At 37.1% G+C, this 72,089-nt stretch overlaps 2 protein-coding genes across 2 annotated transcripts; both read right to left on the bottom strand.

Annotated features, from left to right (window-relative positions):
- Positions 1-33,658: 33,658 nt before the first annotated feature.
- LOC131026786 (polyubiquitin) lies at positions 33,659-37,136 on the bottom strand. The gene is made up of 2 exons (XM_059221242.1): positions 36,992-37,136; positions 33,659-35,770 (listed from the first exon to the last, which is right to left on the bottom strand). Exon 2 carries the CDS (start codon positions 35,737-35,739, stop codon positions 33,910-33,912), a length of 1,830 nt encoding a protein of 609 aa, XP_059077225.1. The 5' UTR covers positions 35,740-35,770; positions 36,992-37,136; the 3' UTR covers positions 33,659-33,909.
- Positions 37,137-47,245: 10,109 nt separating this feature from the next.
- LOC131858465 (uncharacterized) lies at positions 47,246-47,998 on the bottom strand. Its single transcript, XM_059211706.1, has one exon. It carries the CDS (start codon positions 47,996-47,998, stop codon positions 47,246-47,248), a length of 753 nt encoding a protein of 250 aa, XP_059067689.1.
- Between the last annotated feature and the right edge of the window lie 24,091 nt (positions 47,999-72,089).

Raw genomic sequence — 72,089 nt, 5'->3', positions numbered from 1 at the left:
TTCATTTTTGGAATATCCTAGTTTGAAGAGATAACTATATATCCTTTCGTACCATGCCCTGGGAGCTTGCTTAAGGCCGTAGAGAGCTTTTTTTAGTCTACACACATAGAGATTTCTATCATGTGTAGAAAATCCTTCAGGTTGTTCTATATATACTTCTTCCTCAATAACACCATTCAAAAATGTGGTCTTCACGTCCATTTGGTGTATCTTCCACCCTTTGGAAGCTGCAATGGCAGTGATGGTTCTTACAGAATTATATTGGGCAACTGGAGCAAATGTCTCTTTGTAATCAATTCCAGCCTTTTGAGAGAACCCCCTAGCAATGAATCTAGCTTTGTATTTTTCAATACTACCATTTGGTGAATATTTGATTTTGAATAACCACTTTGATGAGACAACTGATTTGTCTTTTGGTCTAGGTACAATGTCCCAGACATCATTTTTTAAGATAGATTGGTATTCCTCAATCATTGCATCTTTCCAAGCTTGACATGTTAAAGCCTCTTCAACATTTGATGGTTTAGATTTTGTAAGTTCGGTCATGAGGGCAACATAGCATGATTGACTTCTTGTTTTCTTATTCTCTTTGAATATTTCATTGGGTTCCACATTATTTTCTTCAATCATCTTTCTTTCCCATAGTGGTCTTTTCTTGTTGTTAGGATTTTCAGCATTCTCAAAATTAGGTGATTGAAGTTCATGATTTTCTATGATATTCTCGCTCTGATTTTCAATTGTAGGATTTTCATCTAATTCTGCGGTTAGATCATCTTCTGCACTTAGAGATAGTTTATAAGAAGCATCTTCTTCAAATTTGACATCTCTACTGATTTCAATGGATCTTCATCCTGGAATATAGACTTTGTATCCTTTAATGGTTTCATTGTAGCCAGCAAATATGCCTTTCTTCCCAGAGGGTTATAGTTTGGTTCTCTTTTCTTTAGGAATGTGAATATACACGTGGCAACCAAAGATTCTTAGAAGGCTTAAATCTAGTTTATTTCGTGTAAAGGCGTCTTCAGGTGTTATACTCTCTAGGATTGAATGAGGGCATTTATTTTGAATGTACACGATTGTATTTGAGGCTTCAGCCCAAAATGAGATATGTAGATTTTGATCATGCATCATGGCTTTCGCAGCTTCGATGATGGTTCTATTTTTTATTTTTGCAACTCCATTTTGTTGAGGATTATAAGGTACAATACACTCCCTCTTAATCCCAACATAAATGTAGAATTCTTTAAAATTTTCAGAGATATATTCACCCCCATTATTTGATCTTAGAGTCTTTATTTTCTTCCTAGTTTGATTTTCCATTAGGGCCTTAAATTCTTTAAATGTCAATAACACTTCATTTGATTCTTTGAGTTTTATGAAATAGATCCAAGTTTTCCTAGAGCAATCATCAACAAATATCACGTAATACAAGAATCCCCCTAGTGATGGTAATGACATTGGACCACACAAATCAATGTGGACAAGTTCTAGTACAACTTTTGATTTGTGTTCACTTGAGGGAAAGGATTGTTTTGAGTTCTTCCCTAGAGAACATTCTTTACAAGTTCCAACATGATCAGATTTTAGATTAGGTAATCCTGTGGTAATTTTTCCTATAGAAGGTAGGGCACTAAATCGAAGATGTCCTAATCTTCTATGCCAAATTTCATTAGAGTTTGATACTTCATGATTTAGTGCTTGTTTTTTAGTATTGCATAATTTGTATAAACTACCATCTCTAGATCCTATAGGAATGGAATTATTTATGTTAGAGTTTTTAGGCCAGAGTAGAACTTTATCTTCATGGAATGTGACACGATATCCTTGATCAACTAGTCCTGAAATAGAGACCAAATTCCTTTTGATACCTGGTACAAAGAGAACATCTTTCAATTGTAATGTAACTCTTGTTCTTAATTGAATTGAGAAGGTCTCAATTCCTTTCACTAGATAGGTAGAATTGTCTCCTATTGTAACTTCTCCAATTGAGTGGCCTTCAAAGGTTTCAAATTGATCTCTAAAACCAGTTATGTGTCGAGATGCTCCACTTTTGATTATCCACGTATGTTTGTTTGAGTTTAATTTGCTTGATAAGGCTAAGAAAAATAGAGGACTCTCTACTTCCTTGGCTTTAGCTATGGTTGTTTGAGCTTTCTTTCTTTCTGGGCAGAACCTGTGAGTGTGTCCAAATTTATCACTCTTGTAGCATTGAATGTTGGAGAAGTCTTTGCTTTTGTAATTATTTCCTCTCTTTCATTTGAACTTCCTTTTCTTCCCTTTGTTGCTTGTTTTAGCATGTAGTGCTTGAATTTCTCCCCCTTTGTTTGGACCCAATCCTCTTGTGATTAGTCGAGATTCTTCTTGAGTAAAATCATTCTTGAGTTGATCAAATTTTGGTAGTGTCGGATGAGCACTAATGCCTTGAATAAAGGATTCCCAACTAGATGGTAATCCCTTCAGTGCTATTAGAGATAGCTCCATATCATCTATATTATTCCCAATAGTTGACAATTGGTCTTTTAATTCTGAAATCCTCATGAAATAGGATGTGATTGTTTCTCCTTTGTTCATGTAGATATGCATTAATTGTTCTTTTAAAGTAAGCAATTTGCTTGCATTATTTATTTCATATGAGTTTTAAATGGTCTTGAACATATCATAAGATGTAGTTAGTTTTGAGATGGTTGGGAGAATGTGATCTTTAACAGCATCAATTATGATTTTCTTAGCCTTGTTGTTGTGTCTTTTCCAGGTTGTTTTCTCTGGCTCATCTTCGGGCATCTTAGTATCTTCTTCTATGTATGCATCTAGTTCGAGTTCTTGAAGAATTTTTGTTATTCGAATTCTCCATTAGACGAAGTTGGATGCTCCTTTGAGTCTATCCTCCACTCTAACATTGTTCACCATGATTGATTTTCCTTTGATTCTGAGTGCAAGTCTGAATTTTTTTAGAAAAGAGGTGTCAATATTTTATTATTTCTCTACCAACGTGGCTCTAATATCATGTTAAGGAATTTAGATCAGAGATAGAGAATACAATAGTTTGGTAATATGTAGTGAGGATAGACTTTAATAAGATCACTACAATGAATATGTTTTACCTCTGATGTGTATATATATATATATAACTCTAACTATTAATTTTCTATGATAATATCAACAACTTGTTGGTTCGTGAAACTGTCACCATTATTGGTTTCAGTTCATAGCAAGTGTCGATGCCTATAAATAAAAGGATGAAGAGTCATGTCCACGTAGGGGCATGACTTCTACGTGGCTTATGCCATGTAGAGTCGTGACCCTACAAAGACATGACCCTTCATTCATTGTTTTTATATACTACTTACTTCAATCCGAATGAAGCTATATCCTTAACATATGACATCTAGGTATAGTAAGGGCTACTTACTAGGAACCATAAGAGAGAGAGTCATATAGGTCTAGCAAGGTGAAATGCCTAGTTAACTCTTGCAAAGGAAGATTAAAAAGCAAAATCTTTGTTTCCTAAATAATCTAAAGAAAAAAAAAGTGACTACAAAATGGTTGGTGCAGTGTGCACCAAGCACAAAGATTACAAAGTAAAACATTTGTTTGCTAGGTAATTTGAAAATCTGACTACAAAACGGGTGATGCATTTCTAAAGTAGAAAATTGGACCCTAATGGTTCCCCACCTAGGAGAGACAAAGGAAACCACTAGGATGATTTTCACTTGATGCAAAAATGCACTTTACATTCAAAAGAGGGATTGAATCCACTAGATCCAAATCCAAGGGAAATGAGGATGTGAATGCTAAGTGGATCACAAGTTGTTGGAATGTAATTTGCCTTCTTTTGTAAATAGATATGTTGACTTATTGACTATGTAGAAAATGAAGACAAAATAGATGAAACAAGGAGCTACCAATACGGGATTGTGTTGTAACTTTGGATCTGAGATGTTTAGACTGATACAGATCTACCCTACAAATTTGGAGAAAATTTGTCGGGACTGTGTATAATTTATGCACAGCCCTCCAAAAAATCTGCAAGCCGAAAAGGGTTTTTCCGTCTCTACAAATGAAGCCTAAATCTACAATTAAAGTCAAGCACCTGCAACCTACACACAAAAAAAAGAAAAAGAAGGGTTGTGGATAGGGGTTTGTCTTAGTCAAACCCTAGTTGAGGAATCAACCTTGAAAGAAAGTAATTACAAATACTTAAATGTGAATAATGGAAATGTATACCTTGTAGATCTGCAATTTGTTGATGATGGTTGCTTTGCTTCTTGAATGTAATCACAAGTGTTGCATGAAATGGCATATAACATGACAAAACCCTAATACACACAGATGCTTGCAAATGAATGTTGTAATGTTGCTCCAATGAATGAGTGAAAAAGACATATGAAGGAGAAGAGGACTTGATGGATGCTTGAAGACTTGAACACTTAAACACTTGATGATGATAATGGAGACCTTCCGCTTGTTTACCCAATTTTTGCTTATTTTCGCTTATGAAAATGAGCGGACTAGATCCCCTTTTATACTTGCCTTGGAGGGTTTAATTTTCCTCTCACCAAAGGCCGGCGTAGGGGGAAATTAAATCGCGAGGAGCAAATTAGGTCCAAGAGTCAGATGGGCCCATTTTGGGGGCACACAAAGAGGGAGGACAAGGGTGCCACGCCCCTATTCAAGGGGGACAGGGGCACCAGGCCCCTATCCTACCCTATTTTGGGGCTTGGATAGGGTCAAGAGGTAGCACAAGGGTGTCACAACCCTCCTTTACCACTTTTGGATTTAAAATACAATTCTATTATATTTTGGTTAAAGTACTTAAAATGATTGAATAAATGTTATAAAAGAATAAAATGAACACACACACACACACACTTGGAGAATATAATTCAAAAGGCATTATTTTTATTTATTTATTTTCCACTCCCAATTTTGGCACATGTTGTAGGAAGACTAAGAAGCTTCCAGAGGAATCTCCACCACCTTGCATGTAACTCCCCCACTAAGTTTAATCAATTTGCATGAAGTCCAATATTGGAAAAGAATCTCCTTTTTAATTAAATTTTCTAGATAGTGGAATAGAGGGAATTTTCTTATAAAATTGTATGCAAGTTTCAAAGAAGGGAGTTGATTATGTTTTGAAGGAAATTTCCCAAGTTTTAGAAGTAGATCTTCTTTGGTAGTCTCATTTTCGTTGCAGGAATTTTAAGTTGTTGTTTGAAGGATTTCTCTCAAGTTGCAAGGAAGGATCATAAGGATAGCTAGTGGATTCAACATCAAGCTCGATAAACCAGGTTCTCTCCTTGTTATTTCACATTCACTTATGAGGAATTCGTAATATCAAAAATATAGTTATAGATCTTCCTTTATATAAAGAAAAAAAATTTATATTAGATTGTAAATCTTTTATTTAGGGATAAATAATAATGATAATGCTTTCATATAGTGCATGTAAAAGATAGTTTATTTTTTTATTTTTTTTCCCTTAAGAAAATATGCACGTGATCTTGCTTTTGTTTTTTTTTTCCAAAGATTTTAGCAAAAAAAATATATTCCTTTATTTGTTTAAAATCTCTTTTTTCTGAGATTAAAATTCTTCTCCGTGTGATTTGAATCTTTATTTCTTCCCTCTAATTCATTTCTCTGGTTCTTCGAATGGAAATCTGAATCTCATTCTTTAATCTCTCTGTGATTATTTTAAATCTCTTTGTGATCATTAGTTAAATAAATCTCTATGTGATTTTTAGTTAAACAAATCTCTCTGTGATTATTTTAAATCTCTCTATGATTATTTTAAATCTCTCTGTGATCATTAGTTAAATAAATCTCTCTGTGATTTTTAGTTAAACAAATCTCTCTGTGATTATTTTAAATCTCTCTGTGATCATTAGTTAAATAAATCTCTCTGTGATTTTTAGTTAAACAAATCTCTCTGTGATTATTAGTTAAATAAATCTCCCTGTGAGTTGAATAAGATCTCTCTATGAATATTAGTTGAATAAACAATCTTCCTATGAATACTGGAAACAAACAATCTTCCTGTGAATACTGGAAATAAGCAATCTTTTTGTGAATACTAGAAATAAACTATACTGGAAATAAACTCTATATCTCCATGTAGGAAAATATGAACCTTCTGAATACTGAAAATCAATCTAAAACAATTGTTTGATTATCTATCTTATTCATGTTCTTATTTTCATAAATAAATACACTTTTGTTATAATATATATATATATATATATATATATATATATATATTAATGTCGCAGGAGATTAATATGGCACGGTCTCAAAAAAAAAAAAAAAAATCACATAATGCATGGCGTATGGGGGGGCCGGTTATTGTAACCGCCGGGGAGGGGCAATGGTACCCTCCACTACCCCTGCGGTCACTATCATGGCAGTGGCCGCAGGGGAGTGGGGGGGGCCCGTGGTGTCCCCTCAACCCTACAGGCCTACGCATGCAGGACCGTAGGGGTGATGGGACCCGTGGTCCCCACCCCCCCGCCTATTTGCTATTTAACAAATAATTCGCTTTTTTTATTATATTCTTTGAAATTTCAATTTGGAATTTTAATAATTACCTTGGATTAAATTTTAAGTTAATTTTTAATAATTGTTTTTAGTTAAATTTTAAGTTAATTTTTAATAATTGTTTTTAGTTAAATTTTAAGTTAATTGCTAATAATTGTTTAGATAAATTTTAAGTTAATAAATTAGTAGAAGGATTGAAATTTAAAGTTATTGTCTCAATCCTTTAAGGATTTATTGGATTACTTGATCAGTGATTTTTGGCTCACTTAAAAACAAATAAGTCTTATTATTACGATTTGATCCAAAATTTCCAAAAGTATAAACTAATTGCTCATTTGGAACTAGTAACTCTATAATTAAATATTCTCACGATCGAAGTAAACATTACTTAATTCTGTATGTAAATGTCACTATTTTTGCATCATGCGCATTGCTTATATGTTAAATTGCATTCATTGATGAACAAGTTACCTTCCCATTATCTTCATACAAGTTACATGTTTTAATATGTGAGTTCATAATTGTCATTATCATACCATTATATATTAATTAGTTTAGTTGTAGAAGAATGGTATTTCTTTTATCAAATGGTACTTGGTTGCCATCAAAGTAGTTATTCAAATAATTAAACTTCGAAATGTCTAATTATGTACATTTATTTCGTGATTATTTTCAAGCATGATGTTTTCATAGCTTCTTAGTTAGAAAACTAAATAAAGGAAGATGGAAACCAAAACCTAGTAGCATTCGGTATATACGGTGTCTCTGGGTCATGCTTACGGGTAATGTGATCGTGTTGAACTACTGCACTTAATGCCTAATAAAGCTACATCAACGACATCTATGGCATCATCCCTATAAATCGTTGGGGAGTAATAAGGGACACTTGGAAGTTAAAATCCAAGGGGTGGGTAATCCCTCTTGGATCGATAATCTAACAAGATAATCCTTAAATGATTTTTCATCTGTTGAGTTAAACCATAGTAAACCCCCTTTAGGGTTGGTTAAGTAAAATGCTTTTATGAAATTAATTTTTGAAGAGATGTTGGTGATCGACAATTTGGTCAAGGGTGACGCTTATGATAGGTGTTAGGATGAAGTTGTTTTAGGCCACAAACAATAGGCCATCTTGAGCCTTTGTTTAAGTGCTACCACCGTGGGTAGCAACCGCAGAGAAACTGTCTGGGACATTGACCCTAGAAAGGGTTGTGTACCCACTAATCAGTTTACATCAAACCATAGAGTAGAAAATAGAACTACATACTTTACGCCTTGATCACGTGTCGAAGCGGGTATGTAGGCAGTCTTGGGACGAAGTTGTCCCTCGTACTCAAGCATTCATGGGTGGGGTCTAGGCTTGGTATAGAAGGATTGAATAGAATCCTAATTTGAAAGATAATTAAAATGGGGAAAAAAAAGTAATTCAATGCATACTCGGAAGGAATTCCGTATGGATTCGCTTGACTTCCCGAGGCTTTAAGCCAAATTCCAAGGCGGAATTCAAGCTTGTATTATGTTATTTAATTACTCCTAAGGACAACGACCTCAGTGCACTTCTGTTAAAAGAGTGTAGTACTTAGTGAGTGGCTCAGGACCCGAATGGTCCTGATGAGTCTAAGTCTCTGGCCAGAGCACCTCCTATCCCGATTGGATAGATGCCTACCCCGTATGGGTAGATGCCTATCCTGTATTGGATAGATGAAATCTTATGTCCTGTATGGACAAATGCCTAACCCGTATGGTTAGATGCTCATCCCGGATGGATGAATGCTTAATCCAAATGGATGGATGCCTAGAGTATGCGATTGAATCAAACATAATGATTAAATTAAACAAAAAAAAGAATGGTCAATTTTGTCGAGTTAATTATGGTGGGTTATTACATGTGGTATCAGAGCAAAGGTTCAAATCTAGGCCTTGTGCTCACTTCAATTTATACAACTAAGGGAATGTTTTGCAATGGTAGAAATAAATTTTAAATCCTAAATCAAGAACTAACTACTTAATTTAACTTTCAGGTAAAAACCTAGAATGGCTAGAGGAAGAGGAAAAGGAAGAGGAAGGGGTAATGGAAGACGTACTAGGAGTCAAAGGGAAGAAAACCATGAGGAAAACCATGAAGAAAAACATGAGGAAGACCATGAAGAGGATCGACACAACCCAGGAAATAATGAAGATGGGGTCGAAGCTATAATCAACCTTCTAACCGAACAAAGAGATAAAATCAACTTCTTGGAACAATCAATATAGGACCTTAGGGAAAGGCAGAATGAATTTGAAAATAGAAGTGGTACCGAAAATGGAAACCCTGGTAGCAATCAAGGGAATATGATGGGTAATAGAAAAGAAAATAACATATTGGAACTCTCCAAGGATCTAAAGAAAATCACCCCTCCTAAGTTCGATGGGAGGCAAATTGGTGAAGGAGCTCAGAATTGGTTAAATCAAATGGAAAAGTATTTTGAACTAAGAGATTTTAGTGAAACAACCAAAGCCTCATGGGGTTCCTATCAACTCACAGGGGAGGCAGCTAGTTGGTGGACCAACACCAAGGAACAAAATGGGTATAGCAGAGAAACGGTCACATCGGATCAATTTGTTCACCCCGTCCGAGAGAGGTGGCTCCCTCAATTGTTCTTTGATGAGAAGGTGACAGAATTCCATAATATACGTCAAGGACCCCTATCAGTCCAATAATATTGGGATAAGTTCGCCAAATTGCTTAAGTATGTACCTATGTACCAGAAAGATGAAGAAGGCCAAGCAAGGAAGTTCATTTTGGGGCTAAATACCAACATGGGGGCAGAGGTTGACATGCATGGACCTAAAAACATGAACGAAGTACTTGAAAAGTCCCTAAGGCAAGAGAGGAAGATTCAAACACTAGCAGGGCGGAACTATAATGGGAACCACTCATTTAAAAGAAAGCAAGAATTCAATGGGAACACTAATTTCAACAAAGGTCAAAGGAATAATTCTTTCAAAAGAAGGCCACCTCCTAATCAATATCAGAGGAATGGAAATAATAATAATAACAGGGGCAATAATAACAGAGGCAATTATAATAGGAATGACCAGCAGAACAGGATAACTTATCTGCCCAGGGCCAATGAAACAAGAAATGATCCCCCTAGGAACCAAGGCAAGAGGGGTCCTCTAGGTGGATACTTCATGTGTGGGGAAAACCATTTTGCTAGAGAATGTCCCAGGATGCAAGGTTAGATTAGGCCAATCAACCCCAACAAGGACCCCAACAAAGAATTCATGCAGCAGTTAGGAACTGAAGAGGAAGATTCCAAAATGTTCCCGTGGAAACTACAAGTACACTATTTGAACAACCAATTTCAATTCTAATTGACACTGGGTCATCTGAATGTTTCATCTCACCTAAATTAGTAAGCAAATATGCATTAAAAGTTAATCAAATGGAGTCATCATGGATGGTTCAATATGGGGATAAGGCAACTAGGGAAGTAACTAAGTGTTTGCAGAGGGCAAGGGTACAATTTCCGGAGTTTGAAACAAGGGTAGATCTCTCTGTGGCACCCCTAGGATTATATGATGTAATTATTGGAATGAGTTGGTTAATAGACCATCAAGCTAATGTAGATTTCTATAACAAAGTTGTTGAATGTTTGGATGATGGGGGGAAAAAGGTCAAAATCCAAGGAAAGTTTAAACCCATTAATATAGAAACCATATCAGCCATGCAATTAAAGAAGGAAAGAAGAAGAGGGGGCCTAATCTATATGGTTGAAATTGATGAAGGAAAAGAGGAAAATACCCCAACATTTGAAAATACCCCCTTCTTAAAGGAATTCAAGGATGTATTTCCAGAAGAGTTACCCGGCTTACCTCCTAAAAGGAAGTTTGACTTTTCTATCGAAGTACTACCATGAGTTGAACCAGTATCAAGGGCACCTTACCGAATGAACACAACTAAATTGCAAGAGCTCAAGATGCAATTAGAGAAACTTTTAGCTAAGGGATTAATAAGGCCAAGTGTATCACCATGGGGAGCGCCAGTTTTGTTTGTTAAAAAGAAGGATGGAACCTTAAGGCTATGCATCAACTATAGGATGTTGAACAAGGTCACAATAAAGAATAGGTATCCCTTACCTCGAATAGAGGATCTTTTTAACCAAATGAAAGGAGCAGCAGTTTTCTCAAAGATAGACCTCCGGTCAGGATACCATCAACTCAGAATTAAGGAGGAAGACATTCCGAACACAGCTTTTAGGACTAGATATGGGCATTATGAGTTCACAGTAGTTCCTTTTGGTGTAACCAATGCCCTCGCTGCATTTATGAACCTAATGAATAGTGTACTCCACGACTACTTGGATAAATTTGTTTTGGTATTTCTGGATGACATATTGATTTACTCTAGGAATGAGGAGGAACATCTAGTACACCTACAAATTGTTTTGCAAAGGTTGAGAGAACATAAGTTATATGGGAAATTGTCAAAATGTGCCTTCTTTGAAGAAAAGATTCACTACCTTGGGCATATAATATCAAAGGAGGGAATAGCAGTTGATCCAGATAAGATAAAGGCAATAGTAGAATGGTCGATCCCTAAAAATGTTTCAGAGGTAAGAAGCTTTATGGGCTAGCAGGTTACCATAGGAGGTTTGTGGAAGGATTCTCTAAAATAGCAAACCCCATCACCTCATTACAAAGGAAGGGTAAAAGGTTTGTGTGGACAGAACAAAGTGATAAGGCATTCCAAATCTTGAAGGGAAAACTAACCTCAGCACCCATTCTAAAAGTACCATATCCGAATGGACACTTCACAGTCGTAACTGATGCTTCTATTGAAGGTTTAGGATGAGTACTTGTCCAAGATGAAGGGGTAGTAGCTTACGAATCCAGAAAGCTAAAGACTCATGAAGTCAATTATGCACCCCATGACTTAGAGTTGCCAGCGATTGTGCATGCCCTACAAAAATGGAGACACTTCTTACTAGGGAAGCCCTTTGAGTTAAAGTTAGATAACAAAGGACTAAAGTACATCTTTACACAACCCCACTTAAATGCCAGACAAAGAAGGTGGTTACAGTTTCTAAGTGAATATGATTTTGAAATTGAATATATTAAGGGGAAGGAAAATAGGGTGGCAGATGCCTTAAGTAGGAGGAGACACTTGATGACTATAGCAACTTTCAAAACTTCTTTCAAAAGGCAAGTAATGGATGAGCAGGAGCATGACCCATGGTATGAGCAAGTCAAATTGACATTAGAACACGATCCAATCGATCCTAAGATTGAAGGGTATACACTAGACGAAGATGGATTGCTCAGATTCAATAATAGAATCTATATTCCTAATTCAGGGAGCTTAAGGGAAGTAGTCTTGTCGGAGACTCACAATGCCCCTTATTCAGGGCACCCAGGAGTTAACAAACTTTATGCAGATCTAAAGAAGTTATACTTTTGGCAAGGGATGAAGAATGACATTGTCAAGTATGTGGCTAAATGTTTGGAGTGTCAAAGAGTAAAGGCAGAACATAGACATCCAGCTGGATTGTTACAATTACATGATGTGCCTCAACACAAGTGGCAAGTTATTAGCATGGATTTTGTGCAAGGGTTACCCATGTCACCTTCTAGGCATGATGCAATAATGGTGGTAATTGACAAACTCACTAAGGTGGCACACTTTATACCAGGGAATCTGACGGATGATGCACCCACCTTGGCTAGGCGTTTTGTTAAGGAAATATTTAGGTTGCATGGAATACCAGAGAAAATCATATTAGATAGAGATGCTAGATTCACTTCAAGATTTTGGACCACTCTTCAATCAGCTCTGGGAACTCAACTAAATTTTAGCACTACATACCATCTCGAAACCGACGGTCAGACAAAAAGGACAAATCAAATTATGGAAGACCTACTTCGCATGTACTGCATGGACCAACAGAAGAAATGGGAAGAGTACCTATCTCTGGTAGAGTTTGCTTACAATGATACATATCAAACATCTTTGGGAATGGTACCTTTCGAAGCATTGTATGGTAGGCCATGTCAAACACCCTTGAGTTGGGATAGTCTTGAAGATAGAGTAATTGTTGGGCCAGATATGTTGAAGGAAATGGAAAGGAAAACTAAGGAAATTAGGCAAAGATTGAAGGAAGCCTCAGATAGGCAGAAAAGTTATGCCGACAAAAACAGGACACCAAGGGAGTTTGAGGTGGGAGAGAAAGTCTTCCTAAGGGTTAGGCCACACAAGAGTTCCATAAGATTTGGGAAAAGAACAAAGCTTGCACCTCGTTATGTTGGACCCTTTGAAATATTGGGAAGGATTGATCCAGTTGCTTACCGGTTGGCCTTACCTCCCCAATTGAGCCGAATCCATGATGTCTTCCATGTATCTCTTCTTAAAAAATATGTACCTGATGAGAAACACATTTTGAATTGGGATGCTATGCAAGTCTGGGAAATGTGGGGAATAATGATAGAGCCATTCAAAATCTTGGAGAGGCGTCAGTGCCAGTTGCGAAACAGAGAGGTTGATCAATGCAAAGTACAATGGGACCAGTATGATGAAAACAATGCCACGTGGGAACATACTAAGGAAATGCAGCAGTTGTTTTCTTTTTTGTTTTAATCATGAACTATAGACTCTTTTGGATGCGTTCAATAAGTGCATCCGGACGATGCACAAATAAGGGGGGGAGGATGTCACAACCCTCCTTTATCACTTTTGGATTTAAAATATAATTCTATTATATTTTGGTTAAACTACTTAAAATGATTGAATAAATATTATAAAAGAATAAAATGAACACACACACACTCACACTTGGAGAATATAATTCAAAAGGCATTATTTTTATTTATTTATTTTCCACTCCCAATTTTGGCACGTTGTAGGAAGAATAAGAAGCTTCCAGAGGAATCTCCACCACCTTGCATGTAACTCCCCCACTAATTTTAATCAATTTGCATGAAGTCCAATATTGGAAAAGAATCTCCTTTTTAATTAAATTTTCTAGATAGTGGAATAGAGGGAATTTTCTTATAAAATTGTATGCAAGTTTCAAAGAAGGGAGTTGATTATGTTTTGAAGGAAATTTCCCAAGTTTTAGAAGTAGATCTTCTTTGGTAGTCTCATTTTCGTTGTAGGAATTTTAAGTTGTTGTTTGAAGGATTTCTCTCAAGTTGCAAGGAAGGATCATAAGGATAGCTAGTGGATTCAACATCAAGCTCGATAAACTAGGTTCTCTCCTTGTTATTTCACATTCACTTATTAGGAATTCGTAATATCAAAAATATAGTTATAGATCTTCCTTTATATAAAGAAATTTTTTTTATATTAGATTGTAAATCTTTTATTTAGGGATAAATAATAATGATAATGCTTTCATATAGTGCATGTAAAAGATAGTTTGTTTGTTTGTTTTATTTCCCTTAAGAAAATATGCACATGATCTTGCTTTTGTTTTTTTTTCCAAAGATTTTAGCAAAAAAAATATATTCCTTTATTTGTTTAAAATCTCTTTTTCTGAGATTAAAATTCCTCCCTGTGTGATTTGAATCTTTATTTCTTCCCTCTAATTCATTTCTCTGGTTCTTCGAATGGAAATCTAAATCTCATTCTTTAATCTCTCTGTGATTATTTTAAATCTCTCTGTGATTATTTTAAATCTCTCTGTGATCATTAGTTAAATAAATCTCTCTGTGATTTTTAGTTAAACAAATCTCTCTGTGATTATTTTAAATCTCTCTGTGATCATTAGTTAAATAAATCTCTCTGTGATTTTTAGTTAAACAAATCTCTTTGTGATTATTTTAAATCTCTAGGTGATCATTAGTTAAATAAATCTCTCTGTGATTTTTAGTTAAACAAATCTCTCTATGATTATTAGTTAAATAAATCTCCTTGGGAGTTGAATAAGATCTCTCTATGAATATTAGTTGAATGAACAATCTTCCTGTGAATACTGGAAACAAACAATCTTCTTGTTATATATATATATATATATATGTCGTAGGAGATTAATATGGCACGGTCTCAAAAAAAAAAAAATTTGCATAACGCATTTCGTACGGGGGGGACGGCTATTGTAACCGTCGGGGAGGGGCAGTGGTACCCTCCACTACCCCTGCGGTCATTGTCATGACAGTGGCCGCAGGGGAGTGGAGGGGGGCCGCAGTGTCCCCTCAACCCTACGGGCTATTTAACAAACAATTCGCTTTTTTTATTATATTCTTTGAAATTGCAATTTGGAATTTTAATAATTACCTTGGATTAAATTTTAAGTTAATTTTTAATAATTGTTTTTAGTTAAATTTTAAGTTAATTTTTAATAATTGTTTTTAGTTAAATTTTAAGTTAATTGCTAATAATTGTTTAGATAAATTTTAAGTTAATAAATTAGTAGAAGGATTGAAATTTAATGTTATTGTCTCAATCCTTTAAGGATTTATTGGATTACTTGATCAGTGATTTTTGGCTCACTTAAAAACAAATAAGTCTTATTATTACGATTTGATCCAAAATTTCCAAAAGTATAAACTAATTGTTCATTTGGAACTAGTAACTCTATAATTAAATATTCTCACGATCGAAGTAAACATTACTTAATTCCCTATGTAAATGTCACTATTTTTGCATCATGTGCATTGCTTATATGTTAAATTGCATTCATTGATGAACAAGTTACCTTCCCATTATCTTCATACAAGTTACATGTTTTAATATGTGAGTTCATAATGGTCATTATCATACCATTATATATTAATTAGTTTAGTTGTAGAAGAATGGTATTTCTTTTATCAAATGGTACTTGGTTGTCATCGAAGTAGTTATTCAAATAATTAAACTTCAAAATGTCTAATTATGTACATTTATTTCGTGATTATTTTCAAGCATGATGTTTTCATAGCTTCTTAGTTAGAAAACTAAATAAAGGAAGATGGAAACCAAAACCTAGTAGCATTCGGTATATACAGTGCCTTTGGGTCACGCTTATGGATAATGTCGTTGTGTTGAACTACTACACTTAACGCCTAATAAAGCTATATCAACGACATCTGTGGCATCATCCCTATAAATCATCGTGGAGTAATAAGGGACACTTGGAAGTTAAAATCCAAGGGGTGGGTAATCCCTCTTGGATCGATAATCTAACAAGATAATCCTTAAATAATTTTTCATCCTTTGAGTTAAACCATAGCAAACCCCCTTTAGGGTTGGTTAAGTAAAATGCTTTTATGAAATTAATTTTTGAAGAGATATTGGTGATCAACAATTTGGTCAAGGGTGACGCTTATGATAGGTGTTAGGATGAAGTTGTTTTAGGCCACAAACAATAGGCCATCTTGAGCCTTTGTTTAAGTGCTACCACCGTGGGTAGCAACCGTAGAGAAACTGTCTGGGACATTGACCCTAGAAAGGGTTGTGTACCCACTAATCAGTTTACATAAAACCATAGAGTAGAAAATAGAACTACATACTTTATGCCTTGATCACGTGCTGAAGCGGGTATGTAGGCAGTCTTGGGACGAAGTTGTCCCTCGTACTCAGGCATTCGTGGGTGGGGTCTAGGCTTGGTATAGAAGGATTGAATAGAATCCTAATTTGAAAGATAAGTAAAATGGGAAAAAAAAAAGTAATTCAATGCATACTCGGAAGGAATCCCGTATGGATTCGCTTGACTTCCCGAGGCTTTAAGCCAAATTCCAAGGCGGAATTCAAGCTTGTATTATGTTATTTAATTACTCATAAGGACGGCGACCTCGGTGCACTTCTGTTAGAAGAGTGTAGTACTTAGTGAGTGGCTCATGACCCAAATGGTCTGGATGAGTCTAAGTCTCTGGCCAGAGCACCTCCTATCCTGATTGGATAGATGCCTACCCCGTATGGGTAGATGCCTATCCCGTATTGGATAGATGAAATCTTATGTCCCGTATGGACAAATGCCTAACCCGTATGGTTAGATGTTCATCCCAGATGGATGAATGCCTAATCCAAATGGATGGATGCCCAGAGTATGCGATTGAATCAAACATAATGTTTAAATTAAACAAAAAAAAAAAGAATGGTCAATTTTGTTGAGTTAATTATGATGGGTTATTACAAGGGCTTAAACAAGAGGAGATTTGGAAGAATAATACAAAAAGGGGTCCCAATTGAGTAGAGAGATGCAGTCGCAAGGGTGAAGACCTAAAACGCAGTCAAAATTGTAAGGGTCACAATTTTATGATGCTACAGTGTTGTGCCCCAAACATATCATGGTGTGGGGTCAAAGTGTACAATCCAAACTCATGGTGTGTGCATAAATTGTAACATATAGCGGAGTATATGCCCCCATGTTAGAGTGATTATGTAAACCTTATTGGGAGAAATTGCTTTAAGGTATCATACATACGTCTAAAAGACAAGCACATCACAACAGTGAAATTCCCTCAAACATGCGCGACCATGTTAGAGTGATTGTGTAAGCCTTATTGGGAAAATTTGCTTTAAGGTATCATACATACGTCTAAAAGACAAGCACATCACAACAGTGAAATTCCCTCAAACATACGCAAATCCAAGATAAAGGTCACAAGACATGAAAGAGTACATAAGGGACCCACTATTTGGGGTTAGTATGTGCATCAAATAAATCATGTATATCAAATATGATTGTTTTGAGCTAACATCATCCCCCAATGGTAGTGGAACTAGGAACACTATGGAATAAGAGCACGTAAGATGAACACAAAATCTTTTTGGGTCAACATGGAAGAGACCAAAAAGATCTCAATGCTTTGCATTCTCCCCAAGTAGACAACACAAAAGCACATTTATAACAAGAGCACATTTATGACAAAACATATATACAACAGGAATCGATAGAAATAGGAATTGTAGCTTATAAATGTAAACTAAGAACTTAGATGATCATTATTTCCACTTGTTTCATTAAGGAAAGATAATCAACAAGATCCTATTTTAGTCCTAAGGAGAGTTGGATGCTATATCTAATTATTTTCTTCTTTTTGTTGTCTTATTATGTGATTAGATGTAAGAATTAGGTAAAATGCTAGGAAATTGACAATGTTCAACATATATAGAAAGATATGGATCAGAAATCAAACACAGAAGGGTAGATCTATAAATAAAACACAAAAAATAAACTGTCACTAAAATTTGGTGAAAGTGGTGGACAAGTGTGTTAGGCACCTTAGTCCTAACAGGTGTCCTGTGGCCTGAGACTTCGAATCCCAAATTAAAACTCTCTTTCAATCACGCTCTCCAAAATGTAGTCAAAAAGTTTTGGATAGGTGAGAATATTGGCATAGTCTAGATGTTTATTCCTATTTGTAACCTATAATTGTAGGTCTTTCTCTACACACTGCAACTTTAAGCAGTCAAGCATGTAACCTGCACATAGAAAAAGGGAAAAAAATGTTGTGTTATATAGGGATTTGCCTAAGTCAAACCCCAAGTATGAATTAACCTCCACTACAGCAATTATAATTAGAAAAGAGAGATTACCCCTAGTAGGACAAGATTATACCTCAAGATTGATAATGGTGTTGATGAAATTCTCTTTAGATAAGTCATCCAAGTGTTGACTTGTTAACATGGCATGCCAAGGCATAAAAGAATCAAATCATGAAAAACATAATTGCATGTAGGTTGTTGTAGCTTGTTGCTCCATAATACTTAGATCTAAAGAAATTCGCTCAATCGGACTTGCTCAAGTGAAGTGTTAGAATTGTGGGCCCTGGGGATGTCCAAATGAATTAGGAATGATAAACTTATGTAGGGTTTCCAAGGTATTTCCTATTTTAGGATGATTTCCAATGGCCATTAAAATATAAGGATCAAATAACAAATGGTGGGAATCGAAACTCCATCACATTTTATTTTGGGCCCTTGTGGGTGGACTTCGACACTAGACATCAATCATAGTTCACTCAGAAAAGGGAGAAATAAAGGTCGATGCAGAGTGCGCAGGTCCAAGACATAGGATTAGATCACTGAAATATGCATATGACGACATTTTGGTAGTTGAAAGACCAAAAACTGGTTGAAAATGAGCTAAGGGTGCACTAAAGCAAGGGGCTAAAAAGGAGTGTGAAATTGTAAAGGTGTTAAAATTTATGACACTACATTTAGCCCCCACTTTAGCAGGAGTATGAACTTACGCTCATACTCACGGTAATGTAGAAAGAAAGAGAGATAATTGATCAATCAAGAGCAATTATAATAAGAGATAAGATGTCACTAAGTTTGAGAGAACAAGCCCCCAAACTGAGAATCTTAACTTACACAAAAACATCCAGGAAGGACACAAAAAAACAACACAAAACAAAACAAAGGGAAAAAAACAAACGAAGGGGTTAGTACCAAAAACAAAGGCTCCAAGTCAACTAGTTGATGATACCTCAATAATCAAAATGTCTCAACCACTAAGAGAATTCTTGGAATGTTATTGCAAGAGCACAAGCAATCTTATAGAAAGAGAAAGAACATACACCAATTGATGAGACAAAAAACCATGATTCAATAACTATCCTTGAGGTATGTTATGCTATGGATCCATCGAAGGAATTTAAACCATGAATGCCACTAGCCAAGAACGTGCCTTATCTTGGTTGGTTCATGATTGCGTCAAGGATTCTACTAGCTAGCAAGTTGTGTTATGCTAGGTGATCCATGAAAAATAGAGAGAGGCACAATTTCCACTAGACAACAAGTTGTGGTAAGTTGTGTGATTTGTGTTATAGCAAGGATAGTCAAACGGGTCTAGCAAGGTGTGTTATGGTGGTTGATTCTTGCAAAAGATTACAAAACAAAATCTTTATTTGCTAGATAATGTGAAAATACAACTGCAACTCTAGTGTGCAATAAACGCAAATATTACAAAACTAAACCTTTGTTTTCTACGTAACCCAAAACACGACTGCAAAATGGGTGTTGCAATGACACCAAGCAGAAATAACAAGGAAGCCATATATGCCCCCCTTAATATGTTAGCATAACTCCATGTTGATATCTTAGGGAAGATAGAGATTCACACCAAAGATAAACACCTTCATCACTAAGGAGATATCCTTAACAAAAATGTGTGTTCCAAGCTAGAAAGAATACAATCTTCAAGTGAGGAAGAGATAGTTGTAAAAGAGATATCTTGCAACAAGTGTAAAGGGATCCTCATCAAGTATACATGACTATCAAATTGAATAGGAGGAGAGCTTTGCCTAAAGATATCTACTTCCATAAAGAGAGGAGATATTTAATAAAGATGACATATTCAACACTAAAAGGGGAAGGAGATCAATAATACACACCTTCCCTATTTCTAGAAGTGGGATTCTTGATGAAGAATTACACACTTTCAACACCAAGGAGAGATCATTTGTAAAGACATACAATTAAAAACAAGGAAGAGGTCATAATCAAGGATACACACCTCCAAGCAATGAGAAAGTCCTCATGAAGAACAAACAATTCTATGTAAGAAAGGATATCCTTATAAAAGATACAACTTAACAAAGGAAAAAGTGGATCCTTAGGAAGGAGGAATAATAGAAAAACTATCATTTCCCCCATAATAGACATGGCAGTAATTAAGCTATTATGTTGCTATCTAAGTATGATTGTACATTAACTTCGTACCGCGATGGATAAAAATGAGCCTGGTGTCACATAGTGAGGAGCAACATAATAGTACTAAATGTTCACTATGAAATATTTGCATATCCTCTATTATAGTAATTGAAGCATCAAGTGTTCTAACATATCTCTTAAATGCTTGACAATTGGCAATAATATGACCATACACACAATGATAAAGACAATATTTTGTGAAACCTCTTGGTATACCTATATGCCTCTTGGGAGGAAAGGTGATTTCACCATCATTTAGAAGTTTCCAAAAGATTTTTTGTGACATATAAGAAGCTCTTTTCTCTTGTGGGTGAGGAAGACTAGGGTTTGATGAAGGAATTGGTAAGGAAGGAGTAGGCAATCATTTTCTTTCTCTAATGCACTGGGATGAGGCCTTTGTAGGGACCTTGATTCCTTGTTTCATCTTTCCAAGACCATTTCCACTTATCCTTGTCTAGAAATAATGTTAAAGTCATGCTTATAATTTGTTTAGAAATGTGATGTGGAAGGACTTTTATCATAAACCTCATTGAAGTTTGTAGTGTAAGTATACAAAAAAAAGGCCAAAGGGATGAATAGATGGAGCATGGATCCTTCTAGGAGGATGCATAACATTATTGTCATCGTTCATGTCCACTTGAGAGGTAAGAGAGTACTTTTTCATTAATTTTTGGGTTGGTAAGATGTGTTCTCATCATCTAATATTTCATTTCTGCTCAATGTAATGTTTGGTGATATATCATTAAGGAAATGCATAACATCATCTTGTCACAAAACATGTTGATGGTTAAGATAAGCTCTAGGAGAATAAGGAGGATCTAAGGTGATATATGTGTTGAGATTTTGATTGTCAATGTTTGAAGCATGTCTCTCTTGCACCAAATTTACCTCATGAGAAGAGGAATTATCATTACTTTTCAATGCTACATCTCCTTTGAAGATATCATTGATAGAAGTATTAACAATTTCCTCATGAAAAAGGGATACTCTAGAAGAGGTACAAGCATTATTCATCTCAACATCATTCATAGGAGGATTATCATTTAGGTACCACATGAAACATCACTATATATTGAATGAAATCCAAACATTCAATGAACATCTTTACAAATAGAATCATATAGAAAAATGAAATTTGTATGAAAGACTTTAGAAATGAAGTAAATTTTAGAAACATCTTTGAAATCCTCATTATGAAATACATTAAAATGAAACGAATCAATGCAAGCAATATGAAGTGAAACAAGCCACCTTTCAACACATGATTTTGATAAATGTAGCTAATAAGAAATGTAATCAAATGTGAAAGGGAAAACCGATCGGATTGTGTAGGATCCATAATTGAAAATCAAATTTAAAAACTCTAAATCAGAACTATGATAAATGTAAGTTGCGTCAAGTTCACCAAAATGAAATGGATGGAAATAGGAGTCTGAGCTTAGAAATGTAAACTAAGAACTTAGATTATCACTATTTCCACTTGTTTCATTAAGGAGAGATACTCAACAAGGTACAACTTTAGCCCTAAGGAGAGTTGGATGCTATGTCACAAATCATTCTCCTTTTTTTGTTGTTTGGTTATGTGATTAGAGTAAGAATTAGGAAAAATGCTAAAAATTTGACAACATTTAGCACAAACAAAAAGATGCAGATAAAAAATCAAACACAAAAGGACAAATTTGGAAATATAACATAGAAAAGAGCTTATCACAAAACTTTGGGTCTAAAAGTGGTGGACAAGTGTGTTATGTGCCGTAGTCCTAATAGGTGGCATGCGATCTGAGACTTTGAATACCATACTAGAATGGTCTTCAAATCATGCTCTCTAAAATTAAATAAAACAGTGTTAGATAAGTGAGAGATTTAGCATAGTCTAGGGGTTTCTGCTTTTTTGAAATATGGAACTATAAGTCTCAATCTACACTTTACAACTCTGCAACTTTCAACAGTCAAATATGTAACCTACACACAAAAAAGAGGGGAAAAGTGTTGTGTTGTATAGTACCTTGCATAAGTCAAACCTTGGGTAGGAATTAACCTCCACTACAATAATGATGATTAGAAAAGAGAGTTTACCCCTAGTTGGACAGAGGCTAATTCTGAAGTAAAATATTGCATTGACAAGATTATACCTCAAGATTGATAATGTGGTGATGCAATTCTCTTTAGATAAGTCCTTCAAGTGTTGATGCAATAACATGACATGACAATGAGTAAAAGATCCAATCATGATAAACATACTTTCATGTAGGTTGTGGTAGCTTGCTACTCCATAATGCCCATATCTAAAAAATTACTCAATAATGCTTGCTCAAGTGAACTGTTCGGATTGTGGAGATGTCTAAATAAATTAGGAATGATGCTCTATATAGGTTTCCCAAGGTATTTTCTATTTTTGGTTGACTTCCAATGGTCATATTAAAATATCGAGATTGGATAACAAATGGTGGGAACTGACACTCCGGCATGTTTGATTTTGGGCCCTTTTGGAAGGGACTATGACACTAGGAACCCTAGTCAAATTGGACTATGGCACTAAGCACCATAGTCCACCCATAAAACAATGAAATAAAGGTAGATGCAAAGTGCATAAGTCCATAACATAGAATCTTGATGAAGGGTACTCCCCTTACAAACCCAAACACACAACAATAACAAATAAATATAAAAGAATGTTAAAAAGCAGCACTTGCTTTCTTCCAAACATTAAGTTTCCACAATCCATGTGATAGTAACCGGCTCCTTCTGAATTACACAATCTAATCCAAAACTAGTTGATTACACTTGCTTTCTATTATCCCAATCAAATGAAAACTACAACATTCAAAAAATAACATGATATAGCCACATGGGCTTTCTCATTATAATAATCTACAAACCAGAGCTACAATTTACACTACTAAAACTTGAACTACCTCCTATGACCCTTGTTTGTCTTCTTTATCTGGAATGTATAACTATCCTAAAATAGTCTAGAATGTGTAAGCCCCAATTTGGGTGCTAGAAATCCAACCATCAATTTTTCCTGCTCGAGAAGATATTTTAAAAATTTGCATTTCGGAAGTACAATTTTTTTGGGTCATAAATTTTGATCTAACTATTGGATTTTCATGTATAATATACTGTTGGAAAGCTCTCAAAGATAGTTGTCAAAAAAATGTGACTTTTTGGAAACATTTTGATTTTCAACAAATTTTCAAGTCCATCTAGAGCCTCTAAGTGCCTCAAATTCGGCTATCAATATTTTTAAAAATATTTTGAAAAATGAAAATATTAGCATCCCACAAACGACAAATGATATTGAACTAATTTCTTCACCATCGACTTTATTTCATCATTTTGGAGATTTGTGTAAGATTTTGTGTCCACACATGCACAAATGTCAACTTACTACAAAGAGCAACCCTACTATTTTAGCCCTTATTGAAAAAGAAACAATATTTTTTGGGTGATGCAAGATTGCACTTACACAACGCAGTGGTTAGCTGCGAGCCTCCTACATAGAAGGTCTTGGGTTCGAGACTCATCGAGGCCCATGTGTCTCACACACATGCAAAGGAGAGATAAGGTGATGTCTAAGTGTGGAAGATAGGACGACACAAAGATATATAAGGGTGTTATTGTTGAGCAAATATGAGGATGAGGCCCCTCAAAAAATGTGGTCTTCGTGGTTCATAGCTCCAATCAAAACCGATTTGGCATCGGCCCATTCCCAGGCCAAAAAAAAAAGATTGCACTTACACACTACATACTCGTGCATTAGACACCTAGGGTAATTTGAGAAGTGACCTTATCACTTCTAGGGAGTTAGAGGGAAACCAAGACGATCAACTTGCAACTTAGACAACCAAGATGAATTGTCAATCGACCTTCCTTTCCATATAACCATATATTGTTCATATTGCATGTTTTGTGTGCTTCTAACCACACAACTATCCAAAATTTCTTAGATCTCCTTTTCTAAAGTAGTTTCTTGAATTTTCCATTGTGCTTATGCTAATTCCTCTTCAATATTTTGAAGGGTAAGTGTATGAGAGGAAGTCATTTCTATTTTCTTAAAATTATATGGGGAGCTAGTTAATATTCACTTTGGTTATGCTATGTTTATTATCAAACCTTTGCAGGATGAGATTTCCCTTTGTATAATATGATATATGACTGTGGAAGGGGATTTAAGTTCATTTACTAAAATAATTTATTTTTATTAAACCATTCTAAGTGGAAGAAATTTGTGTCTTCCTATTTTATTTATTGTCATACTTAGAGATGTCTAGTAAAGATTGTAATAAAGCACCTAATAGAGTTCCCCTACAATGGGTGTTAATAATTTTAACTTTCAACCATGTGAGGCAATTGAATTCATCTCTCAAACCATCAATAAAAAGGATGACACCAAGATCATTTTTGGACTCTACTTCTGAGGACTCAAAGGATAAGGAGGCAAAAAAAATGGGAATGGATTGGTATTGAATTTGGGTAGGAACCTACGTCAAAGGAATTTGAAGAGATTGACTCTCTGGTAAAAACTAGGTCTAGTGGTGTTAGTGGACGTAGGGAGAAAAAAATGGAAAAGGATGTACCCTATGAAAAATTATTTATCTAGGAAATAGCATACTAAGAAGAGTGTAGGAAGGACCCATGAATCTTAGAAGAATAGTGATACCCCTGAAGCCCAAGACGGGTGGAAATGTAAAACCTTGTATATCCCTAAAGTTGTTATAGGTGAACCCTCCCCTAGAATCCAAATGTCTTGCCCCTAATCCCCAATAAATCTATACTTCTTCAACCTAACCCCAATTATCTATAAAACAACTTCATTATTGAACCATCCCATAGAATCCAAATGCCTTGCACCTAATCCCCAAGGAATCTATACTTCCTCAACTTAACCCCAATTATCTACAAAATAACTTTGAATTATTGAGGCACAAGATTGTTGAAATTAAGGAACACTGAGAGGGGGGTGAATCAGTGTTCTGCAAATCTTACTTTTAACTTGGTCTTTCAAGCACTTAAAAATTTAACCAAGAGAAACATGCAAGAACAAAAGAACAGCAACCACAAAATCATAACACCACAATTTTTGTACATGGAAACCCTGTTAGGGGAAAACCACGGTGGGGATGAACCCACAAAATAGGTATAATCTATTAAAAGTATTACAATGGTGAATGCACTTACATTCGCGCACACTGTTCAAAGCTCACTGCTCAAGAGGAGGCCCACTGCCTACAGAATCATTACAAAAAGATTATATAAATGTTGAACTGAAGAACAACATCTATAAATACCAAAATATAGTTCCAATTAAGCACAATACACTGATTTCATACACTCCATTTCTCATTGCCCTGTTACACTACTCTGTCAAAGATCCAGAGCATAGAGCTCTATCCTACGCATGTGAAACTGCACATAATTGATCATTAACACCTTTTGTATTCACAAAATGATCAAATATATTATATCCATCGCTTGTCGGCTCATGAAAACTTAGAACATTACTCAAACGTGTATGAAAAGTTGGTTGAATTTGAGCACAAATACTAATGTGGACCAAAATAGTTGATTAGACATTACCAAAATTGTTGTACAAAACACTTGGACCATAAAAACAATCACCAAAAACACTCCATCAAATCCGCACAAGGATTACCCATACAAATCGGCTTGTTCTAAACTAGCAGACCGAAACCCGATACTCAGAAGCTTGTATCTTGCAAATGAATCACCACTGGAGATCAAAATTATGAAATAAGGTGTCCCAAACATCCATCTACCTTCCCTTAGATCCACGGCACAAGATATATAACAAAAAAGAAATACCAACAAAAATACCATACTCGGTCAAATGCACTGTTCTTAGCTTGTCAGACTTGAACAAATCTTCAATCTAACTTCCAATATGATCAAATCATGCAATGTTTATGGTGTCCTTTCAATGGTGGCCATCTGCCTCCTTTATAAAATGCTAACACAATTTCCTTGTAAAATTCTAAGTTCTCTTTAGGCATGCATACATGGTGCTAGAAAATCAATTGGGTTAAGAACTTGATTGGTATTTTCATCCTCTAATTCAAAAAAGAACAGCATTTCCCCTTCATTTACTTTGTTTACTTCTTTATAAGACTCGTGACTAAAATTATAAGGAGTTGAAAGAGATGAAGACCTTAGGAGGATATGAGCTATTTATCCTCCTTAGATATTGATAGAAGCGATCTTTAAATGACCAAACACAATTAGGCCATAAATAAAAGAAAAAATTCCTTAATTCAAAGATCCATGTTTGAATTTTCAACATCCTTTATCTCTAACACGATCTAAAAGATTGGGATAGAATTCCTAACAAATGGGCAATTGTTTAGCCATGATATGGAAGATAACTAATAGGCAAGCTTGAAACAAATTTGTCTTTTGTCATAAGATATATACACGGTACAAGTGTAAATGTTCTTAGGGACCAAAGATATCACACTCTAATCGAACCAAAATGAACAAATTGTACATCAAAATGGTTACTAATAAATTCTACTTTAGATGTAGGTGTAAGAGGTAATAAGTTGATCCGATTTGCTTTTCTAGGCTCATATTCTAGAGCCAATTTAACATCATGATTTGGATTTTTATGAAAGATTTAGGAGTAGAATTGTATAGAAATTTTCAAATCAAACAAGCAAATGTAATTGTGATTTACCACATACCGTTGTTTTCAAACTAGGATATTCAAAATTAATGATACTACTTTCTAAAGCTTCTTTAATAACTCAAAGATTCTTTATACCACTAATTCCTTCAATATTTCATAACCATGTTCAAAACTAGTTCGTTCTAGGATTCCCACTAATTTCCTTATTTCAAAAGATCAATAGGATATGATAATCTAAATTGGGATAACCTAGACGAAGATTAATATTCAAAATTAAAATAAAATATATATAAGAAATAATGAATTCTTAAAATGTTACAATTTAGATCAAGGCAATAATATATATTAATATCTTTTTTACCAAATAATGAAAGAATCATCCTTAAATAAACAAGATTTAAGAATTAATATTCTTATGACATTCATCTCAACTTCCTCATTCTTATAACACACAATCAATTACATACACATAACACAACCTTATTTTGACTCAATCAACCAGTTACCTTACAATGGGTCTCAATTAACATTCTACCTTATTTTGACTCATGTAACCTCATCATTTAACCAAATCAACAATCTACAACATAAATACCTCATTTTGACTTTCAATCATCAATCATCAATCATCAATCATCAATCATCAATCATCAATCATCAATCATCAATCATCAATTTGCCCCCACTTAAACAATTACCTAATTTAATATCCCTCTCCCTAACAACCACCTATTTTTGCTCTTCTGTCATCAAACCAAACTCTAATTCAACTACCTGCCTCTAATTAGTCCCGGCCTATATATAGGCAGGGACTAACATTTTCACTGTGTTGTACAACAATTAATCCATCCTCGATAATTTTATGAAAAAAAAAATAACCTATGATCCTATTTTCTGATTGGTGGGTGATATTTTTGCTGGTGGTTTTATCCATTTTTCAATTAACAAATCTGAAAAAAAAAATGTTCTCTACATAATGGCATTTGTTCAATAGTCCACATGCCTTGGTCATGTTTCCACATTTTGAATACTTTTCTAGACATGGTGTTGAAAGCTTTCATACAAATGCACTTGTCTTCCCAGATTCCAATTTCGAGACGATGATAACCATTCAAGGGAATGCATTCAGAAAACGTCCCAGCTACCATATTGCCCGTTACACAGCTGCAATGAGACAGATCGGCATGGATGCCACATTTTGTTTACATTCGTACCAAGTCAATTGCATGGAAACAAAAAATTCTAAAGGGCTTTATGGAGATGAGTCCTCCATTACAATTGTATTCTTGCATGTTGTGTCATTCAAAACCTCCGAAAAAACTGGATTAAATTCATAGCAAAATTGTATTTTTCGTTGGAAATGGAAAAGAGAATTTTATTTTTATTTTCCAACCAAGAGCTCAACTCTAAAAGTCCCTCTGGATCCTGCCCCACATAGAAATGGAGGCAAAATGGTTAAAAATATTCGTGTAAAGTTGCAAATATATTTCTCAACTTGAAACTACATGATATATTTATGAGGAGTTTTCTCCTACTTTGCATCTATATTGGTGGTTTAAAAATTTACTTCACCAATATGCATATCGTTTTTATAGCTTGGGCTTAAGCAAGATGCTAATTTGTTGATATTGACTACATGCCAGCATAGCCATCAACAGGTCTCAAAAGTACAAACGAGGACTGGGGTCCAATTGGATGTATACAAGCATTTATCAAAGGCTTCCGGTTGGTTTTCCGGTACATCATCCAGATATATTTTCATTTGGGTGTTCATTTCATCAGAATTACAAATGGTCTTACTTCAACTGGTCTTCACCTTAAACAATTAATTTTGACATCCGTATTTGGCATGCACTGCTAATTCCTGTAATATTGTAATTTAATTGAATATTTTGACTTGATTAAATATTTGATTTCAATATGAGGTAAGCTGAGGCTTTTTCTGATATACTGTTTATAGTTTATAAGTACTTTTAACTAACACCATGAAAACTAGAGTACTTTATAGTTGTTGCTTGATTTGTTTCATGTAGCAAAGAAATTAGTCGATCACACTTCAGACTAGAGAGAACTAAATGACATTCTAGCTAGATTCTTAAATCTAGGATATGCAAGTGTAAGAATTAGTGACCGTTCTAAGAATAACAATTCGAATTAACAGGATAATGTACCCCCGTTCACAATGACTTTGAAGGTAACCGTTCACAATGACTTTGAAGGTAACCGTAGCATAGATTCTGAATCCTTATGAATGAGTGTATCAAATCATCATCGTGATAAAGGGGAAAAACTCCCTCATGCATTCAAACACTCAAACACAGCAACAAACATATGCAGAGGTTGTTTCCTACCAATTTCAAATTTACACAAGATGAAGATTGCACATAAAAGTATTAATTTCTTAAATCTAGGATATGCAAGTGTAAGAATTAGTGACCGTTCTAAGAATAGCAATTCGAATTAACAGGATAATGTACTCTTGGTGATATGACTTTGAAAGGTAACCGTTCACAATGACTTTGAAGGTAATGGTAGGCATAGATTCTGAATCCTTATGAATTGAGTGTATCAAATCATCATTGTGATAGAGGGAAACAACTCCCTCATGCATTCAAACACTCAAACACAGCAACAAACATATGCAGAGGTTGTTTGCTGCCAATTTCAAATTTACACAAGATGAAGATTGCACATAAAAGTATTAATTTCTCGAAGCAAATGTGTATCAGCAAAACAAATTACAACGCATGGCCTTCCAATGGCCTCCATTTAGCTTCACACGCAATAAATTGAATTTGGTGATGCAAAGAATCAACTCCCTCCTGCATTCAGACACTCGCACACAAAACACAACAAACACGCAATAAATGAGTTTGAATGTGTGTATCAAATCTTCATCGTGATGCAAGGAAACAACTTCCTCCTGCCTTCAAACACTCAAAACACAAAACACAACAAACATTTGCAGGGGTTATTGGATGCCAATTTCAAATTTACACAAATCACAATGTCCTTCATTTAGCTTCACACCAATTGAGTTTGCATTGAAACTAAACCTTTTCTATTCATCCCACACTCGTCTATGCCTTACTCCTCTTGTCATATGCACTTGTTCAGTGACAAATGCTAAAATCTCTTCTTTCTACACTAAAAGTTTTCACAACTCCTACAGTATGTACCTTCTGGCTCTCACATACTCCTCTCCAACTTGGCTGCAACCCACACACATACACACCTAACGTACGACTACTTGAGAGGTTCCTGCATATCACATATACCTTGTATACTACTGCACCGTAAATCTCATCTTTCGTCGTCATGCAAGAAGAATAATCTTGGATGATGGGGGAATTAATCTTCAATAATCATCATAGAATAGCAGGTCTGTGTAATGTGTGCATAAAATCATTAGAAGATAAACTGAGTAGCCAAAAGGATATAATTAACCATTTGAAACATTCTTTGAAGTTTTATACTTCACATTCAGTAGGCTTGGAGCATATTTTACCAAACATTGCAGTCTAAATACATAAAATCTGGCACATCTACCATAGTAGATAAGTCTAGAGGTAAAATCAGTAGTCATGGAGACTAGAAAACAACAGAAATTCAGATAGCGAGAAAAAAAATTGTTGAAGGCTGCAGCAAATCCTACATCAAGTTATTGGCCATTCTTTTGTACGAGCTGTGAAAGATGCACCTAAAGCCCATAATTTTATCATTTGAACCGAGAACTGCCATATTAAATGATGGAAAAATTAAGGGCGAAGTTTAAGACAATAACTTGATGCATCTAAAGCCCATAATTTTATCATTTGAACCGAGAACTGCCATATTAAATGATGGAAAAATTAAGGGCGAAGTTTAAGACAATAGTATTATGTGCTGACCATGTTACAAACACTAAATCAGCGGAGATCAACTGATTTTGAACCAATGCTTTGATAGCAGAACAGGTAAACAACAGCTTAGATATCATTGAGGTTGATCCAAAACAAAACAACTCTTTTCCCAACATTGCAATCAGGATTTGATCCAAAACAAAACAACTCTATTCCCTACATTGTAATCAGGATTATGACAATAGAATCATACGCTGTCTATGTTACAAACACTAAATCGGTAGGGATAAACTGATTTTGAACCAATGCATCGATACAGACCGGATAAACAACAGCTCAGATATCATCGACGTTGATCTAAAAGAAAACAACCCTATTCCCTACATTGCAATCAGGATTTTGTCTATCTTTCAAACAACTATATTCCCTACATTGCAATCAGGCTTTATAACAAAAGGATTATGTGCTCTATGTTACAAACACTAAATCAGCAGCGATCAACTGATTTTGAACCAATGCTTTAATAGCAAATCAGGTAAACAACAGCTCAAATATAATTGAGTTTGATCTAAAACAAAACAATTCTATTTATTCTCTACAGCTCAGATATAATTGAGTTTGATCTAAAACAAAACAATTCTATTTATTCCCTACAGCTCAGATATAATTGAGTTTGATCTAAAACAAAACAACTCTATTCCCTACCACTGCAATTAGAATAATGATAATAAGATTATTTGCTATGTTACAGACAACTTTATTCACTACACTGCAATCAGGATCATGACATTAGGATTATGTACTTGTGCTGGCAAAGTTACGAACCACTAAATCAGCACAGATCAACTGATTTTGACCCAATGCTATTGCAGCTTACAATAAACAACAGCTCAGATATCAATTAAGGTTTTCCCTGTATTGCTCAAATGTTACACACAATAATCTAAAATTCTTTTTTTTGAGAAAGGCAGGAGGTACGAACCACTAAATCAGCACAGATCAACTGATTTTGACCCAATGCTATTGCAGCTTAGATAAACAACAGCTCAGATATCAATTAAGGTTTTCCCTGTATTGCTCAAATGTTACACACAATAATCTAAAATTCTTTTTTTTGAGAAAGGCAGGAGGTACTCCAGCCACATTGCAGCTTTTGCTTATTTAACCCCTCCACTTTGAACACTACATTTTTCTCCCAATAATCCATCTCAACTTCTCACAACTATCAACGGATTTTTTCCCAATGGCCAATGCGATGGCAGATTAGATAAACAGCATCTCAGATATCATTGACCCAACAATCAATCTGCATCTCCTCGAAACAACCTGCCTCGACTAATCACACCTAACCACCTCATCTTGACTCAACTACACTGCAATCAGGATCATGACATTAGGATTATGTGCTTGTGCTGGCAAAGTTATGAACGACTAAATCAGCACAGATCAACTGATTTTGACCCAATGCTATTGCAGCTTAGATAAACAACAGCTCAGATATCATTAAGGTTTTCCTTGTATTGCTCAAATGTTACACACAATAATCTAAAATTCTTTTTTTTGAGAAAGGCAGGAGGTACTCCAGCCACATTGCAGCTTTTGCTTATTTAACCCCTCCACTTTGAACACTGCATTTTTCTCTCAATAATCCATCTCAACTTCTCACAACTATCAACGGATTTTGACCCAATGGCCAATGCGATGGCAGATTAGATAAACAACATCTCAGATATCATTGACCCAACAATCAATCTGCATCTCCTCGAAACAACCTGCCTCTACTAATCACACCTAACCCCCTCATCTTGACTCAACAATCAATCTGCACCTTTTGAAACAACTACCTCATCTTCGCTCAAACATTTATTTCTCTCGTTCAATTATAAATCTTTACTCCTCAGTTCCCACACATACCTACATCAATCTGCATCTCCTCCAGACAAATACCTCATCTTCACACAATACAATTGTACCTAATTTTCACTCCTCCATACAGCCCTACATCTTGCCTTAAAAATAAATTATTACCTCATCCTGCCTCAAAACATACATCACTTTGACTCGAAAGAATAATACGCCGATACACGGTTTGGCTCTCACTCAACAACCTTACCCAGCTTAAACACCTTACTTCGAACCTACCCCCGCTTAACAACCTCACTTCAAACCTACCTCTTCTGCTACTGCCTAACAACCACCTACTTCAACAATACTTGAACACAAATTTTCGTGATTCATCAACCTACACTTCTGTCACCCTACCCCCCATTAGCACAGTTTTCATAATATATCACAGTTTAAAGATTGGATTTTCATATAATATCAAATGTTGAAAGATCGACCCTACATACAAACAATACCAGTACAAAATCATACGCTACGCATTCCATTCTTAACGAAGACCTGCCCTACTTGCCACCACCTCATTGTAGTGCTCGGTCAACAATCAGCAGCATTAGAAACAACCACCAACTTCACCACAACCACCTCATTTCAGTGGACGGTCAACAATCTGCCCCCACAAACTCAACCAACAACCTAACCCACAACAGCCAACTCCCACCCACGACGTTTAAATGAAAACCACCTCTCATAGTACATAAAAAGATACCATCAAAATATTTTTAATGAAAACCACACGTTCTAATAAAACAATCAAACAAACATCTAGTCTACCTCTAATTAAACCAGGCTGCATTGAATTATCACAGAATAGATAACAGACCTAAAATCATACAATAATGGATCACATCCATAAGACTCTGCAATTGGACTGGTACAATCAAAATGTACCTTTCAAATAAGCATTAGGCAAAACATTTAAATACATACAAAATTAAAGTTCACCTCTACAAACCCCCCATTTCAGTTTCCATACATTAACTCCTATAATTCATCGACGATAAAAGAAAAAACCAGAACAATTATATTTCAGACACATTTACCAATAAAGCTAGCGTTAACCAAGAGAGCATAAACAAGCATTGTCAAATAGAGCATACGATAAATTTAAAGCACTATATATATTCATAAGCATACTATATATATATTCATAAGCATCATATTTATTCACATTATACCACTACTAGAGTTTCATATGATACTATCCCAAATTTAACGTTTGCCAGGCCAGATAGAATGCCCATTGTGGCAATCCACAAGCTTAGCTAGAAATTAAAATAACTAAAATACGATAATATCTAAACATAACAGAAATATGTAGTACTAGTCTTTTAAACGAAAGTGAACTAAACAACCAAAGCCACCGACACAGATTAGAATCCCCCACGAAGACGCAGCACCAGGTGGAGAGTCGACTCCTTCTGAATGTTGTAATCGGCCAGAGTTCGCCCATCCTCAAGCTGCTTCCCAGCAAAAATCAGCCTCTGCTGGTCAGGAGGGATACCCTCCTTATCCTGGATCTTGGCCTTCACATTATCTATGGTATCAGAGCTCTCCACCTCCAGAGTAATAGTTTTCCCAGTCAATGTCTTCACAAATATCTGCATACCACCCCTGAGACGCAGCACAAGGTGTAGGGTCGACTCCTTCTGGATATTGTAGTCAGCCAATGTACGGCCATCCTCCAATTGTTTACCAGCGAAAATCAACCTCTGCTGGTCTGGTGGAATGCCCTCCTTGTCCTGGATCTTGGCCTTGACGTTATCAATGGTATCAGAACTCTCAACTTCCAGAGTAATAGTTTTGCCGGTGAGGGTTTTAACAAAGATCTGCATACCTCCCCTCAGGCGGAGCACAAGGTGGAGAGTCGACTCCTTCTGGATATTGTAATCCGCCAGAGTTCGTCCATCCTCCAACTGCTTGCCGGCAAAAATCAACCTCTGCTGGTCTGGTGGAATGCCCTCCTTATCCTGGATCTTGGCCTTGACGTTATCAATGGTATCAGAACTCTCAACCTCCAGAGTAATAGTTTTGCCGGTGAGGGTTTTAACAAAGATCTGCATACCTCCCCTCAGACGGAGCACAAGGTGGAGAGTCGACTCCTTCTGAATATTGTAATCCGCCAGAGTTCGCCCATCCTCCAACTGCTTGCCAGCAAAAATCAACCTCTGCTGGTCTGGGGGAATGCCCTCCTTATCCTGGATTTTAGCCTTCACATTGTCAATGGTGTCCGAACTCTCAACCTCCAGGGTAATAGTCTTACCAGTGAGGGTTTTGACAAAGATCTGCATACCTCCCCTCAGACGGAGCACAAGATGCAGGGTTGATTCCTTCTGGATGTTGTAATCTGCCAAAGTACGTCCATCCTCGAGCTGCTTTCCAGCAAAAATCAGCCTCTGCTGATCTGGTGGAATCCCCTCCTTGTCCTGGATCTTGGCCTTAACATTATCGATGGTATCCGAGCTCTCTACTTCCAAAGTAATAGTCTTACCAGTGAGGGTTTTGACAAAAATCTGCATACCTCCTCTCAAACGGAGCACAAGGTGCAGGGTGGATTCCTTCTGGATATTGTAATCTGCCAGAGTACGTCCATCCTCAAGCTGCTTTCCAGCAAAAATCAGCCTCTGCTGGTCTGGGGGAATACCCTCCTTGTCCTGAATCTTGGCCTTAACATTGTCAATGGTATCCGAGCTCTCTACTTCCAAAGTAATTGTCTTGCCAGTGAGAGTCTTAACAAAGATTTGCATGCCTCCCCTCAGCCGGAGCACAAGGTGAAGAGTTGACTCCTTCTGGATGTTGTAATCAGCCAAAGTACGGCCATCCTCGAGTTGCTTTCCGGCAAAGATGAGCCTCTGCTGGTCTGGGGGAATACCCTCCTTGTCCTGAATCTTGGCCTTGACATTGTCAATAGTGTCGGAGCTTTCCACCTCTAGGGTAATGGTTTTTCCAGTGAGGGTTTTGACGAAGATTTGCATTCCTCCCCTCAATCGGAGAACCAGATGGAGGGTAGATTCCTTCTGGATGTTGTAGTCAGCAAGAGTGCGGCCATCTTCTAGCTGCTTGCCAGCAAAGATAAGCCTCTGCTGATCAGGGGGTATGCCTTCCTTGTCCTGAATCTTAGCTTTGACATTGTCTATGGTGTCTGAGCTCTCGACTTCGAGAGTGATGGTCTTACCGGTGAGGGTTTTGACGAATATCTGCATGTTGATGATGACAAAAAATACAAGAAATTACCTGCAGACAAGAGACCTAATGGTCAACACTACACGCGCAGATTTAAGGAAAATTATCCGAATTGGAGCAGAACAATATAGAAAATTTCAGATATAGATTAACAAGGAAACCCTTGTAGAGATCTTGGCATACTAATTTGTCCAAAGCTTATAAGAAATTTCAGATCTCGATTAACGAGGAATCCCATTACAAAGATTTTGACATACAAATTGGCCAAATAACTCGGAAAGAAAAATAATTTCAGAAAATTCCGTCTATCGAAAAATTCCAGTTAAGACCGATATAATCCGGATTGAATCAGAACAATATAGGAAAATTTAGATCTCGATTAACAAGGAAACCCATTATATAGATTTTGGCATACAAACTTATAACAAATCTAAATAAAGAAAATATAACCAGAAAGAAAGCAAAAGAAAAAGTTCGTCATCAAGAAAATCGTTCATTTCCGCAGGAAAAAGACGACCAAAAAGACCAAATCAAATGCACGCGAATTCGAAAATACAAGCCATCTATTTAGTCAAATCCTACATACATATGACTCGTTGATTTACCCAGAAAACGGACGACCCAAAAGACCAAATCAAGTCCCACGCAAACTCGCAAGTAAAACCATCGATTTAGTCAAACCCTACATACATCATATCTTAGTAAAAATTTTACCTCTTACCCATCTAATCAAAAATCCCAAATAAACTGATAGAACACGGATGGAACAGCCAAGAACATCCCCGTTTTCCCCAATAAAAATACGACACACAAACAAAAACAACGAAATTTCGAGAAAAAATAAGCTAAAATCAAGCAATACCCAATACAATAAACTCCAAAAGAAAAAATTTGAAAAAAAAAAATAACCATAACAATAACAATTACCCTCAAATCTATTTTAAGGGGTCAAAAAGAACAAAATCAAAGAAAAAAAGAAGATGATATCTCATAAACAGAATTAACAAAATCAGCCTCATCCACCACTAACAAAAGAATAACCCCTAACCCTCAACATTCTTATAGCCCCCTCACCCAAAAAACACACAAAATCCTCAGAAAACTCCACGAAAATGCTCTTAATAGAAAAACCAAACCTTCAGATACCAAAAAAATCATACTGAAACCCTTGCAATCTAATAGCACTTAAAACTACCACTAATGAAAAACTGAGAAAAAAAATAAATACCTCTAAACTACCACTAACGAAAAACTGAGAAAAAAAATAAATACCTCTAAAAAAGAGCCTCTGCGAAATCACCGAACAAACGAGCGAAATGGAAGATCGTATGTGATATGAAGGGAGAAAGGGCTTAACTTATAGTCGCTGAGACCCATTCGGTGCGCTTCTACACGCATCCCAACGATCTGAGCGCCTCCACGTCATCGCTGACGTAAGGGAGCCCTAAACGAGGGCTCCACCTAATCATTAGCTGACACGTATCCACTATGAGCTGTCTTGGGCCCACTTCTCCTCGTTAGACGGTGAGCTTTAATTATTGACATTATCAAACAAGAAGTTTTCAATGATTCCAATTTGCAGTGGGTCCCGCATTCTTAAATATCGGAAGATTCCATTTCTCTTCTCTTAAGAAAACAAAATTTAAGAAAAAATCTAATTGTTTGGCGGAGATCGCAAGGCATCATGATAGGAAGGGAGTGTCCCACACGGCACGCAAATGTTAAAGTTGGAAAATTAAAAAAACATTTATGGCCATATTATGAGTCCATGCCTCCTTGCAGTTGTTAATGTGTGATTAATTCTTGCATAGGCAGCCAATCAGAGTGTCCCATTTTTTGAGTTAAAAATTGTACTATTTGTTTGGCATAAGCAAACAATCCACTTTCTAAGGATTAATGCAGGAAATTTGATTTTTAAATTGTTAAGAGTCATGGTTTGACCCACATTCTAGGTGGTTGCTTGTAGAAATACTACATGCAATGGTAGTTATCCAAATGTTTAACTCATTTGTTTGACCCACATTATAGGTGGTTTGGTAGTGTTGACATGCCTATTAAGAGGTGAAGTGAGCTGCACTAACAAGTCACCTGACTATTCTAGGTGTGATTATGTTTGTTTGTTTTATGAGTGGTGAAAACAATTCATAAAATTAGGGGGTGGTTCTTATAATGTAGGAATTGAAACTCTTATAGGTTTGGTATGTATGGAAGGATGGGATTCAAGATTGAAATAACAAGTAATATTATTATTGTTTTGCTTTCTAAATCAACATCGTATTAGAGTAGGTCTAAGTTTAACTCCCTCACGAGAAGGCCCAAGGACATGGGAGAATCATGAGCCTTAATCATGTGTAGATTAAGACTAGTGTTGGAGAGTAGATAGATCGTTGTTTTGTAAATAATTATTGGAGTGTGTATACTTTGTGTGGCCACTGACTACTCATGGCGGTGTTTATTTGTATATCATTTGAATGTTGATTGTAGATGAGTGTTGATTGTGTTTGTTGTTCATGTTTGAAGAAGGATGTGAGACATTTTTCCTTATAAGGAAAATTCAAAAGCAATAATAATGTATAGATGGTCGTTTGTCAAAGGATCGTCTACATTTCCATCAACAATGGATATTATATCCATCATGCAAGATTGTGATCGTTATGATCTCATCAAAGATATTGGGTTGAGTAACATTGACGTGGGATGCTTAATGCATGATAGACCCCTGCCCTAGGATTCTATTATGGTGAGTATAATAGCAGTAGTAATTCTATGAAAAACTCGAGAGGTCAGGAGCTCAAAGCCTTAATGGGCAATGGGCAAAAAGTGTTTCCACTACTATATTGGAGAGACATGTTAGTGATAGAGTCATAGCAAGCAAAGAGAGCAAGCTGGACAAAACATGAAACATAAGATGAAGTGGATATGAAGTCATGGATGCACAACACATGACTTTTCACCTTGCAAGATCAAATTAAGAAAAAGGGCATCATAAACCCATACATTATGTTGTTGCCAACGAAAATCTCTAGCCAATGGACATAGCATTTACTATTCCAACTTCTATAGTGTTACATTGGAGAGAGTACTAAGAAACGAGACACTCAGTATGCCATTCTTTGATTCTTGGGTTGTGTGAAATTTTGCCATAAATTTTGAGGAGGTGACATGAAATTCCTACCATGGAGATAGGTTTCCTCTATGGCATAAAGAATTGCCCTCGTGCAATTCACTATTTGAGCAATCAGATCATGAAGTGAAACCTATGCATATGTAGAGTATATTGCTCCTAACTTTTGTAATAATGTTAATTATTACATGTATTGTGCAATGTTCAAAGAACATTCAAGGTAAGACAAAAATTATCAACAACATTAGGCATAGAATCTGATGGATTTTATAGTCTAGCACCAAAACTAATCAAATATACAAGAATGTGCAAATGAGATGAGTCACCCTTGTAATTTCATGATCTTGAGGTGAAATATGAGTTTAAATTTATTAAGTTTTATTAATCTCATAGTTGTAGTTGTCATTGAATACACCTAAAATTGTCATTTAATTTTAAAATGTATATTGATTATTTATTTTATTTTATTATTTTTATTGATAAAAGGCCGAAGCCAAAGAAATTTTATTAATTAAGAAATAATTACAGTTACACCTCCATTCAGTGTGGGCACCGGTAGGAAAGAATGGAGGAAAGAAAACCTTCAATCTAGCCCAGATCCATTAATGGATCAGAAAATATACAAGATATAGGTTACAATAATGAAGATGAAGCAGGAATCAGTGGACCCAATGTCCAGGAGGGTCTAGAAGAGAGAGCTTGTAAAAACATCACAAATTATATGAGTAGCATTGATGCAGAAGGTGGTGGGGGTTTCACAAGGATTCAAAATTTTATAGTTGTATGGAAAATACAAGGTTTGAAGACTTCAATCCCCACTATGCTTACAAGCACACAAGAGGCTAAAAGGTGTCAGAACCTATCAAACACTTACCCCACTAACTCCAATGGATCAAGGTGTTTGGTTATTCTGAAAATAAAAGGATTCAACTGGTTTTATGATTCAAATGTGTGTTTTAACAACAAAACTCAAGTTTAGGCTTCGAGGCCTAGTTGCCCCTCCACTAGCCCTATTTTGGAGGTTTTTTTGATCATAACTCCAACTTTTTCCAAAACACCAGACAAGTAAATTAGTTTTTCAGATACCCATTTGGCTCTAGTTTAACATGTTAGAAACTTAGCATAGGTTACTTTGGAGTATATACGCTGCCTTTTGACTGTACCTTTGTTTTAGACCCCAAAAATGGAACTTTTACAAAGGAAGTATACTTTATTTGTTCTCCCTGACTCCTAAACTTTCAACAGTCCTATAAAATGGTTCAAAACTCCAAAATATGCAATTACTTTCAATCTAAAACTCTCCCTTATACTCAAACCCCAACGTAGCACCAATCAAGCCTCAAAAAGTGAGATTTTACCAAAATCCACACTCCAATCACTTCTCTGACCAATTGATGATTGATTCACCTTTTCATTGGCATAATAAAACTACAGCAATCATAAAAATACCACCTCCAATGGACGGATCTCCTGCTGCTACTCCTTAGCCACCAACTTCCTCATAAAATCTTGCAACTTCTCATGGTGATCACCTACAAACCATTCATTTTTTGCATGTATTCATGTCAAAACTATTGATACATGTTAGAAACAGATCATTCCATGAGTATTAGGCCTGAAACACTCATGGAATGATGATTTTCATGTTAATCCTATCAAAACTTGAAAGAAAACCTCACAAATTGTTAGGGCAGTCAGCAAATTAATGGAATTTGATACAAAACCCTCAACCAAGCATTCAATAAAGGCAAATAATATGTAAATATGTCCTTCAATGAATCACAATGACATTTGCGATCAAAGAATGAACAAAATGATACCAAAAACTCCTTAAAATTGCTTGAAAATATGAATTTTATTGCCTTTTTGCTGCTCCAGTCTGTACACAGGTTCCCATGTCCGTACAAGGCATTGAAAAAGGTTTATATAGCCTTATAATAAATTCCCCAACCATTTCCAATTGGTTTTGAGGATTAGTTTGGGTTAAAACTCCCTAAAAACTAATTCCCACCATTTTACTAACAAGCCATTGCATTTTGAATTTCAAATATTACATTATTCATCTTAGCAATAACTTGACACTCCTAATTGACATTTTTGGACATTTTAGGCCTTATTACATTTATTCAAAACATCAAAACTCATCTAACCCTATTACATTCAAATTTTGGGTCCTTTAGGACAAATTTGCAACTTTGACAATTTTATCCAACTTGATACATTTTGAATTGCCAAAAGCCATAATAGGCTTTAATATGGAATAATTGATCTTGTTCATCATCCTCTCATCTCCTAATGTCTTCATTGTCTTCACTGGCTTCATTTGGTTTGTTGATCTCTTAGGTGCTCCTGCACCAAGCATAATGCCCTTCTCTGCAAGTGACCACCTCTACCTTGAGCGAGAGCCCCGTCTTTACTTGAAATGTATGGATGGAGCTGGCCACAACCCCTAAACTGCACAAGATTCTCATAACATCTTTCAACCCAACATGATGTTAGAAAAACAAACAGAGTTCAAACTACATACAATATTCAAGCTACCTTAACTAGATCTCACAGCGGGACATACCTACCAGGATTACCACCCTATTATATCATAAAAACTCAAGTTGTTAGCCCACAAAGAAATTCCAAAACCATAATGCTTGGCAAGTGCTTAAAACCACCGAAGGGTTTTTTTTTAATATAACTCAATATTCAACTAGAAAACAGCCTTCCAAAACCAATTCTGCATAGAAACGGGGCAAGTTGCCATCCATCATGGATTTAAATCCAAATCGTAGAACCTTCCTTGTCATAATTATCTAAAATGAATAACTACTAATATGAAAAAGCTCAAGGGGAAATGAAAACTACCGGAAAGACCCAAATCCGATTGAACTAAAGAGCATATAATATCCATAGATGAGCTTATTCTGAGAATAGCTAAGATGAAGCTGAATTTGTATATATATATATATATTACAGTCATATTGGGCCTATAATGCCTGGAGTTAACTAAACCCAAACATTCAAAAAAGAAATAGTGGCATCAAAACATAAACATATTTATGTAACAACATAACATAAATCTCGTCAATATGCATAAAACAACTAGAGGTCTTTTTAGCATGTATCGTCTGAAAGGAAGCAGATTTAAAGAGAGTTCATCGAAGACAAAAAAGCAGACCCCCAATAATGGTCAACCTAAACATTTAAAAACCTGGCAAGCAAAAAACCAGGAGGCTTGCCATCCTAGAGGAGCCTCAGCCTTTCTTTCCTTGCTTGTGAGGGTGCCTAGAGCCGGACTTCTTTGGCTTTGCTACTGAGGGGTCTGTAGGGGAGGGAGGAATTGGCATTTTATCCAGGATAATTGTGATATTCTCCGCTTCAAGGTAGTTAATCAGCCATTTCTCTCGAGGGGTTTTTGGACTTGAAGAATCCATAAGAGGAAGAGGAAGTTTCTACTTCTAACAGGGTGATAGGCTTCAAAGGCCACAGGATCCTCGATAACCAAGATGGGGAATCGGGGGACTAGGTTGTTCTTTCTGACAAGAATATCATAGTCCTGGGGTTTGGGAACCGTAAGTTCCTCATCTGTGTTGACCACTACCCTTTCTAATTTGCCCAGGACATCTTTTTTGAAGACCTTCTTGCACAGTTTCACCACTATATCTCTATCTTTCTCTAAATGCATGGCGATAGCTAGAAACATTGTTGCATTGTCAAGGTTCAATCTAATTTGATCCTCACTCATGATAAAGTCTTTCCCCAGAGTTTTCATCATAGCCCCAGTGATCAGCGGTTTCTGTTGGGCTAGAATGCCTTTCATTCTTTCCTCCTTGATCTCACCAACAAAAGCCATCTGACGTTTCAGCCCTAGAAGCCTGAGAGGGGTATCCATCGCAGCTGAAATAAGAAATAAAGAGGGAAACCAACTTAGCAGCCTAAATAGAGCAGGCAAGTTAATGATTCATGATGAGTAACTAGGCTAGTCACAGATCGTAGGGTCACGATGCAAGGATTGCGATCTCCAAGGATCTAGGCCATAATTACCACCGTCTTAAGCCTTCAAGCTAAGGGTACTTCACCTTTCAAATCATTGAGGGAGTGTCACCTCAGCTTACTAGGGAGTCGTCATTGTGGTATTGATCGAGGAAGAGATGCTGATGCATGATGTCCAACATGACACAATTAATCTGACAGCTAAGGTTTGCTAAATTTAGATATCCTATAGAAAGAATGGCGAAGATTAGATGGCTAGGAAAATTTTAATCCTAATAGAATGCAATGTCTATATGAATAGTAATACCTATATATCCATGTCTACATATTTCTGATGTGGCGTAATATGCATGCATGTTTATATACCTATGCCTATTCCTATATGCTATTGCCTCCTACTAGTCTTAAAACTTATATTATTCTATTGTCGGTGAATCGGAAAAGGATACCTGCTTGACAATTTACCACAATTATATATGAAGTTGGGTCAAAGAATGACTATATATATACATGTATCTCATATATATATATATATATATATATATATATATATATATATATATATATATATAAATATAAGTCCTATATATATAGGTGTATATATATACATATATATGTGTGTGTGTGTGTGTGTGTATACATATATATATAACCATATGTATATACATATATGTATATATACATATACATATATGTATATATACATATACATATATGTATATATATATATATGTATGTATATATGTATATATATATATATGTATATGTATACGTATATATATATATATATATATACGTATACATATATGTATATATACATATACATATATGTATATACATATATATACATATACATATACATATACATATACATATATACATATATATACATACATATATACATACATATATACATATATACATATATACATATATATACATATATATATATATATATATATATATATGTATGTATATATATATATGAAAGTATAAGGATCTATAGAGGTAGAATATTAGGAAGGACTAAAATTTGTTGTTAATAATTTTAAAGGAATGGTAGTGTGAGTGACAGGCGGGCTTACAATGTGTTGGGGCTGGCTGGGTATGCGAGATTAATAGGATAAGTATAGGCATATATTGAGAATGGAGAGCCTCAAATGAGGTCTGAGGGGAGATGGATGCCATCTGCTCCCATGTTGGCCAACTCATCCGCTCTTTTGTTACCTTCCCTATAGATATGATTGACCGTGAACCTTTTAAACCCTCTGCATAAACCAATAGCTCGAGACAACAAAGTGTTGAGTCTCCAATTAGGCATACTGCCTTTTCTAAGAGCATTGACAATAATAGCATAATCCCCTTCAATATCCAGTTTCTTCACTCCTAATTTCCTACACAGGTGCAGCCCTTCCACCAGGGCCATCAACTCCACCCAGTTATTGGATTTGATGTCTACAGGGGATGCCTGGATGGCTATTTCTTTACTTTCCCAGTTGTGGATAGAGCATCCTATGCCTGCTACTCCTGGATTGCCCCGGGTTGCCCCATCAAAGTTTAACTTAAACCATCCTTCACCTGGAGGAAGCCATCTGCAATCAGCGCTTTTCCTAAGACTTCCTTCAGGGCCATCCCCCACAAAGGGAGGGATAGATAGACCCCCCCAATGACCTTTCATCTTTTCATCCCAATAGGTTACAGTGGCATTCTTCGTCATGCCTGATAAGATCCAACTGTTTATGAGTTCAATGGTAGCAAAATCAATTTTATTGATTACCCGGTGAACCTCTAGTTTTTCATTTCTAAAAAAACGTCTATTTCTCTCCTTCCACAACTCCCACATTATGGAAGATGGTAGAGAGATCCATATTCCTTCAAAGAGATAGCCTCATCTAAGGAGAGGCCAAGCTTTGAGCATCCCAAAAATGGAATGGGGAAAGGCAGTGGACCAATCAAGTTTCTTAGTGAACCAGACCCAACATTGGTGAGCATAGGAGCAATTGAGGAGGAGACGGTTGGTGTCTTCTTCATCCACCTCACAGAGAGGACATCTGCTAGGTCCCTCATACCCCATTCTCCTGAATTTATCTGTTGTTAAGAGCTTATTCTGGAGAGCAAGCCAGGAGAAGACTCTAGCCTTGGGTAGGTAATACCCATCCCAACATAGTTTCAGGGGTAACTCTGTCATGGGTCTTCGGTGGGCTTTGGAGATATGAGAGTATCCATCCTTAGAATTATATTCCCCACTCAAGAAGCCATCCCATACAAGCCTGTCCTTATTTTGGCCAAGGGATATGTTCCTTGTTCTAAGAATTGCCATGAGTTTGCATTTATTCCCTGCAGGGATATCCTTATTTTCTTGTCAATCCATTGCCACCCTGCCCCTTCCACTGAGGGGGAGATATAGTTCCTTAACAAGGTTCCTCTGTGTGATTCAAGGAGGGCACAAGAGGCCCCAAAGTCATAAATTTTCTTGATAGCCTTATACCCTCCCCATGAATCAGACCAAAAAAGGGCTTCAGCCCCGAACCCTAGGTTCCAAGTGAGTTTGTCTGAAATAATACTTCTGCATTCCAGCATAAAATTCCATATGCAAGATCCTTTGGGGGGATTATTTTCTCTGAATATTTGGATAGGGTTGCCTCCATTAAGGTATTTATGGTGCAGTAACCTTGCCCATTTGAGGTGGGAATGTCTGAACATTCTCCAGACCAACTTAGCCCCAAGGGCTCTGCCTCGATCACCAAGGTTTTTTATGCCAGAACCTCCTTCTTCTTTTGGTCTGCATATCTTGTCCCAAGATAGGAGTGATATTCTCATGTCTTCATTGGCGCCTTGCCAAAAGAATGTTCTAAGATGTTTGTTTAGTTCATCCTATTTTTTAGAAGATAGATTTTGACAGGAAAGGTGGTAAATGGGCATAGTTGCCAAGACCAATTTAACCAAGGTTGCCCTGCCTGCAGATGACAACCATCTTCCTTTCCAGGTGTTAATTCTAGATTTGATTTTATCCACCAAGTGGTCCCACAATTTTGAAGACCTACTTCCCTTATCTAGGGGAATGCCTAGATATTTGCAAGGGAGGAGACCCTGCTTGATCTCCAGGACTTTACAGATCTCCTCCCCTAATGTGGGGTCAATGTTGAACATAAATACTGTCGACTTCTCCAAATTGACCTCTTGACCTGATGCTATCATATAGGAATTGAGGATGCCTTTGAGGGCTCTTGCCTCCCTGATGTTGCCTTGACCAAAAAGCATCGTGTCATCAACAAATTGCTAGTGGGTAATGGAGGGGAGACCACTGGTAATGGGAATACCTTGGATCCCGCCCTCCTCTTTGGCCTTTGAGATGGACCTCCCTAGGGCCTCTTCCATGATAATGAAGAGGAAAGGAGACATGGGGTCTCCTTGCCTAAGCCCTCTTGAGTTGCTAAAGAAACCCTCAAGAGTGCCATTGACTATAACAGAGAATTTAGGGGTGGAGATACATTCAAAAATTCGGTTGATCCAAGTTTTGGAGAAGTCAAATGCTTCCAAGCATTTACATAAGAAGCGCCAGTCAACTTTGTCATAAGATTTATTGATATCTAATTTGACCAGCATGCTTGGGGTGTTATTAAGCTAGACCGAGTGGATAGCTTCCTGGGCTATTATTACCCCGTCATAGATTGATCTGTCGGCCACAAAGCCTGTTTGTTCTTCACTAATGATGAAAGGGAGAAGTTTCTGAAGTCTAGCTGCTAGGGTTTTGGTAAGGAGTTTATAAAGGGTGTTACATAGGGCTATAGGCCTATAATCATTGAAGCTATCTGGTTTCTCTTTTTGGGGATCAAAACTAGGAAGGTGTTGCTGATCTCCTTGAGAATCTTCCCTGAGTTTCTGACACCCTCTAAGGCCTCCGTGATCTTGGCACCATAAAACCCCAAAATTTTTGGAAGAAGCTAGTTGGGAAGCCATCTAGGCCCGGGGCCTTATTTAGATTCATCTTCATAAGGGTGGATTTAACCTCCTCCTCAGAGAATTTCTTAAGTAGGCATTTATTGTGATCTTCATTAATGAGTTTTGGGAGATTGTTAATAATATTGAGTTGGCCCCTAAGGTTGGAGCCATCAGTATTGTTTAGGACATCATCAAAGAACCTTACAGCTTCTAAGGCAATGTCGGTTGGGTCAGACATGTTGGTTCCTTGGCTATTCTTTATGTTAGAGATTTGGTTAACCCATCTCTTCTGCTTGGTACTATTGTGGAAGAATTTGGTGTTGCGATCCCCATCTTTCAGCCAAGACTCCCTGGATTTTTGTCTCCAAAAGATCTATTCTTTTGACAGAATCTTTTCATACTCAAAAAGTAATGATTTTTCCTTAAGGAAGAGATGTTCGTTCATCCCCTTCTCCAGAACTTCCATGTTAACATCCTTAAGATCCTTTTTCTATTAAGAGTTTCTTATCAAAGATGTTACCAAAGTTTTCCCTATTCCACTCCAAAAGCTTCCTCTTGATAAGCTTCAGCTTGTTTGCCACAATAAACATTTTCGAGCCTGAGAAAACTAAACTGTTCCACCAATGTCCAATTGGGTTGATGATGTTGTCATCTCTGAACCACATGCTTTCAAATTTGAAGGGGCAATTTCTAGGAGAGTGGACTATCAAGATGTTAAGTTGAAGTGGGAAGTGGGCAGAGCCAGGTAAAGGTAGGATCTCTGCTTCCATGGTGTAATTGAGCTCCGAAATCCCTCCATGGATAAAAAATCTATCAAGTTTTTCTACAATATTGCAAAAACCTATCCTTCTATTATTCCATGTAAAGGCATTCTCTACCGTCTGGATTTCCAGTAGAGAGTTCCTATTGATCCAACTATTGAAGTCTACAGCCGCTGGGGGGAGCTTGATACTGCCTCCCCTTTTGTCTTCTACCTTAGCGACGGTGTTGAAATCTCTGCCAATGATACAGACTTCGTTCGGATGATTACCAAGGAAGGCCTCAAGTTTCAACCAAACCTGGGCTTTGTCCTTATTCTGGATAGGACCATAAACGTTGATCAGATTAAATCTTATCTTGTTGTTATAGCTTGCTACTATTCCACCTCTCCAATTCTGTTTTATCTCTAATGGTGAAAATGAGGAGAATCTAGGATCCCAGATGATTGCTAAGCCTCCTGAGGCCCCCATGGCCGGGGAATGCTTCAGTTTTCGGAAGCCTAGTTTCTTCTCAAAAAGGTCGATCTTGGAAGAGTTCATTTTGGTTTCTTGGATTAAAATTATGTCTGGTTTTGATTTAGATATACAATGCTTTAAGATGCGATGTTTGTTAGAGGCGTTCAAGCCCCTAACATTCCATGTTATGATTTTCATGGCTCTGTGGGGAGGAACTTCCCCTCCCCTGCATTAAAAAGAGATGAGATTTTAGGCTGACCCCTAGCTTCCCCATCCTTGGCTCTTAGCTCAGCAAGGGATCTTCTACCTCTTCTCTTAAAGAGCTTGGCATAGTCGAGAGAGTCTTTGCTTTCTTCAGAGATATGAATGCCTAGAATATTTGGGTTATCATTTTCCATATTGTCTAGGGCCACAAAAAGTTCTTCTGTTTCTAAATTGATTGGCATTTTCCAATAGATTTTTAACGTAGACTTCCCTCTATCTCTCCAGTTCCTCAGAATCACATACCTCATCCACAAATTGTTCCATTAGGTCGTTAACTACTTCTTCCGCTATAAAATTGGCAATAATGTTAATTTCCTTAGCTACTTGTTCATTCTCAGATTCTGCATTCGCCTGAGAGTTATTCTTCAAGGGTGGAGGAAATTCCTCTGCCTCCTCATTGGCCCTCCTATCTGAAACTTGAGTTGCCAGTTGAACCTGCCTAGAGTCCTTAACCACACCTGAGGGACATCTTTCCTTCTCTAATGATTGCTGAGAGGGGATAAAATTGTCGATTGATGGAGACCCCGAGGGGCTCATCGTCTTTGGTTGACTGTGAAAACCAGAGGTTGTGTTATTAACTAATCCTGGTTGATTCTTCTGAAGAGGAGGCTCACTAATCTCACCTTCTTATAAGTCCAGATCGTTGATCTTGGAGTCATCTATTAGTGAAATGCCCATTGCCAGAGATGGGGGGGTAGGGGGCATGAATTCTTGATGAGGGGGCCCTTGGGAAAGGATTTAGGGCATCGATTCTCTATAAGATCAGAGAGATGATGCTTAGGATTTATTTTAGCTTCAAGGCCTTCCAAAGTAAAACCCCCAATTCCTTCCAAAAATTTGAGTGAGACGCCAGAGCTCTTGAGATCTAACCTAGGATGAGGCAACACATGAGAGTATATCTTAGGGATATCTTCTTCGATGGGGCCAACATAAAAGGTTAATTCTAGGGTTAAACTATAGTTATCGATTTTTAGCGTTATGGGTTCTAAAGTTTTGATGTTGATATCCATGTTTACGATAAGAATCTAGTTAAAGAATTTAAGAGATGTTTTTTTAACCCCTACAAATTTCCCAATTGTATTGCCTATTGTTTTTAAGATATCAGTATTACGCAGTTCTACTGGTAAATTTTCAATTAAAATTGCTCTATTTACCATGAAAGGCTTTAATCGGGATGGGTAAAAAAGGGGTTGCCATTCCCAGCATTCTAAACAAAAACCCTTGTATGTTAATATGTCCCCAAACACCAATCTATTTCTCAAACCTGGGTTATCGCATTCAATAGCAAGGAAATTATTAGGAAGGAAGTCGATTCTTACCTGGTCCTTGAAGGATGATGATAACCAATCAGTGATTTGCTTGGATGGGATCCCCAGACCTTCCCATCGGGCAAAGATGACGCATTCTTTACAATGCCTTTGATGCTTGGATAGGGTTTGATTTTTTGTTTCAACCACCGACCCTTTCGTAGTGACTGGAGAATTCTTTGGTGAGTCAACCTTAGGATGCTTGACATCCTTTGCATTCTAATAATTCATAATAGAATGGTGGCCTAGGGTTTCCTTACCCTTTGCCAATTTTACTGAGAAATTTCGTGTAGGAATGGCATCTCGGTTAATGGAGCTATTTAGATGGTTAGGTTTTAAAAAACCCTCCTCTCGCCAATGCTGATATTTTCGGATATAGCATCTTGGTTGACCTAACACCCGCTTATCTGAATGCTTGGGTTTTCTGCGTCTAACCACCTGCCAATTCCGATCACAACCTTTGCAAGGAAGAGGGGGAGCCCTATCCATTTTAATCAAAGCATATTTGGTTTTCGCGAAGAAAGCCTATTGTTCGTGAGTCCGTGATGCAGCCATAAGGGGAACCTCGGCCTGAAAGTTGTTAGCCAGAACAGAGAAACAGTTCACAAAGCCCCAAAAGGTGCCCAATGGTGATCTCGAAAGCAGTGAGGATGTCGACGAGTTGCAACGATATTTCGCTTGCAGAGCCATTGCATTCCATTCAAATAATTTTTAAATGTTTTATTGATGTTTCAAATTATTTCATAAAGGTTCATTTATTTAATTATTTTTATCCTAATGTCTTCTATTAATTAATTAAATATTTTTATTTAATTAATTAATTCACTAAGCCTCTTCTTTCTAGTTTAAATAAATAATTATATTTGTTTAATTTATTTAGCCCTTCCTTTATTTATTAACTAAATACTTTAAATTGTTTAATTAATTCAATTACCTTCTTCCTCATTTAATCTTGGCCCTCCAACTTGTTCACATGGATCATACTCTAAATTCATAAGCATGTGACAAGTGTCAACCATCTCTTTATTCACTTTATGTTTTCTTCAAAGTTAATACCCTTTTAATCTTCTCCCTTCATTTGTACCTAACCTCGAATTCTATTGATTCTTTTTCATCTATGTGATCATGTCCATTCAGAATCTCACCTCTTAATCCAAACCCTCCATTTTTGGGATGATCTATAAAAGAGAATTTGTCCTCTCATTTTTCATAAGTCATGTTTTGAGCGTACTTACACTTTGCCAAAATCACTCTGGCAATACATCATCGCACTTTTAGCCATACATCATCACAACCACATCCATTCTTCCTTGAGCTCTTGTGCAAGTTCATACAAATCTGAAAGCGCCCATTATCAAATACAAGATCATGGAGGATAGGAGAATAATGGAGACAAGCCTCTTTTGCATGTGAAGGTATAACTTTATTTTTTGTATGTTATCTGCATGCATTTGTTGATCTTTATTGATGTTGTGTTTTAGTTTATAGATCTAGATTAGTTTAAGAAAATATCTAATGGTGTGGTGGAGATCACAAGGCATAATGATAAGGAGGGAATGTCCCTCACGGCAAACAAATATTAAAAATTTAGAAAATTAAAAAAAACATTTATTTTGGCCATATTCTTAGTCCATGTCTTCCTTGCAATTGTTAATGTGTGATTAACTTTTGCATAGGCAGACAATCAGAGTGTCTCATTTTTTACAAACAAATTGTACTATTTGTTTGGCATATACAAATAGTCCACTTTTTAAGGATTAATGCAGGAAATATGATTTCTCGCCTTCTTAATTGTTTTAAAAATATTGTTAGAATCATAGTTGGACCTACACTCTAGATGGTTGCTTATAGAAATACTATATGTTAGTTTTATAGTCCAACATGTAAGGTATGGTAGTTATCCAAATGTTTAACTCAATTGTTTGACCCACATTCTAGGTGGTTGGTAGTGTTAGGGAATCATATTAACACGTGTGTTAAGAGGTGAAAAACTCACTTAACCATTCTAGGTGTGATTATCTATTGAGTGTTTGTTTGTTTTACAAGTAGTTAAAACAATTCATATAATTAGAGAGTGGTTCCTATAATGTAGGAACTTAAATTTTTATAAGTTTGTAATGTATTGAACAATGAGAGTAATATTATTATTGTTTTGTTCTCTAAATATTAACGTGGTATCAAAGCATATCTGGGCTTAACTCCTTCACAATAGGGCCTAGGAACATGAGAGAATCGTGAGTTTTATTCCTATGTAGATTAAGATTAGTGTAGGAGAGTAAATAGATCATTGTTTTGTAAGTGATTATTGGAGTGTGTATCCTTTGTGTGGCCACTAACTATTCATGGTGGTATTTATTTGTCTATCATTTGAGTGTCGACTGTAGATGAGCATTGATTGCATTTGTTGCTCACGTTTAAATAAGGATGTGAGACATTTTTCCTTATGAAGACAAATTCAAAAGAAATAATAATGTATAGATGTTTGTTTGTTTAAGGATCATCTACATTTCCATCAGAGGTGGATATTATATCCATCGTGCGTGATTGTGATTGCTATAATCTCATCAAAGGTATCAGGTTAGGCAATTTCAACATGGGATGCTTAATGCATGATAGACCCCAGCCATAGGATTCTATTATGGTAAGTATAATGGTAGTAGTAATTGTATGAAAAACTCGAGAGATCAGGTGCTCAAAGCCTTAATGGGCAAAAAGTGTTTCTAGTGCTATATTAGAGAGGCATGCTAATAGCAGAGTCATAGCAAGCTAGACAAAACATGAAAGACAAGGTGGTGTGGATTTGAAGTCATGGATGCACAACACGTAACATTTTTCCTTGCAAGGTCAAACTAAGAGAAAGGCCATCATAAGCCCATACATTATGTTGTTGCTAATGAAAATCTCCAGCCAAGGGACATAGCCTTTACTATTCCAACTTCTCTTATGTTACATTGGAGAGAGTACTAAGAAACAAGATGATCAATGTGTCGTCCTTTGATTCTTGGGTTGTGTGAATTTTTGTCATAAATTATGAGGGGGTGACAAAAATTTCTTCCATGGAGATAGGTTCCCTCTATGGTATTAAGAACTGCCCTTGCACAATTCACTATTGGAGCAATTAGATAGTAAAGCAAAACCTATGCATATGTAGAGTTTATTGCTCTTGACTTTTATAATAATATTATTTAATACATGTATTATGCAATGTTCAAAGAACATTCAAGGTAAGGCAAAAATCATCAACAACATTAGACATGGAATTTGATGATTTTTTATATGCTAGCACCAAAACTAATTAAATATACAAGAATGTGCAAATGATACAAGTTGCCCTTATAATTTCATGATCTTGAGGTGAAATATGAGTTTAAATTTTTTCAATTTTATTAATTTCATAGTTGTAGTTGTCATTGAAGACACCTAAAATTTTTATTTAATTAAATAAATATTTATTATTTATTTAATTATTTTTATCCTAATATATTTTACTAATTAAATAAATATTTTTATTTATTTAATTAACTCATATAGTGTCTTTTTTCTAGTTTAAGTAAATAACTATATTTGTTTAATTCAATCTAGCCCTTCCTCTATTAATTAAATAAATACTTTAAATTATTTAATTAATTCATTTACCTTCTTCCTATTTTAATCTTAGCCCTTCAACATGTTCACATGGATCATAATCTAAATTCGTAGACATGTGACAAGTGTCAACTATCTCTTTATTCACTTTGTGTTTTCTTCAAATCCCTTCATCTTTACCTAACCTCAAATCCTATTGATTATCTTTCATCTATGTGATCATGGTTATTTAGAATCTCACCTCTTAATCCAAACCCTCCATTGTTGGGATGATCTCTATAAAAGAGGTTTTGTCCTCTCATTTTCCATAAGTCATGTCTTGAGCATACTTACACTCCACCAAAATCACTCCAACAATACATCATCACAACCACATCCATTCTTCCTTGAGCTCTTGTGCAAGTGTATACAAATCTAAAAGCACCGAATATCAAATACAAGATCATGGAGGATGGGAGAACAATGGAGATAAACGTCTCTTGGATGTGAAGGTATAACTTTATTTGTTTTGTGTTACTTACATGTATTTGTTCATCTTTATTGATGTGTTTGATTAGTTTGTAGATCTAGGCTAGCTTAGTTAGGGTTTACAGATGGGTTCAAATTCAACATAAAAATTTTGGCATGTCTGGCGAGACATTTGTCCCTTTTGTCTGTAATTGTTTTCTTGAATTTTGCAACATTTTTGGAAGTTGCAAGTCAGATCCATGATGATTCTCACTTTCAAAAATTTCTATTGCGTATGTGAATTTTTCTATCATATTTTTGTTAATGTTGGCAAGATCCCTCGTTTCCGCGTATACAACATGTTGTGTCATGTTCTGACAAGTCTTGACACATTTTTGGTGGTTTTTGTCATCTTTTGGCTTATTAGGGTTTTTGTTGAAATTGTTTGATCTATTATCTTGTTGCATATTCGACATTTTTTTATGTGTTTCTATTTTATTATGATGCATTTTTGGTTCATTCTTCCATGTTTTTTGTCATATTAGGGTTTTGACAAGTCTGCATCTTTCTATTTTTGTCACCTCTTTGGTTTGTCTTGACATGTATTTGGCATATCATGAATGCATGTTTGGTTATTTTTTGTCATGTTTTGGGTAGTTGTGGGTGCATATTTGGCAAACCTAGTTGTTTTTTTGGTTTAGTACTTGTTTTTTGTCAAACTGCTAACCTTTGTTTCTTTCTACATGTCTAGTCATTCTTGTCACATATTCAATTTGTTCAATTGTGTTTTTGGCTTTGTAGAGTTTTTTATTTTTGCTGGTTCTCAGACCATTTGGCTTGAATTTCTAGAAAGTATTGCAGCATCTGCGATGTCTATAATTGCATTTTTTTCTTTCTATTTAGCATTTTCACTTTAAAATTTAGTATTATTTTTAGGCTAGCCTTTTGGGGTACTAACTAAGTTTTGGAGCTTATTCCTTTGATTGTAGAAAGCCCCCCTTTTTGGAAACTATTAATCCCTTCTTAAGGACCGAAAGGGGTTATTTTTGCAACTACTAACTTGTGGTTTTGCAAAGGTAGTTAGTTGTGTTTATGCTTTCTTAAATTAGCTCACATTTTAGATTTGGTTCTTTAAAAAGAACTCTTGTTTGTCGTATCTTGTGTGCTTGCACACTTTGTTTAGAACCCAAGGTGTTGTGAAAGTATCATCTCCTCTAGGTGAGTGCAAGATCATGGGGGTCCAAAAAGTGACAATGGGAAAAAATTATGTTTTTTAAAATTTTTTCCAAACATGCAAACTTTTGCTTTGACTTTTTGTATGGGTTGGGCAAAATTTGAATTTGGTTCATAAATACCAAACCAAAACGAATATATGTTAGTAATGAATATCCATTTCCTACATCATTGTTGTGATGCATGTTTTCCAAAATGAATATCCATATCCATTTTGTTTAGCCTAAAAGGCATACATTAGTAAAATGGGCATACCTTTTGCATTTCTCATCAAAATTTTGATTTTTTATAGAAGTTGGAAAGGTGATTTAGAGGCCTACAAAATGGATAAGGTAATTTTATTAGATTATACATCAAAAATTAATTATATTCATTTGATGTTAATCCTTAATTTTTAAAACTTTAAATACTTGTAACTTTTGCATACAAAGTCTTGAGAGAGAGACACAGAGACAAAGACAAAGACAAAGATAGAGAGTATTATGTAGGTAGGGTGAGAGGGATAGAGGAAGTTTGAGTGAGAGAGAGAGAGAGTTATATCTAGATATATAACTGTCTAGATAGGGTGTGAGGGATCTAGAGAGAGGGATAGACCTAGATATAGATATAGGTAAAGAGAGGGAATGAGGAGACACAACTTGATTTAAGTAGAGAGGTAAGATGAGAGAGGTAGAGAGAAAGAGAGAGGGAGAGTAGGATGGTGGGAGAGGAGGAAGGTTGGGAGGGAGGGAGATCAAGAGAGAGGTCCTAGGTAAAGAGAGAGGGGAGAAACATTTAGAGATAGAGGAAATGAGGAGAGGTGTGTAGAGATAGGTGTAAGGTGGGAGGGATAGAGGGAGAGGTACACCTATAAAGAGAGATCTTAAGGAGAGTATACAAGAGTGAGAGAATGAGGAACAACACACACACTCTCTCTCTCTCCCTCCCCCTCTCTCTTGAATCTTCTTTTACTCTATTTCTCAAGTCTATCCCTCTCTCTATCCATACCACCCTACCTAGATGTAGCATCGTAAATTGTACACCCTTAATTAGGGTTGTAAATTCCACGCTTAGGTTACCACATGCCTTAGTGTGTTGCATTTTACATTTTAAATATTCCTTTAAGCATTTAATTATTAACTTAATTAAATCTAAAATCCTCACTTATCACTCCACACATTATAAAATTGGGCCCTTAACCCTAAGTGTGCCCCTTTTTATTTTTATCTTGTTTAATCAATCAATTAATTAAATCCTAATAAGGTCCTATTTCAACATTCAAGGCTCGATTTCACATATCTAAACACCTTGAATTTCCGCCTAGAGCTAGAATTATCTTTGTAATCATGATATCTTGCATCCCTAAAAATCTGAAAAAAAGTCGGCCCCACCATGGTCCTGACTTTTTCTCCCCGAATTTCAGGATCATGTTTTGGCTGTATTATAATGTTTAAATCCAACTTTGTGTGAAATTATATCAATTCTATGTAGGACTATGATAAAAAAAACAAAGTTAGGGTTTCATATATATAACATTTCATTTCCTCATTTGAAGGATCCGACAACTCTAACAATTGAACAAGCCTCTTGTGAAGTGAAAGTGCAGGTTTATGTAAAGTCTCCAATCAACAAATTAAGCATTCATCAAGTCTTCATCAACCATTTTCATCATCAATTGAAGCTTAGGAGATATTGAAGAATAATAAAGAGATCACCGAGTGTTGATTGGCTTGTACCTCTCCCTTAGGGTTTGGTATGGTTTCATGTTATTTTCATCTCTTTGTGAGTTTCACATCACTTGTTTTCATATTTACATCATTGCTTTAGATCCATATTGCATTTGTGATTTGAAGCATTTACATTTACATTATGTTCATTTGGGGTTTTTACTCCAAATAAAGGGTAGGGCTCTAGTTTGTATTCTATCTCATTAGGATCTTACAAACACTTGAGATTTTAGGGCACACAAACATTCCAATATTACATTGGCTATTTTTGAAGGTGTAATTCACTAAAACAAGTGGTTTGACTAAGGCAAAAACTCCATATAGCCACCCAAACACTAGTTTTCAAGTTGTAGGCGCAGGTGTAGACACCTAAAATTGTCATGTCTAATTAAATAAATATTTTATTTATTTAATTATTTAAGCCTAATTCTTCTATTAATTAAATAAATTCTTATTTATTTAATTAATTCATTTATCCCCTTCTAGCATTATTTCTCATTTAAATAAATACATTTATTTATTTAAATTATCCTTTTCCTAAAATTAAATAAATATCTTATTTATTTAATTGATCTCACTCCTTCTATTAATTAAATAAATCTTTATTTATTTATTTAATTCATTAACCTTTTCTACCCATGACACATGTCATTCATCTCTTAATTCATACACTACCTACCCCTTTCATTATTTTATTATTTCTTTTACCTACCCTCTAATCATAATCGACCTCCTTTTACACCTCTCAATCTTATCCCTTCATTTCATATAGTGTCTTCTATATAAGGAGATGCTTTCTTCATTATCAAACCCTGGCTAATCACTTGATCAATTTGAGTACTTGACTACACTACGCTTTTCATATGCGATCCTACTTGCAACCACATTCTGTTCTTTGTTGAGCTCTTGTGCACATAAAATCTGAGAGCAAATATATCAAGCAAGATCAATGGAGATAGGAAGAATGGAGATCCAAAACCCTATTGGACATGTGATGGTATAATCTTTGTGATTTCATTTGATTTGCATTGTCTTAGGTTATTTTCACATGTTATGGTGGATCTTTGTTGTTGTTAGGCTAGGGTTTTGTGGTTGAATTCATTTAGCCTTTCAACATCGTTATTATTGTTATCCATTTTCACCCTATACATTTTGGCACGCCCGGTGGGACTCTTGTCCTTTTTTTTTTTGCAATTTAACATCCTTGTTGCAAATTTTGTGTTTTGAAGTTGCAGATCTGACATTTTCGACGGTATTTTGATATTTTCACGTCTGTGTACTTTCAGATCACGTTTTTTATTTTCTGGCACGTCTGTGACATATAGAATCACGTCTATGTCCTCGACAGTATTTTATTTTGCAGATTCCAAAAACCGCGTCTGTGTTCCTTAGTCGCGTCTGTGGTGTTTTTAGATGCGTCTATGTCCAGAAGTCGCGTCTAGGTTCTGGAGCCATGTCTGTGTCTCACAGAAGCGCGTATGTGTGCATCGGTTTCCTTTTTTTTAAGCTTATTGATTTAGTTTTGGGTCTTGCATTTAAGGTTTCAGATCCGATTTATTTTGAGCTAACATTTTTAGATCTAGCTAACGAAATTGGTGCAGCTTGTCTTGAAAGCAAAATCGTTTTGTTGAAGGCCCCTATTTTCACAAAGTCTTTTGGATTTAAAATTTACCTAACTTGTGTGCTTGCAGGAAGCGGTGATTATTTGAAACAATCCAAACTACTAACAACTCTTTGGTGCAGGTCCTTGGCAAAGGTTTTTATTTTTATTTTTTATTTTTATTGTGTGCTTTATTTTCATAGACTAGAAAACACTTCAATTGGTGTAATAAAATTGAATCATTGTCTTTTGTGTCTTGAGCAATAGGCTCTTTTTGTTTAATCTTTAGAGGGCCTGTCTTCCTGTGTGGTCATTAGGACTACTAGTGAGAAGAGAATGACCCAAGTGGTAGCAAAAGAAAAGCCATTTTCTTCCAAAACACTATAAATAACTATATTCATAGTGAAAACTATGAATAACATGTGCTGATTAGTTCATACCGACACTATGTCTCCCCATAAACCCGTTTGATCAAATTTATTTGATCAGTTGTAGGGCATAACCCCTACCGGCTCGGAGCCTTCTGTATTTACAGAGCTGAAAGTGCCGCATGTATGGCCACACGAGCGGATGCCCTTACTAGCACCTTTTTGTTTTAGAAGCCCAAATCCTTCTAGTTGTTGAGGCAGGAGGTCGGACCTCTAGTAGCGGCCCACACACATACGGTTCTTAGTAGAGATACAAAGTTCACCACGGGGAGTTTTCATGGGGACTGATGCTTGGCTGACCTGAGAAGTGAGTGTCGAGGGTGGAGCCAGTGAGGTCAAACATCTAAGTATCCGCTCTGAATAGCGTAGCCTCGGGGGTAAAACCCCATGTGGGATCAACAAATATTGTCTTGGCCAGCCATAAGAATTGTGTTTGACTTATTTTAAACATTCAAAACATTCAAGACCAAACATCAAAACAGTGTGTCTTTTGTGTCTTCAAGTGTATGCAAAATATTTTTACATCAAACAACACACTTTTCTTGGAGTCATTTTTTGAGTCTAGACACTTGCAAACATTGGGTCTTCATCAACACTGTGTCCTCTTATCACACAAAATAGTCAAACAGTCAGATTTGGTCACAACAAAAATGACTTCACAGATTGGAAAAGATTGCACAAATTTTGTAGAAATGCGTCTGTGTCTGATATAATAGCGTCTGTGTTGTGTAACCGCGTCTGTGAAGGGCAGAAACGCATCCGTGTCTCCAGAATCAACAGTGCACTTTATAAAAATCTCAGAAGCGCGTTTGTGTTAAATAGAACCACATCTGTGCAGTATATAGGCGCGTCTGTGTTCAGAATTAAAAAAAAAAAAAAAAAAACTTTTATAGTCCAGCAAACAAACACAGTCAATTTTAGAATTCTTGAGCTTCCTAGGTCATTTCTCCAAGGTTCATTTAGCATTCAACCTGTCTTTGGGTCTCACAAAGTCCATCATTGCTTTACATCTCACATTACATTCACATTTGTCTAAACTTGAGTCAAAAGGTCACTTGCTTGTCCTCATCATACTTTGTCAACACACTACATACAACAACACTTTGCTAAGTGGTCCCTCATCAAGGTCTATCACCTTTGGGTCTCATTTGGTTTTACTTAGAGTCAAGGTCAACTTACCTCATCAAGAGAAACTATCCTCTCTTTGGAAGTCACACCTACTCTACTACATACATACTTGGTCTTACACTTTGGACATTGCAAGTACACCTCAGATTCATTTACATTCCATCCATTTCTTGGTCTTCCATACTTTTTTCCATTTTCATCTAATCTAACACATCTTGGTCAATACCTAGTTCATGGTTGAAACCCGTCTTCAAAAATCTAGGAGAGAAACTAAAGAGGCTCAAGAGTCCGCAAACATGAGTGTTTATGAGTATGACAATGATGTCTTTTTCAATACTGATCATAACACATTACCTGACATGGATGCCTATAGAAACATTCCAAATGTTGAGAACATGGACACTACAAACAATAATGATACACATAATGACAATATGGACAATTTTTTCGTACATTCAGCAGATGTAGAAGAATCCATTATGGACCCCCGCTTCAACCGATTGATTGAGGAAATAATGAGGAGAGATAGACAATACTTCTTACAAATGATGGCACAAAGTGGAGCCAAGATACCTCATGATTTTGACATGTCTCAACTAATGGAAAATCGGCCTTTGCAACAAACTCACTCCAACATGGATCAAAGGAGACCTAATAGTGGAGGCAATAGAGGACCATATATGGTGTCTGAATCACCATCATCTTTGTTTCAAAAACTAGAGGTCCCACATACACATGGTCAAGCATATGATACTCACCTTCGCAGACCATTATGGAAGTCTTATGCAGAAAGATATGCTCGATCACATACCAATGCTAAGGATCAACCACCAAAGCAATTGGATATTCAAAGGCATGCTCAAAATTTGGACACAAGGAAACTCCGTGTCAAATTTGGGGGTAACACATTAGAACATGACATGCCTGTAGAGTATGGTATACATGGACAAAATAGATATGACATTCCTCAACATGAATCTATACCAAGTGATCCATATATGCAACATCACTATAGACCTCCTCCATATGAACATGTGTATGATCAATATCATCCATATATGCAACATGCTTCTCCTCCAATTGGTGCCTCAAGCATGGGGTATGGTCCAAGAAGTCGTTCTCCACCTAAGAGCAATTTGGAGCAACAAATCAAGGACTTACAAAAGAAAATGGAGGACATAAATACACCAAAGCCAACATACACAATGAGAGACACATGTCCTTATCCATTTGACAAGAGCATTCCAATGCCTCCTTTTCCTACACACTTTGTGATGCCTAAATTTGATAAGTATAGAGGAAAAGGGGATCCTAAGGCACACATAAGACAGTTTTTCATAGCTTGCATTGAGATAGCAGCAGAAGAGACATATTTGATGAGATTATTCCCACAGAGCCTAGGCGATCAAGCTATGGAATGGTTATCCCAACTTCCACCTGGAATTAAGTCATGGGGTGATTTAACAGAGGCATTTATCCAACATTTCTCCTACAACATAGAGACAGACATATCAGTCACTACCTTGTGCAACACCAAGCAAAAAGAGGGAGAGTCTTTTGCATCATTTTTACAAAGATGGAGAAATCTAGCTAGCAGATGCTCTTGTGAAATTCCACAAAAACAAATGGTAGAGATGTTCACCCAAAATCTTAACAAAGACATTGGCTATGATCTAAGGAAAGCTTGTTTGTCCACCTTCAAGGACATCATTGAAAAAGGTTTAGCGACATAGAAGGTCCTAATTGAACAAGGAGTCATTAAGATATTCAAGGAAAACAAAGATGACTTTAAAGGAAAGGACAAGCTAAGATTTTGGAATAAAAACAAGAACACAGTCAATGATGGTGTTGTTGATGCCAACACAATGCAACCCAAATTCATTTTTTTGGGATCAAGTTCTACAAACAATCAAGTGAATACTCAAACAACTTCTAGATCATGAAGGAAGTACACTACATCGGGAGAACCACTTGAGTCAGTTTTCAAGAAGCTAGTGGCAAACAAGGTAATCACAGTTCCAGATTTTCCTCCATATGAACCAAAGGTTAAACCAAATTGGTGGAATGATGACGAGTATTGTGAGTTTCATAAGAGCAAGGGTCATAAGACAGGAAATTGTCATCGACTGAAGAATATCATACAAGATCTCATTGATAGAGGTGACATTGAGATTGAAGGACACTCATCCAATCAAGAACATGAGATGTTTAAGGAACCATTCCTAAAACATGACAAGGGAAAAGCTAAAGCCATAGATGACCAAACCAACTATACCAGAGCAACCTATAACTATGATTCAACTATCAATCACATTTCGATGGACAATTACATCTCTACCATTATCATCAAGGACAAAAACCCTGAGAATTCTACTCGGAGACCCAAGATTGTCCTAAAAGGTGTTGGATCTTCTTCCGAATCTACCTCTGAATGTCATGTTACAACCTGTTGAAGTAAATTCACTTTGCAAGGTGCTCCAGCTAAAAACACCACTTCTTCATCAACCAAGCCTGAGTATGACCTTGTAGAACAATTAGGGAAAACACCCACGCTCATCTCCATTCTTGAGCTCCTACGCATATCCCCCGCACATAAAGCTATTCTTGACAAAATCTTGAGAGACACTGTCGTTCCTACTGATCTGAACGTGGACTAGTTTCAAGCCATGGTGGGATACCTTTCCGTTCCACATTCCCTTACATTCACAGAAGCCGACGACGCCTCCATAAGTCAGCCACATAATGCACCACTACACATTGAAGCCTTCATACACAAACATCGAATAAAATGAGTCCTGATAGATGGAGGAGCTGGTCTAAACATTTGTACATTGAGCACAATTAAACAATTGGGATATTCTGATAAAGCTGTGAATTCTACAAACAAAATCACCATCAAGGCATATGATGATGAAGAGTGTTCATCCAAGGGCACAGTCACCTTACCTCTCAGAGTTGGGCCAGTTACGAAGGATGTGGTTTGTCAAGTCCTAGACCTGGATCTCACATACAACATATTGCTAGGACGTCCTTGGATTCATGAAATGAGGGCAGTCCCATCTACATATCACCAATGCATTAAGTTTCCTCACAGTGGAGTGGAGGTAACAGTTAATGGTGATCCTAATCCGTTCATATACTGCAATAACCTGAGATCAAAAACTGAGACCATCATTCCCAGTAATCACGAAGTTGTTCCTTCTTCGGCATATATTGATCTTGAGTCATTAAAACCTTCGACATCAAAACAAGGTGAGCTTAAAGGCAAATTTCAAGACAAGGGCATGGGGGAATACACTTTAAATCAGACCATGTACTTACAACAAGTCATGGGTTCACCAAAAGAATATGGAAGACCACATCCTAACAAGCAAGTATCCATCATTGTACTCAAATGGGACCCTACTACCTTTCAGAGATGGGGCGAACTAGAAGAGGAAGATTTATACAAAATGCTATACAAAGACATTGAAGAGGATACACAAGATCACATCAGTCTACCATGTGAGAAATATGGCAAAGGTTTCAAGATCCTACAAAAATTCAGGTATGATGGAAAAAGCCCTCTTGGGTTACGAAAGGAAGGCATCATTGAACCTTTACAGCCTGAATTGACTTTCAAAAAGGAACGCTTGAAAGGACTTGGTTTCTTGACTTCCAAGGTCCACACTCAAAGGACAGAAGAAGCCTTACAAATCAAAACTGCCAAAATTCAACAAGAGGATCGCTATTCCATAGACTCCAATGAATGGGATTGGGGTTCAGACAAATCCTCCAGTGACTACGAGCTCACCAAGACATTCAGAGAGCCAGATGAACCCACAGAAGAAGAGGAATTTTATAAAAGATTCAAAGTTGGTCAAGAAACAACCCATGAGGATTCCACACAGTCCTTGTCTCTAGGTCCTAGGTTGAAATCACATAGGATGAGAACACCTGTTCCAGAATGCGCTACTAGTGATGATAATTTGGATTCATTCGCGATTGAAACTGATGAGGAGAGTGCCATCGATGACCTTGATAATTACCTTAACATACCCGAATATAACTGCATCTTCACTCTTAGCCCCGCTAACTTCGAAGACATTAAAGGCCTTCCCCTTGTTCACCACCAACTCATTAACTGGGATCATGAAGGACCTGCACAGTTTGACACATTCCAAAATGATGAAGCTTTTATTGACTATCTTGGCATATGAGATGATCTTCCCCCTGGGGACCATAAAGTGGGATACACTATAGAACTCAATAGCGTGACATATTTTGGTGAGGGCGTCGAACCTTCCAGTCGCAAAAATGCGAAAATAAGAACAAACCAAGGGTCTTATGGTGAAAACCACACTGTGGTGCTGTCTGACCCCAAAAAAGTAAAAAGAAAGGACGTATCTGAGGGCGAAAACCTCTCTGAGGCACTCGAAGATGGAAGGCTCGACATTCTCCTAGCATCGTATGAGGAAAAGTCATCCATGTTAGTAGAGGAGACTATCAAAACAAACATTGGTACAGAAGAGGTTCCACACAACATATTCCTGGCTCAATCGTTGACGGAGTCAGAAAGGTCAAAATTCATAAGTTTCTTCAAAGAACGACAAATCAACTTTGCCTGGTCATACGCTGATATGCCTGGATTAGATCCAGATTTGGTAATGCATCATTTGACAGTTAAACTGGGGGCAAAACCAGTGAAACAAAATTTAAGAAAGATGCATCCACAAGTCACATTATTGGTCAAAGCAGAGCTTGAGAAATTACTGGATGTTGGTTTCATACGCCTAACTGATTATCCTGAATGGATCTCCAACTTAGTGCCTGTCAGTAAACCAGATCACAACATCAGAATATGTACAGATTTCAGAGACATCAACAAAGCTTGTCCTAAGGATGACTTCCCATTACCAAATATTGACTTGATTGTCGATCTCACAGCAGGTCATGAAATGTTATCATGGATGGATGGATTCTCTGGTTATAATCAAATAAAGATCGTGTCTGAGGATCAACATAAAACATCATTCACTTGTCCTTGGGGAACCTTCTGCTGGAATGTCATGCCCTTCGGGCTAAAAAATGCAGGTGCTACATATTAAAGAGCCATGACTACTATCTTTCATGATCTCATGCACGTAATTGTGGAAGATTATGTCGATGACCTCTTGAGCAAATCAATAGACAGAAATACACATTTGGACATACTTTCAGTCGTCTTTGATCAATTGGAAAAATACAAAGTAAGATTAAACCCCAAGAAATGTGTCTTTGGAGTAACCTCTGGGAAGCTCCTAGGATTCATTATATCCAAAAGAGGAATCAAAGCTGATCCAACAAAAGTCAAGGCCATCTTGGAGATGCAACCACCAAGAAATATCAGTCAACTTTGGTCTTTACAAGGGAGACTCTAGTCCATATGAAGATTCATAGCGCAACTTGCAGATAAGTGTAATCCTTTTCAGCACCTGCTACATAAAAACATCAAATTCAAATGGGATGATAACTGTCAACAGGCTTTCCAGACACTCAAAGATTATCTTTTGAATCTGCCAGTTCTGATGCCACTAGTTCCAGATCAGCCTCTGTTACTATACATATCAGCTACTCCAACAGCACTGGGGGCACTCTTAGCACAACAAATTGCTAAGGGCAAAGAAAAAGCAGTATACTATATCAGTTGCACATTGGTGGGATATGAGCTAAACTACACACCAATTGAGCGTGCATGTCTCGCCATGGTATTTGCTTCGCAAAAATTACGACATTACATGCTAACTCATAAGACTAAGTTGGTTGCAAGGATCGATCCATTGAAATACCTTCTCAATAAAGCAACACTTACTAGGCGACTAGCCAAATGGGTAATGATCCTGAGTGAATTCGACATCGAGTATGTGGACAGAAAAGCAATAAAAGGACAAGCCATCGCAGATCAATTAGCAGATGCCCCCATGATAGATGATGTTCCTCTAAGATCAGAATTTCTAGATGAATCCATTTTAACAATGTCACATGCAAAGCCATGGCAACTGTACTTCAACAGCTCATACACACAACATGGGGCAGGAGCTGGCATCCTCTTTATAACTCCTTAAGGGGATTCTATACCAAAATCATACCGCTTATCATTTCCTTGCACTAACAATATAACGGAATATGAGGCATTGACAACTGGATTACAGATTGCAGTTCAGTGGAAGATCCAAGAACTTTGTGTTTTTGGGGATTCTCAACTTGTAATCCATCAAGCAACTGATGATTACCAAACAAAAGATGAAAAATTAATGCCTTACAAACAAATGGTGGATGACCTGAAACAACACTTCACAAAGATAGACTTTGAGCAAATACCAAGAGAGCAGAATCGAGCCACAGATGCCATGGCTACAATTGCTTCATTGATCAATCTACCTCCAAATGAGACCCGCTATGAGTTCTTGGTGGATAACCTTTTGGTTCCTTCATATGAAATCATTCCTACTGAGATGATATGTGTTGTCGGTCTCGAGTCCTAGTTATGTGGTTCCATTTTCACATACCTTCGTGACAATACCTTACCTCCTGATCTATCAAATAACCAATGTCGCACTTTCATTCGCCAATCCTCTCAATATGTCATTTTAGCTGATATCCTATATCGACGAGGTCTAGATGGCACTCTTCTTAGATGTTTAGAAAGTGATGAAACTCAAATTGCGTTACGTGAAATACATGAAGGGATATGTGGTCCACATGCTAGTGGTCCTACCTTAGCCAAGAAACTCATTAGGACTAGATATTACTGGCCCAATATGGAAAAAGACTCATATCAGTTTGTCAAGAAATGTAAGCAATGTCAAATTCGTGGAGACCTCATACATGCGCCAGCACAGGAACTTCAACCAATTGCGTCTCCTTGGCCCTTTTGTCAATGGGGACTCGATCTCATAGGCAAGATTCACCCTCCTTCTTCCAATGGTCATAAATTCATTATCACTACCACAAAGTATTTCACAAAATGGATTGAAGTCGTGCCTCTCACACAGGTCATTGGAAAATAGATTGCTACGTTCATCCTCAACTATATCATTTGCTGATACGGTATTCCTATTTCCATTATCACTGATAACGGGCGTCCATTCAAAAATCAGGATGTTCGTGAACTCTGTGACCACTTCCATATTTCCCATCGTTTCTCCATGCCATATTACCCCCAAGGTAATGGTCAAGCTGAGGCATCTAATAAGACAATCCTTAAGATCCTAAAAAAGACAGTCGACGATGCTGGTCGTAATTGGCATATCCAACTTAATCCTGCACTTTGGGCATACCGCACAAATGTCCGCACACCTACAGGAGCTACACCCTATTCACTTGTCTATGGCACTGAAGCCATCTTGCCTATTAAGGTCAAGCTACCCTCTTTACGAGTCTCTTTGCAAAACATTATTAGTGATGAAGACTATAGGGTCTCTCGCTTACAAAAATTTGAACTACTAGATGAATGAAGACAAACTGCTTTTAATCATCTCAAGGCTTACCAACAATGAATGAGTCGCAGCTACAATCACAAGGTTAAGCCTCGCACATTTGAGGTAGGTGATTTGGTTCTCAGAGAAAACCCCAAAAATCAGCAAGACAGAGAGAAGAAAGGCAAGTTCGAACCAAACTGGCTTAGTCGTTACATCATTACAACAGCATATAGATCTGGTGCATATCAGCTCTCAACTACAGAAGGTGAACCTTTGGAGGATTCTATCAACAGCATGCACCTTCGCAAGTTTTACACATAGCTCTTCAGAGTATCCTAATTCAAAAAATACAAAAAAATCAAAAATTTCAAAAAATACAAAAAAATAAAAAATTTCAAAAAATACAAAAAAAAAAATTCAAAAATTTAAAAAAAAAAAAAAAAAAAACATTGAAAAATCGAAAAAAGTAAAGAGAAATAATTTTGTCCAATGGTAAAAACCACTTCGGTGGTGCCCTGGGCAAGTACCATGGTGAAAACTAGGTCACCAGCGCCATGCATAGAGACATTGCTCCTCCCTCCTTCAGGATTCTATTTCATCCTTCACTTTGCACACACTCACAACCTATTCATCCATAATAAACTTACCCATTCCCATCATGGCTTGTTATTGATCTACCCAAGATTGGTTAGCCATTCATAATAACCTCCCTTTTCATTCCTTTCCATCCATAATAAATCAGATCCTATCTGTGGCTAAGGCAAATCCTATGTCTAGTGATGGGTGTGGAACTGAGAACATCACATGTTTCGAGGAGTACAGTTTCTTCCAACTTCCTTCAGTCTATCCGTGCACAATCTACAATGAAGCAACATTTGCATCACAGATCCACAATAAAGTTCCATCTTCTCCGCAATAAAGTATCAGTTTCATGGATTCAGTCCATTTCAGATAAGACATCAGCAACAATGGGCTTCAACAAATCAAATCTTTCAATAGACTCAGACAACATATGGTTCAGTGCTATTTATCCTTTTGTGAAAGTAAACATTGTGACCACAATCAAATAAGACTTATACAAGTGACAAGAGACACTAAACTTGAGGACTACAGTGGATGTTGGTGTCGAGTCTTGGTTTTCTTTTGATTTTATCTTTTGGTGACACGTCTTTTAGCTTTTTCAGGATGTCGCTGACTAGAGATTTTATCTCTAGGATGTCTTTGACTAGAAAGGCGAGGATGGGGTATCATCACCTATTTGTATTTGTTGTCTGTGGATTGTCTCTTAGTAATGCTATGACTTGTCTAAGGATATGAGGACACTATGAGTCTAGTGTGAACTGGGGCATTCCTTATTTGCAACTGTCTTATCTCCATGCAAACAGGTATAATGACTTTCTGGGTCAAACATATGCCTCGATTGTCATAACCTACTTGCCATAATAAAGCTCAATGATGATAACGCACAAGAAGCTCTTTTCACTTTCATATCTTCTATCTTTCATCCCCCTTTCTTGATTGACTTCCATCGTCCTTCTCGAGTCCGCGTAGCTTGCTATCACATGATTGAGTATAATGACACACCAAAAACATTTGCATTTCATGTAGTTGCACCTGCATTACCACATATAAAAATTTCATACATACATGTAGATATCACAACTACATCACATCCTACACACAACAACTGTTAGCACAATTTACATTTGCATTACCATATTCATCTGCATTACATACATTCACATTTACATTTTGCATACACATATAAAATATAAAAGAACACAAAAATATTGCATTTCATCATGTACATATTTGCATCCATATCATAAGCATCACATAGAAACATCATAGAAACACATAGAAGCACCACATAGGTACACATGCATATAGCTACCGCAAAGAAGAATCATCTTATATATATAAATAAAAAGTGTCATGATACAATGATGTCAAAATCATATGGCTACAATCACCTGTAGGTGTCTACATCATCATACAAAAATGATACAATATTGATACATAGGGAGCCCTCTACGGCTATGATGAACTCCCTCCCTCGGAGCCACCTGGCCTTGATGGAATTTGAGCCCCTGAAGGACCCGCCCCGGGATCATCCCTCTTGTCCCCTCTATCTGGTGGTGGTGGAGGACCCATAACCCCACCACTAGACACCTGTCTCCTTCGGCTTCCTCCCATAACTGTCGTTGTCCGCGATGGTCTATGGAAGCTCCTCGCCCGCTGATCAGCTGGCACTGCACCATAATAGAGATCTCGCTAGTAGCCAATCTCCTCCCCTGCCCGCAAGACGTAGGCGTATCCAACCCCTGTGTCCTCTGCCACCTGCCTCCCAGCCCTCAGTGTTGCCTCAGCCTCTGTGTAGCGTTGAATGGCCTGGTCCTGCTCTCGCTCAGTATCTCTGAGCCACCTCCTGAGTCTGTCCCTCTCCCTCTCCAGGTCCTGGATCTCATTTGCTTATCCCTGGCAGATCTCCCTCAGCTCAGTCAGCTCATCCTCCTCTACCTCAGCCCTCTATGGCTCTACCTGTGGCTCCTCCTGTATGGGTGCCTACCCCTATGCCTGTGCCTGTACTAGTGGCGGTACCTATACCTATCCCTATACCTGTCCCTGTCCCTACACCTGTTTGGGACCCTATGCTGCTAGCACCTGTAGCAGTAATCCACCGCGACCCCTCACCACCCGAGCCTACCTGTCCTCTCCACCCTCCCTCCGTGGTGCCACCCTCCTCTCTCCAACTACCCCCTCCTCCTCCGTCGGCCTCTACCCCCATCATCTCCATCATCATCACTATCCCCACCACCATCTCCATCTAGTAGCTCTCCTGGATCCGTCAGGCGTGGGAATGGATGCTCGGCCCAGTATGTTGTGTACTCGGCATCCATGCCGACATCCTCGATCTCTAGCCATATGTCCCAGGGTAGGGGCATCATCTCTACTAGCTGTGTCACAGCATGATCATATGATAGTAGCGGCCCAAACTGCGCCTGATCCCTGACAGTCTGTGCATACATGCCTGAACCCCATGGCATCCGTTGGATCCTATCGAACTGCCTACCCACCCTGTCCACTAGCTGCCTCTCTAGTACATAGGGCATCTGCCCAATTAGGTACCTACTCCGAAAGGTGTAGGGTAGCTCTACCACATCATCCTCCCACTGCTCACATCATAGGTATGGTCTCCATATAACCATATCAATGTTATCAATAACCCGCCGCCAGTGCTCTAGCCTGCCAATCCGTGGCTGTGAGGTGATCATATCGTACAAATGCATGAAACTGCGTCCATGACCTCTACCCCTGAAGTGTATCGGTCTCGTCATCGGTAGATGCTCATAGGCCCACACCTATAACAATGTGACCCCGCAGCCCAATCCCACTGACCCATGGTACACAAACTGATGCAACTCGTAATATAGGTGCGCCAGCACCCTAGGCATATCTGGTGTGCTGTGTCACCAGTGTCTCCAATGCACCTCCCCAGCCCACAGCCAACCCTCGTGTTGTACTATCCGGACACAAGAACCCACTGATCGCTCCTCCTATCACTGCTGGTAGTGCCAATCCTGTCTATGTCATGGTATCCCATGCCACATGCCCTGCCCTCATCTCCAGTCCTGGGTCCTGGAACACTCGTCTCAAGGCCTCCTTGTCTCCATCTCAATCGTAGGGAATCAGCTCCCCATTGATCAGTATCCTCAAAATCCTGTATACATCCTCGAGGGTGACTATCATCTCCCCCATCGGTAAATGAAAGGTGCAAGTCTCGGAATGCCACCTCTTCGCCAGTGCAGTCAGCAGTCCCATGTTCACTTGAAACTCAGGCACATATAGAATATGTCTCAGACCCATAGCCTCAATAGCCGCTCGGTCCTCGAAGGTCAGCTCAGGTCGCAATCTCTGCGTCGACGGGAATCTCTCCCGTGACTCCAACATAGGCAAATACTCCTGCAGTCAACCAAATCAATCATGTCAGTCATAGTGGCATTCACTGTTCATCACAAAATGCTACTTTTTATCTAAGTGCATATGGTATTCTATCCTAGTGACACTCCCCATTCATCACAAAGTGTTGCTTCTATCCTAGTGGTACTCCCTTTTCATCACAAAGTACTACGTGTTTGGCACTCACTGTTCATCACAAAGTGCTGCTCACATTTGCACTCCCTGTTCATCACAAAGTGCTGCTTGCATTTGCACTCACTGTTCATCATAAAGTGCTACTCATATTTTAGTACTCCCTGTTCATCACAAAGTACTATATCTTGGTACTCACTGTTCATCACAAAGTGCCTTGATCTATCCTATCCTGGGGCCTCTGCTTGAGTGAATCTTCTTGAGTAGTTTCCTAATTGGCAACGTATGTTCTATCATAGAATTGTCAATCCTAGCCCTATTTGCAATCCTAGTCTTCCTTAGAGGACCTGCTTGAGTGTATCCTCTCAGCAACTTATCCAATCAACAGCGTATGTTCATCACATAACTGTCGATTTGACCTAGAAGACACAAATTCACATTTTTGGACAGAAACGCACTTTCATGACATAAACGCGCTTGGAGACTGCATAAACGTGCCTGTTTTACATAGACGCACCTGAAGCACACAGATGTGCCTATGCTCTGCATAGACGCACCTGGGCGACACAAACGTGCCTGCCTGACATAGACGCGCCTACACAACACAGACGTGACCGCATTCTGCACAAATGCCTTTTTCCGCACAGACGCGCTTGGCACAAACACAGACGCACCTAATGAGCATAGACATGTCTGGCACCAACGCAGACGTGCTTGAACGTTTTTGACATTTTTTTGGACCCTATTCTAAGCGCATTTATTTCTCTATCTAGCATGCATTAATGACAACAATAAATGCAACAAAGTATGAGGAGGTTTTGTGGTACTTACCGACTCTCCTGCATCTGCTAACCTCTGAAATCGGCGAACGCGATCG

This window comes from Cryptomeria japonica, chromosome 1 (genome assembly GCF_030272615.1).
Source record: "Cryptomeria japonica chromosome 1, Sugi_1.0, whole genome shotgun sequence".
NCBI classification, from domain to species: Eukaryota; Viridiplantae; Streptophyta; class Pinopsida; order Cupressales; family Cupressaceae; genus Cryptomeria; species Cryptomeria japonica.
Note: the sequence above shows the minus strand (reverse complement) of the source record. Positions and strands in the feature narration are given on the sequence as shown.

What these genes read in the sequence shown, in the direction of transcription:
- LOC131026786 (XM_059221242.1), bottom strand. Translation starts at nt 35,739, where the DNA reads ATGCAGATATTCGTCAAAACCCTCACCGGTAAGACCATCACTCTCGAA.
- LOC131858465 (XM_059211706.1), bottom strand. Translation starts at nt 47,998, where the DNA reads ATGGGGGCCTCAGGAGGCTTAGCAATCATCTGGGATCCTAGATTCTCC.